Genomic DNA, 72,089 nt, shown 5'->3' on the forward strand with positions numbered 1-72,089 from the left:
AAAATTTAATTAAATAAAAATTTTAAAAATGAGTTAAATAATTTCTTACTTAAAGAGGGAAGCATCAGGATGCAGTCACAATCAAATCAAAGCAAAGCCAAACTCCAAAAGTATAACTAACTCCATTCATTCATGATCTTCTGGGCTCTTCTAAGGGGCTTGGGTCGCGTCTCTGGCTTTGCCCTCTGCCGCACACACAACTTGTCTTCTAGGCTCCGGCTGGCTCTATTCTGCTATTCTTAGTGGTCATCCCATGGTACTGGCATCTCCAAAATGCTGGGCTCCCTTTCTGCAACTGGCCTGCACTTTCACTAACAGCCTTTTATAGCCTCTCATCATGGGGTCAAACCTCCACTTCTCTGTGTGACCCCTTCAAATCCTGGGCCTTCAACTGCCATTGAGGCTGAACCTTCACCAATGGCCTCTCCTAGCCTCTCATAGTACCAAGCCACACACGCTTTTCATGAGCCCTTCATGCCTTCAAAACCAGTACCACCTGGGGGACTCTATGGTGTTTGGTCAGCCGGAGCAAAGGAAATCGCAGCAATTACCACTAAATTCTCAGCTTCAGCTAACCAGCATCAATTGTCCCCGTAGAACAAAGGCTTCACTTTAATAAATCTTCTGGTCTCTAATTAATCACAGCAGCTTCTTTTGCTCTGGCTGACCAAACACTATAGATTCTTCATACACATGTCCTGGGAGAGTCTTTGCTTCCCTCTGAAATTTCATAAGCCAGGACCCCATCGTCTCAACTGTGTTCAACATTCTTATCTTCCAAACTCCTACAGAATAGCCCACTGAGATCTCGATACATTGTCCTTCCACCATTCTCTCCCCAAACACAATCAGGTCTGTCACAGCAATACCCTACTATCCTGGTACCAACTTGTCTTAGTTAGGGTTTCTATTGTGACGAAACGCCATGACCAAAACGTTGAGGAGGAAAGGGTTTATTTGACTTACAGTTCCATAACACTGTTCGTCGCTGAAGGAAGTCAGGACAGGAACTCAAACAGGGCAAGAACTTGGAGACAGGACCTGCTGAGACCATTGAGAGTTGCTGGTTACTGGCTTGCTTCACACGGCTTGTTCAGTCAGCTTTCTTATAGAAGTCAGAACCACCTGCCCAGGGGTGGCCCCTCTCACAATGGGCTAGGCTTTCCCATTTCAATCACTAATTAAGAAAATACTCTACAGACTTGATTGCAGCTCTGTCTTATGGAGGCATTTGTTTTCAATTGAGGTTCCCCGCTCTCAGGTAACTCTAGCTGTGTCAAGTTAACAATAAACTAGTCAGCATAAAATGCAAATGTTGTTATAAAAAAAAAATAATACTCCATCATCAGTCCTTAGAAAGGGTGACCTAGAAGTATGTGACAAAAGTTATGGCATCTAATTTAGTAAGGGATTCTTAAAGAAACAGCACCTGCCCCCCACCCGCTGCCACACACACACACACACACACACACACACATGCTCCTAAATTCAAACCGTACACCTGTGCCAGTGTTACAGTCCTATTTGGCCAGGTGGTGCCTCTAAAAGGAGCCTTTGGTTTGGCTAGTTGGGTGTGGAGAGATAGCTTACAGGCTAGTGGCATGCCTGATGCAGGGCATTGTGCCCTAGGACACAGCATATTTGTGGATATCTCCTAGCCACAGGAAACACACAGTAGTTTAGATGTCTCTGAAGATGGTGGCTGGACACCTGATCAAAACATGTACTTCACAATATGCTGCAGACTTAGGACACAAAACTTGGATGATTTGAGTTAGATCTGACCTGCAAGCTTCTTTCCTTTGGTCTCCTTTTCATGATTCCAGAAAATACTATGCATGCTGCCAAGGGAGCGAAGCAATTAAATAGTCCTACTCAGCGGTAACACCTAGGAACCATGACGATCACTAGCATGGTAAATATGCATACAGGTACAATAAGTGATGCTCACATGTTGGTGGCAACCAACAGCTCTCTCGTTGGATGTAAAGCCCACTAAACAGGAGGAGAATTGTGCCTGATCCCTGAAAACCAGCCAATTTCTCAAGGCTACTTACATCGTGGAGCTTAGAAAAGAATCTACTACCATCACTTCGTTAGACCAGCATAATTCCTTAATACATTCTACATCATATCCTTATACCCACAGGTAAGTATAGCTACTACATATCATTAAGGAATCATCTCTTTACAACAATGAAGACCATTATAGAAATACTGGACCACAATGCAGAGATCAACAGATTGTGGGAAGTCCAATCCCAAAAATATATCTGCATCACAGCTCAGGGGACATCATGAGAGAGGTGGCAGAAAAATTGTAAGAACCAGAATACAAGGAAGTTGGCTGTGAAACATTCTTTCCTAGGAATGACTACATAAATAAGAACTGAACAATGACAATATCAACGGATAGGTTAACAAGGAAGGGGGAAATTCAGCATGGTCACACTCCTAGACAAAGAACTACATGCAGCTAATGACTGGTTGTAGAAGTAGAATTACATCCCCCCAATGATGGACGAGTCCAATGTAGAGTGGTCAGCCTTGAGATCATATACACACAAACAGCAAAAGTGGACTCAGCACATGCACATACATACATGCATACATACATATATAACAATAATAAAAAAGAGCCTAGGGCTGGAGAGATGGCTCAGTGGTTAAGGGCATTGCCTGCTCTTCCAAAGGTCCTGAGTTCAATTCCCAGCAACCACATGGTGGCTCACAACCATCTGTAATGGGGTCTGGTGCCCTCTTCTGGCTTGCAGACATACACACAGACAGAACATTGTATACATAATAAATAAATAAATATTTTTTTAAAAAAGAGCCTATCAACTTGAGGCTCTAGGGTGGAGCATGGGAAAGGTTCAAGGCAGAGTAGCTGGGAGGAGCTAAAGGGAATAAAAAGGGGGAAAGTGATGTGGTTCTTCTACAATAAAAGACATATTTCAAAAAAGAACAGCATGTTCTCACCAATAAGTCTATGGTATTTATAGTCTTCTGGGAAAGGCTGATGCCTCCATGAACTTTCCTTAGTACCTTTGGGAAATACGTAACAAAACTCTCTTTGTCTGGGGCAGCAGTGAAGGCCGTGGTAGCAGAAGTGCCTTTTCTTCTAGTTGACGTTTTCCAGCTAATCTTCTCAGGCTCTTGGGAAATAAGGACCTCTTCAGAAGATGCGTCAAAGACTGGATCGGCCATCAGTCACGGCAATGCTAGTGGCTATGAAGAACCCATCATAATGACTGCTGAAGCATGGGACCCATCACTATTTGTGGCATTCCCCCATGTCAGGAGCCTAGTTAACATCTGACTGGATGTCATCTTGCAACAAGCTACCTAGGAGGTGCTTAATGTGATTAATTGGTCCATCAGCTCAGCAACAGCCTGATTGACGTCATGATAGAATCTCTTGAGGCATAGAACCATCCTGTTACATTGAACGAAGGAAGTTCAGGGGGCTCAGTTGTTAGGAGCACTTGTGGCATAATGACAAGCATCAGAGCTGGGATTCCTAACTGGCCAGGAATCCTGCAATTGTCTGTAACTCTAGCTTCAAGGAATCCATTGCCCTCTCCTGGTCTCTGCATGTGCACACAGGAATGTACCCTCCTATTCACGAGTGTGTTTCTTCATACAGACACATACACACAAGCATAAATAAAATAAATCCTTAAAATCAAATAAAAGAAGTTTTGAAGATACCACAGAGAACAAAGAGTCTCTCTGGACAACATCAGCTCATGGATGGCATGCTCCGAGCTTTTTGAAAAAAAATAAATAACCCTTGCAGATATTTCATAAGGTGTGTGTATTATGTGTGTATGTATGATTTATCTGTATGTGTGTTAAGTGCAGGTGTGTACATGCACAGCACACCTGTGGAAGTCAGAGTCTCCTTTTAAAAAATTCGACTTATTTGTTATTTGGGGATTTGGCTTTTGTGGGCCATGAATACTATGGCGCACATGTGGAGGTCAAAGGACATTTGAGAGTTAGTTCACTTTTTCCATTGTGAATTCCAGGGATAAAAGTAAATTCATCAGGCTTATATGGGAAGTGCTTTTAACTGCTGAAACATCTCACTGGCTCCAGGGTCTCTTTTTTGTTGTTCACCTCTGTGTATGCTGTGCTAACTGGCCAGAAAGTTCCTGGGATCTCCTGTCTTCACCTTCCATTTCAATATAGGAGCGTAGCTATTTCAAATGTGGGCTACAACGGCCAGCTTTATTCAGGTTCTGGGGTTTCAAATGGATGTCTTCAGGCTTGCACAGCAAGCACTTCTCCCATTGAGCGCCCTCCCTAGCTTCCTACTGTGTAGTGTTTTGTTCAAGGATGCCACGCAGTACAGCATTATGGACTGGTATAAGGGTAGCCTGTCTGGTTCTTTGACAGTCCTTTTCCTCAAGACAATCAGGGCAGCAAGAAAAAGTCCAACAGCTGCCAGGTCTGAAGTCAAGTAATCATATCCCTCAACACTTCTGCTTAAGTTAAGGAAAATGAATACCAGTTGGAATGCTTACAGTAGCAATCTAAATAGCATGTCATTAACAGTCAGGGATTCTAACAGATTCACCAATGCTTAAACCAATACTATCCTTTATTTTTGCCTCATTTCTAGATCTGATCAAAATCTTCACAAGGCAGAAACACAGAGAAAAAAATAAGGGTGCTTTTGTAAATATTAAGAATTCTTAAACATCTACTAAGTTTAAAACTAATTCCTTACAATATTTAGATGCTAGAGGTATTCTTAATGTTAGTGTGGGTGAAAAAGAGCTATTGGAGAAAAACTAAAACCAACCTAATTCTCCATGCAACATTCTTAGAGAAAGTCAATCAAGTTAATGGGAAATATTTTCAAATTAAAAGGTTATCCTTCAAGCATGTATAATGAGTAACACATTTTAAATAATTGTAAAGAATATGTAGGTAAGCCAAGCATGTGACACATGTCTGTAATTCCTCCACTCAGAAGACTAAAACATGACAATTACGAGTTTGAGGCCAATCCAGGCAATGAAACCCTAGCTAGTGTTGGCCACACAGGGACCCTATCTCTAACGAGGGGTATATATGTCTGTGTCTGTGTGCATGTCTGTGTCTGCATGTGGGTGTGTGGGTGTGTGTATGTGTGCGTGTGCGTGTGCGTGTGTGTGTGTGTGTGTGTGTGTGTGTGTGTGAAAATATCATGATTAAACCCAATACTTATGTGCTAACTTTAAAAAAATGATAATGACATGACAGGAAAATAGAATTTGGAGCATAGAGGATTTAGGGATTAAGAATAATAAACTTTATTTTGTAAATTTTAGTGATCTGAAACTAACTGGACAGATGGAAGCATCCAGTGAGAGCAGCCAAAGTTCCAATCTCCACTGACTTACCTAAAGAAGAACCATCAGCCCTTAGGCCACAGCTAGCAGCTCACACTTATGGGAGAGTGACTTTGCCTGAACCAGTAATTGTCTCCCTGCGTGTTCTGTCCCCAGAATGAGAAAGGGATTGATGTTTGGGTTTGTTATTTTTTGCTCTGTTTAGTTGTGACAAATTAAGAATATAAATTCAAAGTTGTGACTCCTATCTTTAGCATCAGATTAGGAGAATGATGGGAAATTATTACAAGAATTAGGTTGAAACTACCATTCATTTTCTCAAACTCTTTGATGGCTGTACTCTATCTTCACTTTCAAGAATATATGTATAACAAAATTCACCCACTGGAGTCATTACCCAACCCCAATGTGATTGGCATGATTCATCATTCTACATAATAACTTTCCTCATTTATCATTCATTTCCACTAGACTAAAGGGAAATGAGTGTTGGATTAGTTAGGTGGGTGTGCAGAATGAGCTTGAATAAATGGCTGAATTAGTTACTTATCTCATCACTGTGAGAAAGCCTGACAAAAACAACGAGGAAGGATTTATTTTGGCACATGTTTCAGAGACTAGAGTCCACCCTGACAAGGAAAGTATTGGTAGAGTCCATTCTGCCAACAGTGTGCAGTGGTAGCTCTTTATTTCTTACCCTTTGGGAGGAGTGGATGGGGGGTGGGGGAGGTGTGGGGGAGAGTGAGAAGGAGGGGAGGAAGGGGGACCTATGGTTGGTGTGTAAAATGAATTACCAGGAATCACGGCAAGCAAGCTGACATTAGCCTATCTAAACAGCCATATTGAACTAATTCTGCTTTCCAGGTCCGACTGTCTCAAAGACTTCGCGATCAGTGGGTCATTAAAAAATGAGAACAGGAGCTGGAGAAATGGCTCAGCGGTTAAGAGCACTGACTGCTCTTCCAGAGGACCAGGGTTCAATTCCCAGCACCAACATGGCAGCTCACAACTGTCTGAAAATCCAGTTCCAGGGGATCTGACATCTTCACACCAATGCACATAAAGATAAATAAATCATAAAAAAATAAAAAAATTGAGAACATAAGCCTGAAGGAGATATTTCAGATTGGAACCATAAAAAGTATTTTTTTCCAACCACCCCTACCCCAAGTTCAGGTACCATATTGGAAGAAGGGGTGGAAAGATTGTTAAGAATGAGAAGTTAGGAAAGACCAAAATAAACTAAGTATCTTCTGGACATGACATGAGCTGTGTTTTGACTCACAGTAGCTGTGCTTTCCTGCACAAGATCAAAAAAGTCAATATTCTAGTATGAGGGGTAAGAAGTTCGTGGACCTTACCCCTAACTGAAGGGCTGTGGACAGTTGGTGGCTTTCTGAGGTGGGCAGGGCTGTTTTCCTTAAGGGTGTGGGTACTGGTAGGTCAACCACACTCCAGGGTATGACATTTACTCTCAGGAGACTATGGGCAGCACAAATTGGATTCAATAGGCTATTAATGAAAAAAAATGCCGGGTGGTGGTGCATGCCTTTAATCCCAGCACTCAGGAGGCAGAGATAGGCGGATCTCTGTGAGTTCAAGGCCTGGTCTTTAACAGCTAGTGGTAGAAGAGCTAGAACTGTTACACAGAGAAACTCTGTCCCAAAAAACAATAAACAAACAAATATAAATAAATAAATTATGAAGTGGCACAGATTTGGGGGGAAGAGGAGGTAGGGCAGATTTTGGAGGCGTCAAAGGGGTGAATATGATCAATGAGCTGGAGAAGGATGGGGGAAACAAGATCATGACAGGGAAACACACAGAGACAGCTGACCTGAGCTTGTGGGAACTCATGGACTCTGGATCAACAGCTGGGGAGCCGGCTTGGGACTGAACTAGGCCCTCTGCATGAGGGTAGCAATTGTGTGGCTTGATCTGTTTGTGGGTCCCCTGTTAGTGGGACCAGGATCTATCCCTGGTGCATAGCCCATTCCCTGTGGTGTGATACCTTACTCAGACTTGATATAGTGGTGAGAGGCCTGGTGCTGCTTCATCTTGATGTGCCAGACTTTGTTGACTTCCCATGGGAGGCCTTACCCTTTGGGAGGAGTGGATGGGGGGTGGGGGAGGTGTGGCGGCAGTGAGAAGGAGGGGAGGAAGGGGTAACTGTGGTTGGTGTGTAAAATGAATTTAAAAATTCAAAAAGAAGAACAAAAAGTCTTTTAAAATTATTGTATATATTCTTGGATGTTTTCATTAGACATGTCTAAATATTATATGTTGTAACTGAGTATAGCTTTTTAAAATAGTACATATTAATTCTACAAGCTAGTGCAGAGTGGTGCTATTGTTCACTGGGAGAGGGTCTCATGTAGCTCTAGCCAGTCTTGAGTTAAGTTCTGCTCCTTTTGTGTCCACCTCCCAAGTACTGAGATTATAGGGCATGAACCACCACAAATGGCAAAACCGTAGTTTCATTGTGACAGTTTTAATCTATATAATATTCTTGTATATACACATGAAGCACTTTGATCATATTCACTCCACTACCCCTTTGAGTATTTCTTATAGCATCATTTTTAAAAAAAAAAAAACAAACTAGGAAACATATTCCAACTTATGACCCCGTATTTTCACTGTTAGCCAAATCATGTAGGAAACTGAAGAGTAGCTCTCAGATATTTGTTTAATGGAAGATAAATGAAGAAACTGCATATGAAGGATAATATTGCTATTAATTTTCAGCTTGACTAGATTTAAATCATCTAGGATACAGAGAAGCATCCTTTTGATGGACCTGTGAAAATGTTTCAAGGTGAAATGAGGGGAAAGAAAATGATTGCGGGGCCGGGCGGTGGTGGCGCACGCCTTTAATCCCAGCACTCGGGAGGCAGAGGCAGGCAGATCTCTGTGAGTTCGAGACCAGCCTGGTCTACAAGAGCTAGTTTCAGGACAGGCTCCAAAACCACAGAGAAACCCTGTCTCGAAAAAAACCAAAAAAAAAAAAAAAAATGATTGCGGGTGCAGCATCTTATGTGCTGAAAGCTGGGACAGAATTGTTAGTCGAGAGACTAGGCCTCAGCCTCCAGCTTCCAGCCTGAGAGTTGTATTGGTCTGGACTCCAAATCCCAGCATGCCAGGTCCCGACCACTCCCACAGGGTATTTAAGATAGCTCCCAGAGGAGAATCACTTGGTCTCTTGTCTGAACTCCAACTCCCAGCATGCCAAATCCTGACCCCTCCCACAGGGTATTTAAGAAAGCTTCCAAAGGAGACTCACTTGGTCTCTTGTCTGGACTCCAAATCCCAGCATGCCAAGTCCCTACCACTCCCACAGGGTATTTAAGATAGCTCCCAAAGGAGAATCACTTGGTCTCTTTTCTTTTCCTTCCTCCTGGTGATGGTGTTCGCGGCCCTCAGGGCCACCGGAGAGTGCAGGAATCCCATTAAACCTGGATATTTTTTAATTTGGATTATTTTGATTTGGCTTGATTGGAATTTTGTGTCGGCAGAGAGCTCGCATTAGGAAAAATTCCTAACAATAAAAGGAATCAAGGAAAAATCAAAGAGGCCCAGCACCTCTGCCATACTCTTCTGGTCATGACTGACTGAAACTTGGGGAATTTTATGATAACACACAAAATCACTTCTAGTTCTTGTGACCACAATTGTTATTTAATGATATAAGCCCCTCGAAAGGATAAAGCAGATTAACATGTTAGGTCACAAATAGGTAACCTTTTAAAAAGAAGATATGTAAATTAGGATAACATGCTGGCCAGTTATCCTGAGTGGCGGACATCTCTACTTGGTGATATTTAGGTGGTTAGCTTTATACATTTAAAGCAGTAAAGGTATTAAAGGTAAGGATTGAGGCATGGTTGTTTACGTGTTTTCCTAGGTATAGTAGTCAGTTCAAGCTGCTCTAACAAAATCACTGCAGACTAGGTGGTCTAGATAACTGAAATGTAAAGCCTCACAGGTCTGGATGTCACAAGTCCAAACAGACCAAGGTCCAGCAGGATTGAATGCAGAACACGTGCATTTCAGTTGTATAGGCACCTTTAGACACAGCATCCTTCCAAGATCTCTCTCTCTCTGTCTGTATGTGCGTGTGTATGTGTCCTGCCTTCTTTCCCCACTCCCTCTTTTTATAAGGCTTCACTCTTAGAACCTTACTTAACTTTAACTACCCTTAAAAGATCCTACCACCATGTATAAGTATATTGGGAGCTGAGATATATGCATACGAACTAGGAGAACACATTTAAGTCAGTAGCACTTATGTCACTAATGATGAAAATGCTCGGTTCGCAAGAAAGTAAACCCTATTCAATGCAAGGACCAGAACAGAGAATAAGTAATACAAGTCATCAACAGATATTAAATATCTCAGTAGAAGACCCTGTTGTCTTTAATATGGTGTGTTTTAGCAAGTATTTTCTGCCACCTCCCCATCCAGCTCCAGGTTTGGGTGTTTCCATTAAGGTGAGAAAAAAAAAACACTTTCAAGAAAGCAGGGCTACCTTTTCACATCCTATACAGATCTTTTTAGGTTCTATGGTTCCATTTCTTCATTCCCAAATAAGGGCATTAGTTCTCATTACCACCTTAAACTTCACATATGTGTAATCTGCTCAAGAGGTTTCCCTTCATTTATTTTTAATTGAAAAAGTACCCTTGTGTAATTTCATGAATGTACCATAGGAAGTTCGTGGTTATATTTGTTACATTAGAAATGAAGATAAACTTGAGGAGCTGCAAATAGTTGTGAGTACACCTTCACAAAGATGATGAAGCATTTGAGGGCCCCACTCTAGGTTAAAATCAGCTTGTCTTGTAGCAAGTGAAAAACCACATTTGCACACCAGTGGGCAGTTTACAACCAAGTTTAATGATCATTGGCAAATGGTGACCTTTCATCCAAGGCAGTAGAGGTGAGACTCCATGAGTCACTGCCTAAAATCTCTACAATCCTAAAACCCTTACTATCAGGCATGGTTGGAGTAGGTCTTGAAAGGAGGTCTTCATTTTATGATGTTTTAATATCATCTTTCTCCTTCTGAATAGCTAGGGAAAAAAGAAACATCAAATTATTGTTAGGAGAGACTTTTTCTAATATGTTTAGTTTCTTCCTAGGGTTCCTTGTTGCCAGACTGTGTGGTGGAGCTCAGTAGTACAGTGCATGCCTAGCGTGAACTAAGAACTGGGGTTTGAAACCCAGCACCATTAAAAAGAATCTCTGCTGATTCTTTAAATGGTTATCATAATGCTTTAAATTCAGAATACCAAGGTACCACCCACAAAGCCTCACAAAGTGATGGGAGAGTACACATCAACCATTTTAATACCTATTAAAGTTTAATATTAAATTGATATTAAGATTTAATATCTACTTAAACTCTGGGTTTTACATTCCATTTGATTTATACAGTTGCCATTATTTGAGACAAAAAGGTAAATGAAGCATTTCCTTCCAATACATCTATCAAAATACAATAAAGAAACTTTAAAACAGTTTCATCTAGTTTTGGAACTCTCAAACAATGTTGGTGTAACAAAAAGCATAGCACAGCATTTGTGAAATTTTTTTTGAAGTTCTCCAGTAAGATGTAACAATGATCCCCTGAGTCTAGGAGTAACAATTATCCCCTGAGTCTGGGAGCATCAAGTATATTCAAGATCTGAATTTAGTCCATTTTATTTGTCTTTAAGCAGAACAGATCAGAAGAGCAGCATCTGCAGAATTCATTAGTGGGACAAGATCTCAGGCTCAAATCGGAAGATGCGTGATTAAAAGAACACATAGGGTTTTCCCTAGTGATTAGTCAAAGATTCCAAGATTGATTTTAATGTGAATTTTGTAATTTTCAACAAGAAATTACTTTTTTTTCTTTATACTACTGGTGCCTATTACTACTATTATTGCTACTGGTTCCTATTAATACAGGAACACTTACATATCCCAAATAACAAAATCAGCTGTTGGTTATTTTAAACTGTTAAGTATAATAGGACACTAATTATTATCATTTACTTTGTGGAAAATTTAATAGAGCATAGGTTTGTTAACTGACTATGCTAACTTTCACCATTGTTCCTCTCCACTAGAAACCTCCATGACTTACTTTCCTTCGATGGAAGTGTATTTTTTTCTTCAGTAATTGTTTTTTTCAGTTTTGATTTGTCAAATTTTTCAACTTCCGACATGTCCAGTTTGTCACCCATTTTGACTGAAAGAAGAACAACAACAAAACGTTACCTGCTAGAACTATGATCATTAGGAATAACAATTAAAACTTCATACAAATTCAAAATATCAATGAATACATTGTATGTTGGTTTTCAACAAGGAAACAGCCAGCCTTAGAAAGTCATGTTTTCGTAGGGTACTCTGATGGCAAAGATTTAGTCCATTTCTGGTGGCAGCAAATGACAGCAGATGAAGATGCTCCAGAAACTAAGATACTCTAGAAACCCAGGGGAAAATAAAAGCCTGACTTTTTTAAAATTTATTTATTTATTAAAGATTTCTGTCTCTTCCCCGCCACCGCCTCCCATTTCCCTCCCTCCCCCTCCCGCAATTGAGTCCCCCCCCCCCCCAGCCCGAAAAGCAATCAGGGTTCCCTGTCCTGTGGGAAGTCCAAGGAACTTCCACCTCCACCTCCATCCAGGTCTAGTAAGTTGAGCATCCAAACTGCCTAGGCTCCCACAAAGCCAGTGCGTGCAGTAGGATCAGAAACACATTGCCATTGTTCTTGAGTTCTCAGTAGTCCTCATTGTCTGCTATGTTCAGAGAGTCCAGTTTTATCCCAAAAGCCTGACTTTTAAAATCCCAGCACAGGTAAAATGAGACTATGAGCATCTTCACTTTCCAGTCAGCTTCTTTTAGGGGATTTGGGAATGATGGTGAGCATCACACACTAAAAGAGAGGCACACAACACTGTACTAATTTCTATTGAATGTCCAAAGTCAGTGTATTAGAACACTGCAATAAGACAGGGAAGGGATTAACCTAGTCATTGCCAATTACAAGTCTCATAATACCTTCTTGTAACATTAGAGAGTGTGTAAAAGAAAAAAGAAAAGTCGCTATTTATGATCAAGACTCAAAACCTTTAGTAGAATGAGGAATGCCAAATACAGCTGAGTCCTAGTTCCAAAGATAAGAAGGCAGAGCTCTTCAGCCAGGGCCTGGTTCTATCTTAGCAGGGCTAGGACACAATCTAGTGACCAGGGTAGACCAGAGAGCCCTCCACTCCACCCCACCCCACCCCACCCCAGCTCTGAAGCTTCCACCTCTCAAACCCTTTCAGTAAAGGGTATCCTCAGGCCCTCCTTTACCAGGTGAATAGCAGTCATCTCAAAGCTGGGGAAACTTGGGATTCATAGATTTGTAACTGCATGGCGGGGAAGAGGCATCTGTCTGAACTGTGTCATCTACAAATAACTTGTCACTGCCCAGTGCCCAGCTTAAGGGACAGAGGGGCGAAAGCCAAATCTAGAAGGCCGTTTCCCACCCACTCCAACTCTCTTCCCAGCCTTCAGTACCTCCTCGGAGCAGCTCAGACCCCCTGGTCCTCCCAAAGTGAGAACCCCCGAGGACTGCGCCCTGAATTTGCCAGAAACAAAGCCTCCGCGAACTCGGATACGCAGACAGAACCCGGTCCACCTGAAAGCGCGAAAGCGCTAGCGCTAGCGCACGCGCCAGCAGTTGCCAGCGCATTGGCCCCACGGGGCCACTGGTTTTTACCTGATGGCTCCAAGACTCCTGTCAGGACAGCAAGTAAGTCCGCAGCGAGGAGACCAGTTTGGTGCTCCTCACTGCAGCCCCGAGTTTAAAAACTCTGTAATAGGTCCCACCCCTCGACCCCGCCCACCTTTATGATTGGACAGCTGTTTCTGACCTAAACCCTACACAGGATAGCAAGTCCTGACTTGCCACGCCCACTCCCAAGGTCTAGTTTTCTGGGTGGCCATCACTGTTCAATTTAGTGCCTCAGCATACCTGCAATAACAAGGTTTGATGGAAGAAATCTGATGGCTGAGGGGCGAATTGTGGGCAAAGTTCAGTTCCCTTCCTCTTCTACAGCTTTAGCCTGAGATCCGTGATTCCTTCTTCACAAATACATTCATTCTGCAGTCGGTTTAGGAGCCTGACATTAAACAGCTACATCTTATCCAGTTAAATTTTAATACCTGGACTTTGAGGGTCAAGTTGAATGAGTTGTACCCTGCATTCTTGGCTTTTTATAGCCTTTGGAAGGGACTATACTTTGATGACCAGTGAGTGGTTTTGAAACTATGCTCAGTGACCTCTCTTCTGATCCTTGGCCTGCTGATAGTGCCCATGTGAGGGCCAGTGGTTCAGGGCCACTCACTACTGAACATTTCCTACTTAAGCATGTGACATTTTAGACTTTTTGTACCACTGAACATGAGAATAATTAGTACGGTATAATCACAAGAGAATCTGACACAACTTTTCACTTTGCTTGGCCCATAAGAGGCAGAAGATGAAAACCTATGTAGACTGAAGTCACTTCCTCCCAAGGCTCAGGAATTGTCTCAGGAAGGGGCGGAAAGATTTGAAGATACAGAGTCGGTGGATTCGTACAGTGGAACTGTTTTCTGAACACAGCGGGGCAACTGTACCATATGAGCTGACAGTAGCTGTGATTATGTGTACATAACCTGAACACGATTAAATCAGACAAAATACCAGCATGGAGAGGGAAGGAGGTCAAGAATTCCTGCCCTGGCCGAGAACTCCTGACAGCTGATGTTGGGAGAGGGAGAGCCAGCTTTCTTCAAACATGAGGCTCCTGAGGGGCTACCGATGTTCCAGGAGATGGCCCTACTCCCATGTATGTACTGACAGCACTAAATGGAACCCTTGGGGTTTTTTATTTGTTTTTAAAGAGGAAAATACATGAAGTAGGGAGGGAATTGTAATTTGGGATAGAAGATGAATTGGAAGGGAGAGAATGGGGTGGCATCCTTGTTCAAAGCATCATACACGAGTATGAATGTCTCAACCAACAGAAAAGACAACACCAGTAATTAATTCTACTAATAAGAGGTAAAGCACAACTTTTGGACAACACCCTCCCCCAGTATCTACTGGGAGAGAACAGTGAAAATGTGATAGTTACTGTTGTGGAGTATCCACGGGGAAACTACTCAGACAAGAGTTTAAGCCTATAGAAAGCCTTTGCTAGCCACCGGCAACTACAATGGGTGTCCAGGATCCCGGTGTAGCACTAAGCCTTTCTCAGGGTGAGCTTTTAAGCAGAAAATCCAGTCTTGGGTTGGCATACTTCAGTTAACAAGAACAGTTAGCCAAAAGCAGAGCTATAGAAGCCAAAAGGCAAGATTAGTACATTTAGAGATGTTCTCAGAACTGTGGACCTTGCTGGAGTAGGTCTTTGTTATAGTGTTGGCAGATGGTGCTGTAACCTGCTGAGTTTCACAGCCTGAATATACTTCCACCATGGAGTCAGCTGTGCTAAGGTCTGGGGGCATGCTACGTTCTGGGGCCCTGTTATGTCCCCCACTGGTCTTCGTGAATGAGTCAAGTCGTGGACTTACCCTGCTATATAAAGAGGTAGTTAGACCCAAGGACCATTAATTTTACTGAACTGATACATAACTGGCCTTATAGTTTAAGATGCAGGGCCCACAGTTCATCTAATCAGAGTGAGAATTAAAGGCCCAGCCGGTGCTGATAGCAGAGTAGTTAGCCAGGGGGACCAAGAGAGCAGAGACTGGTACCAATTATTTATGTCTTTGTCTCTTTCTTTTGGAGGTTTTCCCCGACCATGGCAAGAATTTCTCCAACTACTCCTGATCAAATAACAAAGAAACAACAAGTTTCTCCCAAAGTCATGCATAGTCTCCTTTGCAAGAGCATTTCTGTAAAGGGATCTAACTGTTGTTTTAATTCAGAAATGGAAATTTAGTATCTGTAGGTCCTAATCAACCTGTCTACTTTGTTTGGAATGTATCAGAAGAGGCACGTTTAGTCAAACAGTACATGCATACATACATCAAGTAGTATCAGGGACTCAGTACTATCATTGTTATCCAGATGAATTAACCCATAAGGCAGAATAGCAGGCATCGGGATAAGAGAAGTGCCCAGGTTAAGTCCTCTAATGCTAATTTGGGGTGCCCCAATCCCAGTGAGTTTTGTCTGTCAATGGCTGACAGTCTGGTTAGTTCCTATCTGTTTGTAGTACAGGGAACAGGTGTTTAAGCATACCCAGCAATCAAGGCCTTTTCTGGCTGGAAATGAGTAACTAAGTGGCAGACATTGTCAAGAGTAGAAAAGAGGGATGGGGTCACTCAGCTACTAGGACAGTGGGGATGGTCTTCCTGGGCAGTGGCTCTGGATGTGTTAACTGCTTTGCAGGGGTGAGTTGGCCTGGGCCTGGCATGGAGAGATCTTTGTTAGGACCCAAAGGCCTGGGGACCTCGAGGAGTAGTTTAAATGTATTCATAGGTCCCTTCCTGCGGCATAAAGTCAGGTCCCCTCAGGTTATCCCTGTTTCCCAAAGACCCAGAATCGTTTAAAGGATTGTTTTAGGAATCCTGTTTCACAATGACAATTTTTGCGATGGAAACTCCCTTGTTCCTGGCAACTAAGGGGTCCAGCTGCCCAGCATGAAGAGAATTATAACTCTGTATCCTTATCTCAAAAGACATACTCCCACCTATCTCCCCAATACAACTAGACACTAGAAGTGGGTATCAGTGAGCGATGGTCAAGATGGGATATGGGTTGCTGGTCTGTGGCCACATTAGCTATCTCCTACCTATATCTGTCTTCTTCAGTTCCCAGGTCCACGTCTGTGGGTGGTGAGTTTGGATCATGACCCTATATTCATATCCATAGGACCAAACATAAGACTCAGGAAGAGTTAGAGAGGCAGGGAGTGGAAAGGCCTGTGGCCTGATGAAACCTTAATTTTAATGGGTCCATAGTTCAGGAGGCAGTCCATTTGACAGTGACATCCGTGGCTTCCACATTTTGACCTGGGTGTGGTGGACCCTTGGTGTAATACCAGCTACCTTCATAGCTATAGCAGTGGAGAGAATCACTATGTATAGATTTAAGTGCTTCTTTGGATACCTGCTAGACACAGACTGTCTCACCAGAAACAAGGGGAAACAGGTGATGGATCTGAGTTTGCCTAGGTCTCTCGGGTAGTCAATGCATAGCCTTTATGGAGGACTGGAGGGCCTGTAGTGACTTGAGGAAGGAGTGGTTAGAGAGTTCTGCCAACTGCTGCTCTCTGAGCCTGGGAAGCAGTGGGGGAGGTCTTCCTAACATTTTCTTATGGGGGCAAATCTCTCCTATATGGGCTGCAGTGGCCCAAATCAAAGCAAATAAAATCCATCCTTTGATGGACTCTAATGAGAGATTTGTTAGAGTTTATTTTGACGCCCTGTTTATTCTTTTTACCTGACCATAAATCTGTAGTCAATATACAAATCAGTTTTTAGCTTTAGCTATTAACTGAGGTTTTGACTATAAAATTCAGACCATTGTCAGACCCCATGGCTAGGGGTAGGGCATATCAGGGGGCCAGTTCCTGGAAGAACTTTTTATGCTACTATTTGAACAGCTTCAGTCCAGGTGGGGAATGCTTCTAACCACTTGGAAAAAGATAAGACTAGGAAATATTTGTATTTTCCCCTGGAAGGACAGATCTTGGTGAACTTAGTTTTCCCATCTCTTGGGTGTTGATCTCTCATTCAGACCCCTTCGTAGCTATGGGCTCTCTGTTTTGGATTTACTTGAACACAAACCTGGCATCTGGCTAAGACATCCCACACTAGACTAATAAGTATAATATGATATACTTAAGTATACTTAATATAATATACTTATATTATAGTTATATATAATATAATATAATACACAATGTATAACATATAATATATAATATACAATATAATACATAATATAGAATATAGAACATATAATATACAATTTATGTAATATATAATATAGTATATATTATAATATATGCTATATAATATATAATATACATAGTATTATATAAATAATATATAAAAGCATACTATACAATATATAATATACCATATAGTATATGATACACAACATATAATATATAGTATATAGCATGATATATGATATAATACCTATCGTATATGATGTATGACATAATATATCATATATGTGCGATATCTAATATATAATATATATGATATGTAATACATGTGTTATGTGATGTATGTTGCATGCCCATATTATATATATCATATGCATATATCATATATTATATATTATATGCCATATATTATATATCATATGTCGTATGTGTTACATGTTATATATTGTATATATCATATATCGTATATCATGCATATCATATGTTATATTTTATACATATCATATATCTCATATCATATATTGTAGATCATATTATATTATATATTATATAAGTAGCATATAATATATGGTGTGTTATATATCATATATGATATAAGTATATTATATATATTATATATATTATTGTATATAAGTATAATATACTTATATAAGTATATTATATATATAAGTATAATATACCTTGGTCTGAGCAATGCAGAAAGTTCTGTGGACCCCAGATGAGTATCCTGGTGAAGGTCAGTTCCCAGAGTCCTGCCCACTGTTTCTGAAAGAATGATCTTTCCCTCTGGTGTCCTCCGCAAACCTATGGATTCAAGCTGTGTAATTTTACATTTTGCATCCTCTATTTCCTCTGGGATATACTATGGAATCTCCAGTAACACCAGGTCAGGGTATGTTCTTAGAGTACCAATAGGCCCCACTGGACTTAGGGCTCTGGAGGAGCTCTGAGACCCCCTGTGTCTCAAGCTCTGCTCTCTGGGCATCTCAGTGGGACCTCCAAAAATGTTGTGGTGTATCCACCAGAGAAGACTGCTCATACATGGGTTTAAGCTGATAGAAAGTCTTTATTGGCCGGCTAGAGACTGCACTGGGTATTTAGAATCCCAGTGTAGTGCTAAGATTTACTCAGGGGAGCTTTAAAGCACAAAAGCCATGTTCTGGATTGACACACTTCAATTAACAAGAACAGTAGCCAGAAGTGGAAGTACAGAAGCAAGAAACAATTACATTTAGAGACTTTACCCTAACTATGGACTCTGATGGATTAGGTCTTTGTTTTAGTTTTCTCTGGTGGTGCAGTCTATGTGCTGAGTTTTAGAGCCTGAATGGTATTTCCATCATGGAGTCAGTTGTGCTAAAGTCTGGAAGCCTACTAAGGTCTGGGGGCTGTTGCAGAACCAACTGAAAGTTTAATAACATTTTTTTGGCTACTCACCCAGAACCTGAAAGCACTAAAGTAAAATGGAAGTATAACCCTACCTGGCATGTACCCCATCTTCTCCCCATGCCTCAGTTACAATGGTAGAGATCTGTAAAAGTCAGCACTCACGACTTCCTCATCCATTCTTGTGACCCTGTGTGTGGAGCTTTGTATACCAGTGGAGAAACTTTTTGAAACTGAAGGACACAATTATTTAACAAATAGCATTTACTTGACACCAACAATATTCCAGGCATGCAACATAACAAGGCCATTAGCAATATCTCAATGTTTTGACACTTAAGTCATTGCTCCATTTTCTTTTTTTCTGACGAATGAAAACATAGGTTAAAAAATGAGGTTTCTTGACCCTCAGTCCGTCTCCATTCACCTTTTCATGTCCTCAGCATCCTATATTGAACGTGATGTATATCCATTTACCAGATTACTTCCCAAACACCAGCTTTGCACAGGTTTCCTGGCCGTTCTCTTCTTCTGTGAAGTGCCTTCTTCACATCCTTTAGCCATTTTTGTTTTAAGTTATTTTCTTTTTAGATTTGTTCTCCTGGTTTGTTTTTTAATATATTTGTGTGTTTTAATTATTGACCAGTAGCATGTTTTGTAAAATGCTTCTCTGATTCTGTTGCTGGTATTCTGTTGATGAATTCATATGTTGTTGGTTTGCAATAAGTATAAGTGAAGTAATCTTGTCTGAGGAAAATGAGTATTGGTGTGCACACAACTTGATTTTGAGGGTCAAATATTAGAAAGTGTCCTATTTGTCAAGTTTCCAAATGTTTGCTATGTTTATTGTGATGGTTAGTATTAGTTCTCTAAAATCACTTGGGATTTTAATTTAGCTTCCGGGTATGCATCTGCATGATTGTCTTGTTGGTGCCAGTTGAAGGGGGGGGGAGAACTCACCCACTATAGGTGGCACCATTCCCTGGACAAGGGATAAAGGATTCGAGATTGTATAAATGGAAAAAAAATGAGCAGTGGAATGCATTCATTTCTCTCTTCTGACTGCAGATATAATATGACCTACCAGCAGCATCATGCTCCATCTGCCTTGATTTCCCTGCCACAGTGTGCTATAGCCTTGAACTGTAAGCAAGCAAACAATAACAACAAAACGAAGAAAAATTCCTTTCTCTTTTCTCTGTTAAGTTGCTTTATTTATAGTATTTTACCACAACAGAAAAAATAATATTTATTAATACAGATAAATGGACCTACCTTAGGTATACATCTTTTTTTTTTGATTTAATAAAGCTTTATTTTTCCAAAAGTACAGCTGATTGAACCTGTTCATGCATCTTCACCAGCAGCTGGGGCATCTCCACCCTTTGTGTTTCTGGTGTAAATTACTTGGGCTCTGTGCTTTGAAACCAGCTTGATAAGCCCTTTACTAAGGAGCTCCTGAAGAGCTGCCCTGGCCAAGGAAATAAATACTTGAAGAATTAATTCTCCAGTAACTTACATTATGGGTGAAAGCAAAGGACTAGAGGCCAAAGAAGAACCATTCTCCATACCAGATTGAGTGTCACCCTCTTCCCCACAGCAAACTTCACTGGGCTGGCCAAACTCACTCAGATTGAAGCAGACTGGCCTCCATTGAAGCCTATGGTCAAAATGAGAGTCAAGGGCTACCTAATTTAACTTTGTGTTGACCACTGGTGCTGAATATTTCGTTGTTCCTAGGCCTACAGGTCCCACGGAAAAGGGGCAAGATCGTGGTAATTCCTGGTGCTAGAGAGATGACTCAGTGCTAAAGAACACTGCAGTGCTCTTCCCAGCACCCACATAGTGGCTCACAGTCATCTACAAGCTGGTCTAGGGGACCTGATGCCCTCTTCTGATCTCTGCAAGCATAAGGCACCAAAGAGGTGCACAGATATACATGTATGCAGAACACTGACACACATAAAATAAAATTATAATTAAATAAAAATAATAATGGGAGCTACCGGGGCCCAAACCAAGCATTTCTTCTGTGAATCTCACACTTGCACAGGGGCAGGGCACTGGCTGAAACATGATTTTTTTTTTTACCTAATCAAATGCCTGATACCCTTGTTAGGAAGAGACCTGCTGTCCAAATTAGGGGTCTGCATCTCCTCTGTTGATGGTACTGACTGCCTTGGCTTGAAGCGAGCCAGGAGAAACACCTCCATGATTCTGTCCATCATGAGAAATAATGAAGAATCCATTCAAAGCCTGCAGGAACGATTCGGTTATGAAAACGTGGAGCTCTCGCTTTCCCAAGATGTGGGCTGAAAGGAGCCCACCTGGACTAGCCATCAGCCATTCACCTAGTCTGGATGAACTACTGCCTGGGACCCACCTGGTAATATTATGACAGTATTTTTTACCTCAGGAGGTCAAGATTGGCATTTAGGCTTATCTTCAGAGTCTATTAGTGATTGGGCTGCTCCAAAATCACCAATCTTCATAGAATACTCCTCTGTTACCTGTGAAGAAAGCAGGCACAAAAACTACTGACCTACCCAGGGCTTGTGAGCCATCAACAAAGCCACAACAGCCATCCTACCAGTGGTCCATAACTACACATTACTGGGCCTTATATCTGCAGAGGTCCAATGGTTCATCCGTCTAGGTCTGAAGGATGTCTTCTTCTTTTGCTTTCAAATGGCACCCATAATAAGTCAGCCAATATTTGCTTTTGAATAGAAAGGCCCAGTCACTGGCCAGACGGAGCAATTGACTTGGAGCTGATTGGAGCCCCAGGTGTTCAAAAACTCCCCTGAAAGATTTTGAGAAATCCTTAAAAATGATCTGCATGCACTCTGAGAGCAGATGTAAAATGTTCACTCATTCAATGGGTGGATGATCTGCTCCTGGCAAGCACCACCTTGAAGAGCTGCAGTGGGGAAACGGAGGCCCTGTTATATCTGATACAAAGGGCTAGATACAGGATATCCCCAAGAAGGCCCAACTCTGTCTAAAAGAGGTTAGTTAACTCCTTGGGATTTCAGGTCTCAAAGGACACTGGGCTTTGTGGCCTAAATGAAAGAAAACCATCCAGCCCTTCCAGCCCCAAGGATCCAAAGACAAATTCAAAGACTTCCCAGGGGCAACCAGCTTTTTTAAGATTTGTATCCTACATGACTCATTGATAGTAAATGCTTTGAGACTCCCAGATGTAACCCGTCAAATCAATATGCTCATCCACGAAAAGAAATGATTGGCCCTGATGATTACTTGTGGCACATCTACCCAAATAGTTAGGCACAGTGACAATTGGATAGCTACCATGCCTGTGGTTTCTGGCTACCACTGTTGTCTTGGTGGAGGAAGCAAGCAAACTGATTATGGAGTTGTAGACAGAGTTTTCTTTGGACCACCAGCTCCCAAATAACTACACAGGGACTTATTATTAATTATGAAAGCTCAGCCTTAGCTTAGGTTTGTCCCACTAGCTCTTATAATTTAAATAAACTCATTTATTTCAATCTACATTCTGTCACGGACTCGTTACCTCATCTCTCCATACTATTCATACTACTCCATGTCCCTGATATCTCTCAAGTGCCTAGATTCATCTACTACTTCCTTCCTCTCTCTCTGCACAGAAGTCCCACCTTTACCTCCTACCTAGCTATTGGGTGTTCAGCTTTTTCTTAAACCAATCACAGTGTTGGAGGAAGGCCCGCTTGTTGGTTCCCAGCTGCCTGGCTAGCTCAGACCCAAAATAATCACACAGAAACTCTATTAATTAAATCACTGATTGTCCCATTATCTCTAGCTTCTTATTGGCTAACTAGTACATATTAATTTAACCCATTTCTATTAATCTGTATATCACCATGAGGTCGTGACCTACCAGCAAAGTTTCAGCATGTCTATTTCCAATGGCAGCTCTATGGCGTCTCTCTGACTCCGTCTCCCTTCTCCCAGCATTCAGTCCAGTTTTTTCCACCTACCTAAGTTCTGCACTATCAACGGACCAAGGCAGTTTCTTTATTCATTAACCAATAAAAGCAACACATAGACAGAAGGACCTCCCATACCATCACAGCAAATACATCTTCACACAGTATAAAAATAGCTCAAATTCCTCATGTAGTCACAACCCTTATGGACCACTGAAGAGAGCCATTGTCTCACCAACCCATGTATGAGCTATTGCCAGAGAATCCATTGAAGAATCCCCTGGGTATATCTGGAAATTGTCAGAGCATTAAGCCTGGCTACTTTTCCCTCTATTGAGTCAGGACCTCCTTGCCATGACTACATTGAAACAACAAACAGGGTTTACTTGAGCTGCCCAGACCTCACAGTTTAGCCTTTGGCCTTCCTGTACTACACCCTCTGGGGAAGTAGCTTCATGTTGGCTAGGAGGTATCTGGCAGAATATGCAGACACACACACACACACACACACGAAAAAGAAATATTTTAATCAGGGACCCTTCCAATGTGGTAGTCAGCACAACAAGCAGGGCTGCTGGCCTTAATCAGGATCCTGGAATTAAGCAAATGACAGAAGATGGATGTCTGTACAAAATTGGGGTGTGCCTTCACTGCCCTTCTTATACATAGGGCCCTCTATATAGAAAGAGGACTCCTCACCTAAGGAGGAAAGTCCATTAAGAATCAATCCTAGATCCTATGCCTTATGGAAGCAGTCTGAGATCCTGTAACCACAGGCTATCAGAGGGTGGACATGGAAGCAAAATGAGCAGCCACGGCAGTGACTCCTTGGACCTCCCTTGGGAAAATTTTAATCATCTTAGCCCTGTGTAAGTGCCCAAGCTATACTCAGAAGGAAGTGAGATTCTGATGACCTTGTCATGGGAGAGTTGGTCCTACCCTTCATAGGAGAGCTGGCCCTTGCACTTGGGAAAACTGGCTCCATCCCTCACCTGAGGAAGGTGGTACCAACGACTGGACTGACCAACTCAGCTACCACACAGGCACATATCTAGGACTTTGAGTTGGCACTCCCCAGCATCAACTCCATCTACGACCTGCTGGGGTGCATTAAGAGACTGGTTCTAAAGAACCATACCTGTAGGATCTCCAAGACTTGGAGCAACAGCAGGATATCTGAGAGATTAGGTGAGGGTCCAGTATTGATGGTGTAGCAGAAGCCAGAGGCCTTGAACCTGACCAACAGCACACTACATAATGAACATTTGCCAAAGGGAATATACCGCACAATATACAGCAGCTGCAATGGCGCTGAGATGAATGGCGAGGCAATGGAGTGGTGGGGAAGTTGGGGGGCAAAGTAATGGTTTTTTTGCTGTTTTATTTGTTTTGGGTTTTGTTTACTTTTTCATTGATATCCTCGTTTGTATTTTTATTTCTTATTTTTTGTTGTCTCTTTTTAAGTTTTTCCTTTAGGAGAGGATGTAACAAGGATGGAGTACAGATACAGAGGGACTGAGAAATGGATGGGATCGGGGAACATGATGTGAAATTCCCAAACTATCAATTAAGAAAGGTGTTAAAGAAATAGGCCTGTTGATAGTGTTTGTTAGAATCCTACTTGGTTTGTGGGTTAATTTGAGAAAGGTTGACAACTTATTGTCATGGCACACTCCTCGTCATGTATTCAGTTCATAATGAAGTATTGTGGAGAATGACAGCCTGCTATGGGCACCGGGCATCCCTCCATCTTATTACTGTATATGCCAAAAATGTAGGGCACTGATGAGTCTTTACCTTGACTATTTCCTATGGTCATATTTTCAGTAAGCAACCCCGAAGGACGAAAAACATCATCCAGACAAAGGGTGTTTTTATTTTCTATAAAGGCAGCAGAATTTTCAGAATTACCACTACTTTCTTGTAATGAAAGCCGCTGGTTAATTTTATTTTTCACTCTCTCCTTTGTTTTGTCTTTTGGTGCAAAGCAGAGAATGTGGCGACATTGAGAAGAGGAACAAGTGAAGGAGACCAGTGTGTGTCACGTTGACATAAAACTAGCTAGGGCAGTGCGTTTTAGGTTTAAATGGAGGGAACATTGGGATTTCACTCTCCTGGACAAAGCATAAACCTGCCTATAATTATCTTAGCCCTTTTCTCACAAGGTGGTTTTAAAATGTCCTCGTTGCTTCGGAGGAGAGGAGCTTGTTGCCTTGGTTACGGTTCTATTGCTGTGAAGAGACACCGTTACCAAGGCAACGTATAAAAGAACATGTCTAATTAGGAGCTTGCTCGCAGTTTTGTCCGTGACCATCACGGTGGGCAGCGTGCCAAGAGTCAGAGAGGTATGGTGCGGGAGAAGTAGATGAGAGCTTATATCTGACTCACAAGCAGGGGGCCCAGAGAGGGATAATTTCTCTCATCAAGGTGGTTTGTCATGGGTGCCTACGCTCTTCTGGAAATTCAAAGTCAAGGCAAAGGACAGCGTTTCTTTCTGTGCCTTCAGCAGCATAAAGGAGGCAGATAAACCAAATGAAGGCAGAAATATTGGGCTTTCATCCTGCTTTTAGTTCCCTCATGGGCCTCAGTGAGACGTCAATGCTTGCTTGGCATGAGCAGCTTCTAAGAGCCCATCACACTTTCATCCATGCACTATTAGGTAAAGGCTTGCGGTGTTGTCTGCCGTGGCTCACACCTGGAATCCCAGGATACAGGAGGCTGATATACGTGGATGATGAGCTCCAGACCAGCTTGGGCTATACAGGGAGACCTTAGATGTCTGATTTGCATTCAGTTACAAAACTGGGTGGGGTCCCAGACTGGCAGGTGTGTCAGTAATCTCATGCTTTAAAGAAGTAAGCTCCTCTTTGGTGTGGCTCTGTACATCCTAGCTCACTCGCGTAGGCTGATGAGAGCTGTCGTCACTGGATCTAAAGGGCAGGGAAAAGGTCAAAGTTTCTATGCTGATTGACTTATTATGATGTCACATGTATTGCTTTGGTTACTTTTGATTCTGTGACGCATATTCTTTTCTTAAAGTGAAAGAGAAATGCTTTATTTGTAAGAAAAGTAACTCTTTATTTGTAAGAAACATAATTCTTTCATGAGAATGTCATTTGTTGTTAATAAACAGTTTAAAAAAAAACACAAGCAGCTATGGCTGAGGAGATCTCTCACTGCTCTCCCTGGGGAAAGTTCTTGCTGTGCAAGCCTGAAGTGTAACGGCGTAAATGAATGCAGAGAGAAATTGTAATAAATCTATACAGCTTTAATTGGGAAATAGACTTACAGAACCAGAGGTTCCCTTGGAGAACAGGAAAGCAGAAGGGGCGGCCAGGAGCGCGCCCACAATCTTTATAAGTAAAAAATATCCTCGGGGGACCCTGCCCTACAAGTAAGGTGACTGGCTGAGTCTCTCCTACACTGAAGAGCTGAGTTCAGGTCCCGAGCACCATGTGGAAGGGGGGGAAGGGGAAGTTGCGGTAGAAATGTAAAATAAATAAAAATGCTATTTAAATAAAATAAAAAACGAAAAAAAATACTTACAAGGTCATATGGGGCAATTCACATCGGTAATACCGGGGCTGCTAGCAGATACAGTACAATCCTGAAGGTTTGTTAGGAAAGCCACTCTCTTCAAATCGGACAGTTCCAGGTGTGAGAAATTCTGTCTCAAAAAGTAGGGTGGGGATCAATAAGGAAGACATTCAGCCTTAACCACCCGTCATGCACACATCACAGAGGGGGCAGAGGAGAGGAAAAACATAAACAACTGATAAAAGCATTGTTTATTGTGAGGTGATGCTCCTTGCTGGACAAGCACGAGGACCTGAGTTTAATTCCCAAAGGCTACATATAGAAAAGCCAGTTGCAGTGGCACACACCTTTCATCTTGGCACCAAGGCAGGCGATCCCTCAGGCTCCCTGGCCAGCCAGCCAGCCAGCCTAGGCTACTTGGTAAGTGCTGGAGCAACACGAGCCTTTGTCTTAGAAACAAAAGCAAGGTGGATGGCATTTGCTGTCCTCTGGCCTCCACACATGTACGTATGCATAACACATGCACACATTCAGCTATATTTTACTAGGTGTGTCATGCACACACATATAATAGGAAACTATGAGAAACATTAAAATTAGATCCTCAAACATATTTACATTAAAATAATAGTTTTCTGGTTCTTTGTCATGATGTTGAACATTGAATGGGGGTCTTCTCGAGTGCTACATGATGGATGTCTTCCACTGAACTGTATCAGAGCCCTTAAATATAGCTACTTAAGGTAAAATTAAAGTCTCAGCATCTTTTGGAGAAAAGGAAACCTCTGTGCTTGTTTTTGTAGATGGTGAGACTAGTTAAACTCGGGGGGGAACAAGAATAATGTGGGAAGACTTTCCCTATTAGACCCCAAACCTTTTCAAAGCTGCAATAATAAGGCAATGGCCTGGTGGCCCAAACTTAGACATGCAAAGCAATGGAAGAGAACAGCAAGCCTGGAAGCTGCCCTAAGGATATACAACTGCTTTATGTTTAATAGGATTTCATCGTAAATGAGTCTGGAGAGAAAGGCTTTTCAACATATGATATTAGGATACCTGCATATTTATCAAGAAAATATGAAGATGGGCTTCTAGCCTCATAGTGTTTCCTTGCTAGGCCTTGAACATGTTAGGAAAGCACTCTATCTCCAGCCAGTGTCCTTACATTTTACACACAAATAATTCCAAGTGTCATGGAGCAATAACTATCAAAGGGAAAACTAAGAATATATATCCAAAGAAGAATTTCTTTGGGGGAACCACACACACACATCACTGCAAAGAGAACAGACTAACTATGTGGCGTATTATAGTGATCAAAAGAAAACACAAAGGCAACGGAAAAGTAAGTGACCCAGTGAAGAAGGTTCTATACAACATACTTACAAGACAAAGGACTGAAGTTAGAACAAATAACTCTCATTAATAAATTTGAAAAACTGACAAAATCCAACAGGACGAATTGCCAAATTCCTTGAATAAATGATCAACAAAAGAATAAATCCTAATGTCCAACAGGCATTTGAAAACATGCTCAACAGTATTAATAATCGGAATTGTCAAAGTAGGTGACGTCATTTTTACCTTCTCTGGGCTGGAAAAATAATGTCAGGTAATACCAAGTACTGGCCTGCAGGTGGCGCAACAGAAACTGTTGAACGTGGATTGTAAGGTTAGAAACTCAGTTACTGTTAGACAATGTTAGGCAGCATTCAGTTACATTGAATGTGAGCTCATTCCACAAATCAGTAATTCCATTCTTAGAAAGATATCCCAGAGACACCTGTGTTTATGTACACATGTTGTAATTCTTTATGACCAAATCATATTTTGTATATTTTTGCCTATTTTTAGCCCATTTGTATGTTGCTGTTAAACTCTAGATTCGATAAGTCTTTAAACCCACCCATGTTTCTTAACTCCTTATTCTGTTGATCAAAGTCCTAAAAGTAATTTTCCAAATATCATAGAAAACAACTAGATTGTTATCACAAAAAGAAATATTTAGTGTTGGCATTTAAATTCACAACACACTAATTGCAGTCTTAAATTTCACTGAAAAGATTTTTGGAAAAAATTGATAGGTCCATGTCATTTTACTGCCTAGGTTTTATGTGAACCAAATTTTAAAGTATATCAATTATGTTACGCTCTGGTTGGAAATCTTTGTTTAAACTTCCATAACTTCAAGTTTCAGTATACATTTAAAACTTAAGTATGTATCAAACGATTGGAGTAAATGTAAACAATTACATATTGTGTGAGTTTTCATCTTATAATATTTTGCAATCAGGACTGGGGCTGTAGCTCAGTTAAAGTGCTTGCTAAGCACATTTAAGGCTTTGGGTTTTGTCTCCAGCACCACATAAATGGTGCATGCTGTTGCATACCTGCAATCCAGAATTTGGGAGATGGAGGCAGGAAGATCAGAAGTTTAAGGTTATCCTTGTCAATAGAAGGAGTTCAATCCTGGCCTGGGCTAGAGATCCTAGGTCAAAAATTATTTGTCAATAACTGCATTTTTATGTATTTATTTATTTTGTGGTACTGGAGATTCCTTGAGGATGTTAGGTAAGGGCTTTACCATAGAGCTATATCTCTGTAGACACGCATAGAGATAATAGATGGTCTTTTAAAAATTTGATACATGAATATAATATCCAGAAACATCGAAAATGAATTATAGGCTGGGCATTGTGGTGCAGTCCCTTAATCCCAGCACTTGGGGAGCATAGGCGGACTGATCTCCTGAGTTCAAGGCCAACCTGATCTATAGAGCTAGTTTCAGGACAGCCGGGGCTACACAGAGAAACCCTGTCTCCAAAAAACAAAAAAAAAAGTAAATACATGCAGTTCTCAGCCTAGAAAAAATATTTCTCTGTGTATAGACGGAATGCATGCTCATAAAATATAGCAAATGAGATAGTGTTAATATGTTGATCTGAGTAAAGGGTATATAGGTGCTCTTTAATAATTAGTCACGAAAATTATCTAAAGCCCAAATTTATTTCTAATAAATTGTTAGAGAGAAAAAGGGGGATACAGACTGACACAGTGACCAGTGAATTCACAGTGTGCTTGGAGGTAAATGCATCTTTTGGATGAAAATATGGGAGAATAGTGTCACTATTGCTCTTCAGGCAGTCACAGGTCTTTGTGAACAAATTTTCATAACTAGCGGCTATTCAAATTTTCCTTTCTTTGTCTGAGTATGGACTGTCCTTCAAGTGGACAACATTGATGTTATCAGTATCCATGGAGAATCGGTTTCAGGACAGTCTGGGAATAGCAAAATCAGCCATGGCTGAAGTCCTGTATTTTCAAAAACTTTATAATTCTATTTGCATGAAACTTTTAACCCAATACATTTTATTGTTTTATTTTTTATTTAAGCTCATTTTTTTACTTTGTGGGGAGGGAGGAAGACTTAGCACAATCTTAGGAATCCCAGGCTCTTCTGAACAATGTAGCCTAGGGTGCCCTTATTCTCCTACACCCCTCCTCACATCCCTAGTAAGGATTACAGATATGTGTCACCATGCTCTGTTCCATATATCTTAAATCATTTATAGTTAATTTATAATGCTTAATACAAGGTTAAGTGTTCTGTAAATGATAGCTATACTGTGTTGTTTGAATGAATAATAACAAGCCAAAAAGTTGCACATGTCCAATATATACATAACCCCTCCAAAAAATAGTTTTGGCCATAATTGTTGAACGCAAGGGTGCAGAATCTGCAGGTAAGAAATTCTAGCAACAGTGTCCCAATCCACTCACATCTACTGTGTGGAAGTTCTTCTACAGCACTTCAGAAAGGCCATTTTCTGTTGACCTTCTTGGCAAAGCATTCTTATGGCCTTGTCTTTAACGCCTGTAGCCTGATAAATTTCATCCCCAGACAAAAGTATCATTATAAAGGACATCTTTGATTCAGTGAGGGGGTGCAGGTGGAGGAATTTATCATGATATCATGTATAAAACAAGAACTGCAACACATGTCGCCTTGGAAATACTAAACATTCTAGAGATGAAAGGAGGACAGCTGTGCAATGTGATTCTGTTTGTGAAATTTTGGTGCTAAAGTTGTTATAATAAATGTTATAATAAATATAAAATGTTATAGCATGCTGTAAAAAACACAAACACACCAAATATTCTAGTTGAACGTAATTTTATTGTTATTGTTATCATTGGCATCATCATTAGCACAAAACTAAATCCACTATCAAAAGAACACAAACACATTGCAAAGGCATGTGTCTTGTTGACAATGAGTCAGTAACATTATCTTCATGTAATAGGGATAGCACCCTGAGGCTATAGACCGTATCACAGCTTGATAATCAATTCAATAATTCACCAACTTTATTGAGCACCTAGGCACAATGGAGGATTTAAAAATTCATACAAGAATCCCTGCTTTCAAGACGTTTACACTCTAGTAGGAGGTATGGAAGAACAGCAAGAACATGGGGCCACATGGGGTCTGTGACATAATGGAATCAGTGCATATTGATGAACTGTTGGAGGGGGTATCACAAAACTAATGCCACATTCAGGTGGAGGAATATAGAGAAGGGCTCCATGCAGACAGTAGTGGCATTGGAGCTGGACTTTTGGAAACTGGGGGCCTTTGAGTGTGGTGGAGAGCAGTGCAAGTGGGGAGACAGTGTGGGCCAGAGAATGGTCTTGAGTAAGATCGTGGAATGTTTGCAGAGAGAAAAGCACTACATTTGACTGGCCTATGCAGTCCATGCACATGGTGTAATAATACGCAGAGAGTTATATGGGGACCAAACTGGCAATGGCTCCAAATGACAGGCTAAGATCATTACGCTGTAGTTACTCTATAGTTGTCTGCTTCAACAAAATTAGCAATTAATTGTGAAGAAATATGGTCATGTTAGTTCCAGGTTCCTTACGGAAACATAAATGGTTTGTCAGCAATGTAATCACATTACTATATGTATAAAAAATAGTCCTAATGGATAACAACAAACCACCTATAGCTAAAGTTCTCCTCTATTTGGCATGTAATTAAATTAATTAAATCTCTTGCTTCAAAGCCTTTATTCTTTTTATCCAGGCACCAAATCTCTTCTCAGTCCCATTTCCAACATCATCATCAGTTCTTCTGGTACCCGATGGGTTGAAGTGAGCCTAATCTAGGATTTGAAAACAGAGCAGGTGCCCTGAAAGTGGGACACGTAGCTTGAAGTGAGAGCAGCTGTGGTAGAGGCAGTGAGCAATGTCAGGAAAATAACAGGCAACTCTAAAGTTTTCCTTAAAGTCTAGTACAGTTCGTTGAAAATGGAGTTCTACTTGGTTTGGTCAGGAGGACACGTAGAAGGATCTCAGACTCACAGTACCCGAGTAGGGTCTTCTTTTAAAGTTTCTTCTTACTAAAACGATTCCTTAAAGGAATTTTATTTAATCTGGGCTACAGCTTATTTAACGGCTCCAGGTTCTGAGGCTACTGAAGCTGTGTATAGGCTAGGGAGACGTTCTTTCTTTGACTACGGAATCCTGATAGGTTTTGCCTGTGACTAACAGGTGAAAAGTTAGGAGCGTCTCCCATGCAGCGACAGTTTACAAATACTAAATGATGGTTGTTTTAGGTAACCAAGCCAAAGAAATATACTATACACAACCAACGTGTGAAGACTTTGAACAAAGATGCCATGGCCACACGGCATTTCGTCAGTCTTTCATCTCTTTCTTGGTGTGAGCCTTTCTCTGCAAGAAGTCATGGATAGCAGTAGTGAGGCCCCATGTCACACTGGACCTGAGAATGATTAGAGACCCCCCTCTATAAATCAGGAGTATTTTTCGACCTCTAGTGTCCCACACATCTTGAGCAGAGGCCCACAGGCTTGGCATTCTCTGCCAGCCAATATGAGACTGCATATTGGCAACCAGCACAATCAGAGGATACAGAACCAGGCAGGTAATCGTCCCATTCACACTACCGGACACCAAAGCAGGAACCCAATGGGGCAGGCCTTGCCTTGCTAAGCCATCCTGGATAGGATCCTTGAAGGAGAAATAGAGAGCACTGCCCAGGCTGTTTCTGACAAGAACTGGCCAGAAACCGCGATAATAGCCCAGTGACAGCCGCCCCCAAAGCCCATAAGAATTGAATTCCTTGAGGATGCTGAAGGTGCTAGGGAAACAAGCTTGCTTGCGAGCATCCTGAAGCACGTTTTGTACTCTTTCAAAAGGGCTGAGTGCCACAGCTTCTACCACACCGGACATGAGCCCTGCTGTCCAGCGCTGTCCAAGGGAGTGTGGCCCAACAGGGGAGAGAAAGCCCAGCAGACTATCATAAGTGCCAAACAACAGAGTCCCTTGCAGGGTCTTGGAGAGAAGAGGCGGGTAGATACCCCGGTAGAAGTACTGAGGGCCTTCATGCCAAAGCTGTCTCACGGCTTCTGACACGGCCATAGCATGGATCTGCTGCCGGAACACAACCTTATAGATAGGAAAGGTCAGAAAAGTAGACAGGAAGTTGGAAATGGCCCCCAGGGTGTAGGCCTGTGAGTGCCAGCTTTTCTTTCCTGGAACTTCTGCTCGTGTCCTGTGCTGAAGCTCCTTCCCAGCAGAGTTGTTCTGCTCCTCCATGCTGAGGACAACTGGATGCAGATGGAAGAAACTAGCAAAAGGAGACAAGAAGTTAGACTAACCATTTCCATGGCTCAGGAAGCGTTTTCCTGGTTTTGCCTGACATAGAACCAAGACAAAGTTACATGTCAGGAAACATGTTTGACAGTTTCTAAGAACAGACATGCCCTTAGGTAGTTAATAATTTTTCAAATTTAAATCAAATTTTAATGTATTTCTCTTGATAGTCACCTCTATGGTACTTTGATGACACCATAAAATTCAAACATTCAAAAATATTATGAGTAAAAATCATAGAAATGGGGAAAAGGGCTTAAAAACCTATTGTATTCAATTCTTAGCACAAAACTTCGTGTTTTAAAAATGTACATTTGTAAACTGGCTCTTTGGAGCCTATTCCCTATGGACGGATACCTTGCTCAGCCTTGATACGAGTAGAGGGACTTAGAGTACAGTCTCGACTTGATATGCCAGGCTTGTTGACTCCCCATGGGAGGCCTTCCCTCCTCTGAAGAGTGATGGGGTGAGCAGGAGAAGGGCAGGAAAGGGGAACTGGGGCTAGTATGTAAAATTTTTAAAAATTAAATTAAAAAATGTGCATTTGTGTGTGTGCGCACGTGCACATGCACCCAGAGGCCAGAGGAGGACACTGGATCTTCTGGAGTTTGAGTCACCTGATGTGGGGCAAGGACCTGAACCGTGGTCCTCTGCTGAGCTGCTGATTCACCCCAAACTTTGCATTTTATTACCTACTAGATAAGTAAGTTGTTTCTCTCTTTCCAAAACTCCTTTTTGCTATGCTACAGGTTGAAATCAGGTAAGCGCACGGATGCCAGGCAAGTGTACAACCATATTCACAGGCTCCACCCCACAATTCTGTGCGTCTGTGTGTGGCATGTTAGTGTTCATTTTTATGTGTGTATGCATGCACTAACATACCACACAGAGGCACACAAAATTGTAAATTTGGGGGTGAGAACCTCCTGCCACCTACCTCTGTAGATTCCTGCCCGAACAACAGCTGTCTCATGACAACACCCTACTCCTTGCTAATCGAAGGAAGCAATGTGCAGCTGCTCCTGGAAGTTCCATGCGATGAGGTTCAGTACCTGGCAATTTTCAGGCTTTTTCTTTTATATGTATAGCTACATAATACAGCAGAGTTTCTCATTTTGTGCTCCACTGATATTTGGGAGAAAAGAATTTTTTATATTACTGTCTGTTTTAGCTACTGAAAGACGTTTGTCAGTGTGCCTGGCTTCTGGTGCCAGCCATGATGCACATATGCTGATGATCAAAATAGCACCCAAAGAGGATGTAGCTCAGTTGGCAGGTGCTTTACTACTCTTCATGAAGGCCTGTGTTTGATCCCCATCATGACACAGACATGTAATGGTGCATATGTGTAACCCATCACTTAGGACGTAAAGTCAGGAGGATGAGGAGTTCAAGACCATCCTCAACTACTTATCAAGTTCAAGGTCAGCCAAGGAAACATAAGACCTGACTTAAGAAATTTTAAAGCATGAAGAAGTAGTATTAGAAGCAATTTGGGTACCAAGACACAGAAGGAACTTCACAATCAAGAACGAAACAAGAACTAGATGCAGTAGCACATTCCTGTAGTCTGAGCTACATGGGAGGAGGAGGGAGGAGGATCACTTGGATCTGAATTTCAAAAGCTGCCTCAGCAACAAGTGAAACCCTGTCATGGAGAAAGAAAGAGTGTGGAAGGAAAGAAGGAAAGGAGGGAAGGACGGGGTGGGAGGGAGGGAGGATAGGTTCCTACGCTTCTGAAAAGTGGCAGTGGCGGCAGGCATGTCAGGGAGAGGAAGCATACAGCTGGCCAGGCACAAACAAGGATGGAGCGAGCACATCCTGACCAGGGTGGAAGGCAGGCAGAAACAGGAAGTCTGGCAACAACTGTAGACAGCAAGTTTCACACAAAACCTGGGACACTGTGTTCTGTGGTTGAGACTCTGGTTACAGTAACAGACTCTATGGCCCACTCGATAGGGACAATGGGAGCTCAGGCTGAGGCCCTGGGTGAGGAGTAGAGGTCAGGAGCTGCATGCAGCCTGTGCAGGCTTCTCTGGGATGCTGCACTCACAACTTGCCTTACAGCGCTTCTGAAGCATGTTCACTGCCTCTGAGACTGCTGAGTGGGAGCCATCCTCACCACCTCAACTCTGGGAAGCACTGTGTGGCATATAAACCCTTTTTATCTGAGTAAAAGCTAAATCTGCTATGCAGTACACTGCGTGGCCTAGACTCACCCTACGTGACTCTGCTTGGGCCTGGCCTCTGGTCCTGTTCTGTTCCATCCCTCCCCGTATCCTCCCATATAATTTTGCAGCATCCCCTTTTCTGAAGTCACACTCATTTCTTGGCAATGTGGGTGGTCAGTTTCTATGCTCTGCCCATTACCACCTCCCCTGCTCCTAGCACTCAATGTTATCCTAAAGCCTCAGCCTCCTTAACCTTAAGACCAGAAGGAGAGTAGAAGTGCTTGTGTTCCTGGGATCCTGAGGCTAAGTACTCATCAGGGGCAAAGGTTCAAGGGAACCATTTCTTACATCCTTCTGGAATAATTCTGGGCTTCTCACATTCACTTCCATATCTCAGGAGCTAAAGGGGGTCCTCCCCTATCTCTTCCTGACTTGGTCTCTCAGACCTCCAAAGCTACTGGAGTCTTGAACATTCCACAGCTCTTCCTTCCAAATCCTACCCTGGCCTTAACAAGGATAAGTGATGAGATAAAGGGTTTTCATATTTTCTAAGGCTCAGTTCAATAACATTCCAGTTCCTGCCCACCTTTTTATAAAAATCTGTTCATCAACTGCATAAGGTAGTCCGGCTTAGTAGAAGGGAAATGGTTTGGCACAATCATATTGTAAGCCTTGGTTCTGTTATTAACATTTTATATGACTTCAGAAATTTAATGACCTCTTGGAGTCTCTCTTACTTTTGTTATACAATTATCAGGCAGGGAACATTGTTCTGTAGTCATCCCCAAAGCTGTTTTATATCACAAGGGCATGGGTATTGGTGATATTTTTTAACCTCTGGCTGATAATGAGGTCGCACTTTTGTACCACTTACTCCTTTTACCATTTCCGCAAACTCTTTTGCGGGATTAAAAGTGAACAGTAATTTAGAAGCACCTTACCTTAAGTATCTCATACATCATTTTATAAATCTATTTATCTGTATTTTGTACAGGGAAGAAAATTCAAGTTTTTCTTGTGGATTTTTCTTTGAAGAAAACTTTGGGGAACAAATAGCTGTAGAACTCGATTCTGTCCCCACCACTTTCTTAGCTGTGTGATCAGAAGAGAGGGAGGAATTGCACTGCCTCCCATTTTTCTGCTACAAAGTGGTGATAATAAGGCCTAACACAGAAGGCTGTCGTAAAGATTAGGAATATAAAATAAGATAAAGTTGCTGAAAATCTATGACTTTGTGGCTTCAATGTTTAAAATATCAGAAAAGATTATTCTGAGCCTCGTTATCTGTCTTCACAGAGCACATGTTTCTGAAGAGCAGCTAGAGTCAGATGAAATGGCATGCTGGAACATATTCACTGCTCCTATGGGAGCCAGGAAAGATGCTCTATCAATTCAAAGGTTTGATATAATCCTCCAGGAGAACCTGGCACCCTAACACTAATTTCAAAGTATGGGATGGAGAATGGGTTTGGAGCCTGCCTTGAGCAGTTATCATCTAAGCCCTATGATCTGGCTCCTATGTCTACAAACCTAATCAAATGAGCATATGGGAACACAGTCTTTCCAGGCTAGTCTAGTGAAAATGGGTCTCACCAGTCCTACATACGTCTGTTCATTTGGGGGAATTCTCAGCCAGTTCTTTGTTCAGCTAAAAACACATATTGATCATCTTTCAAAATCACTGTTAAATCACCATGGAGCTAAAGATAAATAGGATTTGGTGGCTGTCTTCAAAGGCATGGGAGTTCCGTGGGGTAGACAGTCATCGGTGGACTAAACCACACTGGAAAAAAAAATAAAAATAATCATAGTCAAAGAAGTAAGACAAGAACTATTTATTTTGCCCAGGACAGGGAAAACTCAGTGTTGACAAGATTATGGAGAAAAGACAGCCATTATACACTGTTTATGCGAATATGAGTTAGCATAGAAACTATGGATATCAGTATGAAGGCTCATCAAAAGAGTCAAAATAGATAAATCCCAATGGTTCAGCTGTCCCACTCCTGATATACACCTGGAAAACGTAAGATAGGCCTACAAAAGAGACACCCAAATTGTCCATTTGTTGCCACGCTATGCACAATGATTATTACAGACTCGGTCAAAGTGCTTGCTAACAAATGAGTAGATCGTGAAAATGAGGCATGTAGATTAGAACAGTGGAGCATTATTTGGCCACAAATTATTAAACCTCTCATTTACAGCAGATTGGGAGGAACTGGATGCTACTGTTAAGTGAAATTCGTCAGGAACAGGAAGTCAAAGCTCTTTTTATACGTGGAAACTTAAAAACTGTAGACCTGTAAGTAGAAGAGCAACTGTTAGGGAGTGGGCAGGTATGGGGCTCTAAGAAGGATGGCTCCATATGATAGATGCCTGCTGTATTGATCATGTTGAATGCGACATTACAGTGAACAGCACTCAAATGCTAGAGATCTGCACAAGCCAGGAGTCACTCTCTCCACAGCGTGTTTCAAGACTTTCCAGAGCACTGAAATGTGCAATTACTATGTGCTAATAAAGATTTTCTCCGGGAAAATGTGGCACCGTCCTTAAGTAAGTCACCTCCTGTTAGGTGGAGGAGTAGAAACAGGCATTTTAGGCTGAGGAAGAGACTTAAAGGAGAGGAATTAATGTTGAGGGGCAGGTTCTCCTAGAACATGGTGTCTAGTTTAGGCTTTGCATTCATAGAAGAAAGACTTTCCCTGGCTCCCATAAGAACGCTGGATATATTCCTGCATGCCACCTCATCTGGTTCTGACTGATCTTCTGGAATATATACTCTATAGAGACAGAACAGTCCATGGTGGTGGTAGTAGTTGTTATTCTTTTGGTCCCTGCCCTGGCCACGCCCACTCCTTTTAACCTCTGACCTTGCCGGCCATTGCTCCCTCTTTCTGTTTCCTCCCCCGGTGTACATACGGGGCTCTGCCTCTCTCCTCCTCTTTCTCCCTTCTTCTCTCTCTCTCTCTCTCTCTCTCTCTCTCTCTCTCTCTCTCTCTCTCTCTCTCTCCCTCCCTCCCTCCCTCCCTCCCCCTTTTTAATAAACATTTATGGCTATTTTCTGTGTTTATATGTCTGACCCGCCGCGTGCCTGCCCTCCCGCTGGTGAGAAGCTGTAGCTGCTTGCTTGGGTGCAGGACCCTAGAGCCAGCGCCCGGCACTGCTGGGACCCGCCGGAGTTTGCTGTGGGGCGGGGGACCCCAGGGATATTTTTTAAGAATAAGAGTAGTGGAAAAAAACAAAGCAAATAAACAAAGAAAAAACAGACATAGCAGAAACTAACCAAACGGAGTCGTAATGATGGCCATGATTGTTTTCTCCACTGATGGATGTCATAGAGAACAAAACACTGGAATCAGACAACACCCCAATCCTGCTCCGCCATTCCTTAGCTTTATGACTAATTCTCTTCAACACTCTGAACCTTACTATCATTATTGCTTTATATTTCTTTATTATTTTGGGGGGATGTGGTAGCAACTAAGGTCAAATTATGACAAAATTGCTACCTTGTTCCAATGGTTGCATTGGGATCTTGTACTGGAGTGGCTGCCTTTATCCTCTTTTTTTTTTTTTTAAGTATTAGGGATCAAAATCAAAATCAGGTTTTTTGTTTGTTTGTTTTTTCTTTCTTTTTGTTGTTTTTTGTTCTGTTTTGTTTATGGTTTTTGGTCTTTCGAGACAGGGTTTCTCAGTAGCTATGGAGCCAGTCCTAGAACTCATTCTGTAGACCAGGCTGGCCTCAAATTCACAGAGATCCGCCTGTCTCTGCCTCCTGGGTGCTGAGATTAAAGGCGTGCGCCACCAGTGCCCTGGCAAAATCAGTTTTTTTAGATACTAACAAAATACTTTTTCATCGAACTGCATAACCAGCCCTGCAAGAAGTATTTATGTTTTCCTCTTCAAAATGAAAAAGAAATGTATTCATGGGCTCTAGAGTTTGGTAGCCCTGGGCTAGCATCCCAGTGGTTCTAACCCAAGAAGTACGTGGCCTTACAGAAGCTACTTCACCTCCTTGAAACTCGCAGTTTTCTTCTCTGAAAAAAAAAAAAAAAAAAAAAAAAAAGTCTGCGATGCAGGGCTGCCGAGAAGTTTAAAAGAAATAATGGATGGAAAGTTCCTGGCACAAAGGAGGCCTGCTGCCAAAAGGAGCCACTATCATTCCATCTGAAAGCGTTACCTCCTAAACCTGCAAGCTTTTAAGGTTCATTTGTCAAAATTGGAAAATGTGACCTCATTAGAGCCATCCTTTGGTGTGCACTCTCACACATGTGGCCAGAGATAAGAGGTCTTCTGAATCCCAATGGACCTTGCTGGTAACTTCGCTCTAAAATGTTCTTGCTTCAACCTTTAAACACAATCAACTCTTTTTATTTTTTTTAAATTGGAACTGTCAGGTCTATCCTCAGTTCCTTGATCCTATCCAGCAGGTCGAACATAATATCTGCTTTGGTGATGAAGCCAGTGGAAGCACAGACCAGGTGTCTGCTGTGGGGTTGTGGTCTAACATGATGGTACTAGGGAACAGAAGCAAGAGTATGTGAAAACCCACCAGGTACCCCCAGACCCACCCCTAACTCTACAAGGTCAGCCACCTGCCTCTTACGTGCCTCTAGCCACTCTTACCTTCCACCACCTCTACCTCCCTGTTCCATCCCCAAGAGGACAAGAGTGGAGGTTGTGCTACACAGAGGGTGCTTCCTCCAAATTTGGATTGCTTATACAAGTCCAGTAACTGCAGTTGTAAATAAGAAGGCAGACCAGAATAGGTTGAATACCTTAGCAGGTCGAAGAAGCCAACAGCAGTTGCAGGATTTCAAATCGTTCCTGTGCTTTCAAGCATCAGGCCTAGGGGCCTCCTAGCCACCCACCATCTATCTACACAGGGAAGTGATACCTGCTGTCTAAGAACCGAAGGCAGGGGAAATGGAGCAGGTTTTCTAGCCTCTGGCTTCATGGCCCATTCGATCTGGAAAGCCTTGCATGCCGTTTCCATGGAGTTGCTCCTTCTCTGGGGCTAGTGATGCCAAAGCCAGCAAAGAAGAAGTCCCCTGAAGAGCTTGCAGAGGGCAGCCTAGCAACCTATCCTTGAGCCAGGAAATGAAAGAGCTATATCAGCTGCCGAGAGCTGTGGTGTGGGCTAGGTCAAATGGTGTTTTGTTTCTAACACTTCTTCCTTCAGGCAGGTGTTGAAAGAGGAGGATGTTTTGAAGATTATAGGGTAGCGATTCTTAACTGTTTTGAGGTCATGGGCCCATCTGAAAATTCACAGAGCAACGGTATCAGAAAGAAGTGTTCTAATCTTTTGCATGCAATTTCAAGAAGGACTTGAGGTAGATTTCTGCTCTGGGATTTTGTGACAAATAGGCTGTGGACGAACATCTAAGTGGCAGGCCCATTTGCTGACAGCCTTCAGCATGGTGTGGTGTTTCAAACAGTGGTTCACAGATCTCCACAACCCAGAATCAGTTGTAGCAACAGGTAAAATACAAATGACAGTTTCCATCCCCAGTCCCAGTAAAGCCAGATCCCCAGAGCTGGAGCCTGGGAAGGTGCATTTCGAACAAGCCCTCAAATATCAATGTGATAGGCAGCTGGGCACCAGTTTACTTTAGTTTGTAGCATGAATTCTGGATTGAAAGCTCTGGCTTCACCCTGTAATTTTAGACACGCCATCTCTGTGTCTGGTTTCCTTTGGGGCCATAGGGAAATGCTGATATTTTTATAAACAGGTGGTTTATTTTCGTGTAAAAATGTGAGCAGTAAAGAGCCTCGGCTTCCCCCTTGTTATAGTGCAGACCACGAGGGTCGCCTTCCTCCTCTTCTTTGTCGTCTCTCTCTTCACTCCCCTCCTCAGCACAGCCGTCACCTTAGCAAAGCTGCTGAGATAGTTTGTGGATGTGTATGTAAGTGAATATGCTTTCTCCGGGCAGCCAGGCAGAGCAAAGTGTTGGCATCAACACAGAGGAAAACGCTGGCATCAACAGAACAACAGACCGGGGTGCAAAATCCGATGCTATTAGCTTATTTGCTGTATGATACAGGACAAGATGCCCAAGTTCATGGTGGCTCAATTTTCTCATCGGTACGTTGCAAACAGCAGTTTGTTAATTTTATAGAGCCCTAAACTGTTCCTCTCATCCTCATTTTGTTTTTTGTTTCTCCACTAACTCTTAATCTGACACTAGAGAGGGGTATTTAAAAAGGACTATTTGAGGTTAGACGCCAGGGCTGGAGTGTGAGCTGTGAATTCTGTGCTTCCTACCCATACTGCCTAGGTGCTTACATCCCCCTCTCTGTTAAATGGGCACGCTGCTACGTTTTATCACAAGACTGGAGAGAAGAATAAGTGGGATGTCCGTGCAAGCGCACTGGCACACAGAAAGCGCTCAGCAAATGCTCCCCCCTTCCCCCTATACAAAGGTGAAGAACTCTCATTGTTCACTTGCTTTCGGTCCCACCTCGTGTTTAAGGCATCCGGTTGCAAAGCGGCAGCCAAGGAGCCAAAGTAGAAGGCGATAAGAAGAAGGGAAGAGAGGGGAAGCTGCAAACTCACGAGTGAAATGTAAATGGGCCAGGTCCGTGAGTCCGAGCTGCACTTGACGCCGCGCCCGCTCCCGCACCAGTCTGCCGCAGCCCCCTCCAAGCAGGTTCCCCCCCTCTGGCAGGCATTATCATCCTGGCCCAGGCTTTGCAGGGAGGCCGCCCCCGCGCACCGCTGATTGGCCACGCCACTCCTCTCGTCACGCTCTTTTGTCTCAGTGGGCAGAGGCTGAAGGCAGTCGCCACTGCTCTGCAGGCTGAACTGGAGGGCGGGGGCAGCTGAAGCTGCCTTGGAAACCACTGCAGAGACTGCGCTACCCCTGGCTGGGCAGCCCAGCTCTGTTGGATAGCCCAGACAGCTGAGGCGCCATCCTTTCCCTGCAGGCCCTGAGAGACAAGACAGATATTCGCGGCTCCCGACCATCCATCCGCTGTCCACTACGAAGGCCAGGTAAAGAAAGGGAGGTGCAACCGCATAACGCGGAGATGGAAGGATGAAACCTTACCATTTGGGGCTTCAGAACTGGGAATTTTGAGGCAAAGATGTGAATACCCCAGTGATTGGGCTACATGGTGGGAGGGGGTGAGCTTACCTGGATGTTTCTTAAGAGTATGACTTCACTGGCTTGGAGAGGGAACATTCCCCACCCCCACCCCCCAGGAACGTAGCAAAGGGCAGAGGGAAAAATCACAGTCGCGCTGTCCTGATGTCCCTTTTCTCTCATTTTTTTCGTGGATAGTAACGGAGGTGGGAGGGTGGCCGACTTCTCTTCTTTTTCTTTATGACAGTCCATCGAAGCCGATTCCAAACTTGAAATCTGAATGGCTGCTTGTGGAGCTGGTAGGCCGGTGGTTTCCCGGGTGAAGAGTATTGGGGGAGGGGTGGGCCCTTTGGCTTTTATTCTGAAGATAGGGTTTTTCCTCCTGGCCACAGTGGGGCTGGTGAAGGAACGATGAGACTGCTTCTGACGGCTCAGACCCTTCTCTCCCCTTCCCTTTGCTGTGGCGCAGTTTAAATTAGCGGTTCGGAGCACCCGGATGTGAGAAGCCTGTGGACAGAGATCAACCCTACCCAGGACCTGAACTCTCACGGCAAGCCCCTGTTGCAGAGGCTGGATTTAATAAAGGCGAAGGCCAGTTTCCGAGCTCTGGTAAGAATAAGGCGGGGGTGGGGGTGGGGGAGGAAAAAATAAATAAAGGAGGGAGACGTTGTGACCTAATATCTTTCAGGCCTTTACTCATTAACATGTCTATGAGGTTTATTCTATTGCCCTCTATTTTGAGAGCCTAGTATGGGACCCAAAGGCTTTTGCAACTAGAATTCCAAGCAACAGGCAGCCTCTCCTGGAGAACAGGCAGGAAATGAGGCGGGGTACAGTGGGGAGGGAGTAAATGTGAGCCCGACAAAGCCCTCACTTGGCACAGAGAAATCGTTTTGCTCCTCAAGATTGTAAGGTGCCAGTCTCCTGCTGAGTAGGGCGCTGGGCAAATAGACAAGCCTGCAGAAAATGTGATTAGAAGCTTCTTTCCAAGTCTACTGCGTTTTTGACCTTCCTTTTTTCTTTGACAGTTCCTACCCAAACGCGAGGAAGATACTGCCCAGGAACGAAGGTTCTTTGGAGGTTTCTGCCGATTGGGCCCCAGAAAGCCGAAGCATCTTGTATTCAGATACCCAGCTGTTCTCCGCCATGACTAGCATCCTTGTTCGGCTGAGTAACAGCCGAAGGCAGAATGCAGCTTTTCTGCCTTTGGCCAATCCCATGGTTAAGGTCCTGGGGAGGAGTCTTGGTCCTTTGATGGCAAATATAGCAGCAGAGAGAAACACGAAGTTGTTTTCTGGGAGGGCGGAGCTGTTCCAGAGGGAAGAAACCTTTGAGAACTGGCTAAGCCACGAGGTCCTGCCAGACTGGCATATGTCTGAGGAGGAAAAGCTGAAACCCCTGATGGGAACCCTTAGGGGCCCTGCCTGGGAGGCCATGCGTTTGCTCCAGGCTGCCAATCCCAATCTAAATGTGGCAGAATTCCTGCGGGCCATGAAGTTGGTGTTTGGGGAGTCTGAGAGCAGTGTAACAGTACATGATAGATTTTTAAACACCTCGCAGACATATGGAGAGAAACCATCTATGTATATGATCCGTTTAGAGATGGAGCTGCAAGATGCTATCCAGGCAGGGGTCCTTGCTGAGAGAGATGCAAACACAATTCGCCTGCACCAGCTCCTCCAAATGCATGCGCACGAGCAGGAAGCCCTTCCTGACTTTCTGGAGTTAATGGGGATGGTAAAGGAGGAAGAAGACTGGGATGACATTTTTTTTCAACATAAGAGGGTCAGAAGAGCAGAGACAATAATGGAGAGGGCTGCCAGCCCTGTAGTATTTCAGGGCTCCCTTCCTATAGTGGTTGGCAGTGATGACAGCAATGTAATAGAGATAGATGGTTCCCCAGATGACTCAGATGAAGATGTGATCCTGGTGGAACCTGAGGACCCTCCACTGCCATCCCCAAGTGTCCCATCCTTCAGAGGCAGAACCACTTCTCAGGATGAAGTGCTAGTTATTGAATCCTCCAACAGTGATGATGAGGGGCCTTCCACTAGCAGTGGTTCTGGGAGAGGGGGTCATGGGCCCGAGAATCTTTATAGACCCAGAAAGCGAAGATGCCCAATCCGCTGTCTCCAGTGTGGTGCAGAGGGCCATGCAAGAGAAACCTGTGGCCACAATACCAGGAAGGGCCCTCTTTTTGAGAATCTGATAGTCACTCTGCAGGAGATGACTCAAATCTCTGCAGCACCATACTAAGGTGTGAGATTCAGCCCCAGATCAATGTTTAATTCTGGAGGAAACAAAGTTGGGATGGGCCTCAGAAGGAATTAATTCAAAACCATTTTTTTGGGGGGGGGGGGAAGAAAAAGCAGATTTGTACACCACATAATGGAGAGGGATGACCCCCACACACACACATCATTCATTGCTTAAGCATCATCTGACAGCTTAGTGGTTGTTTCTCTGTGTGTCTTTCTCTGGTGACTTTAATCTGTTCGTGAAGTGGGATCTTTCTGTACCTTCCAAATGAAATCTGAAAAAACCCGAAATTCTCACCCTGATATAATCTTTGTCAGCCCTTTGGTGAACGTCCTTCTGTATATTTCCCTGTACCTGTGTGCCTAGATATATATGTATAGACAAAAGTGATCAAATATAAGTGCTGTTCTATCTGTATTTTTTCATCAAGCAGCATATATTGTGGACTTCTAAATAAATGAACATATAAGCATCTAACTTAATGTCATGCATGTTACATCTTTGGGGAATATAAAAAATGAAACTAATTGTAACAGCTATAGTAGAGGTATTTTACTTAAAGGGAAGCTGAGATAAGCTACAAGTCTCTTCAAAGCCTCTTGTAACTGGCCTGCCTCCTAGCTCATAGGGCCATCTGCACCAACTAGTTAATGTCTCCATGGCCTCAAATGTATCATGTGAAATCTGACCATAGGCCAAAGAGGCCATTCCTGTCCATCTCTTTCTGCCTCACCTCTTGGCCTGTGATCAGAGGCTGAAGATATCTGATATCTTTGAGCATCTTCCCTATGGGTACATTAGTCTTTATACTAAGAAGGCTAATGGAGGGTGATTTCATATAAGGCTGATAGAGTGGAATGAATGGTGATCCAAAGATCTGAAGCATTTGTAAAAGATTTATTTTTACTTAACATGTAGAACTTTTTGCCTGCATGTATTATGAGCCTACAGAGGCCAGAGGAGGGTGTCAGAGCCCCTGGAACTGGAGTTTCTAAGGGGTAGGTACCGGTAAATAAATGTAGGTCTTCAAGGACATAAAGTGCTCTTAACTGCTGAGATATCTGTGCAACCCCAATCTGGATCATTTTACCCCAATATAATAGGGTTTGCAGAGGTCTAAGAGAGAGCTGCAGCAGTGGCAGCAGGCATGTCAGGGAGAGGAAGCATACAGCTGGCCAGGCACAAACAAGGATGGAGCGAGCACATCCTGACCAGGGTGGAAGGCAGGCAGAAACAGGAAGTCTGGCAACAACTGTAGACAGCAAGTTTCACACAAAACCTGGGACACTGTGTTCTGTGGTTGAGACTCTGGTTACAGTAACAGACTCTATGGCCCACTCGATAGGGACAATGGGAGCTCAGGCTGAGGCCCTGGGTGAGGAGTAGAGGTCAGGAGCTGCATGCAGCCTGTGCAGGCTTCTCTGGGATGCTGCACTCACAACTTGCCTTACAGCGCTTCTGAAGCATGTTCACTGCCTCTGAGACTGCTGAGTGGGAGCCATCCTCACCACCTCAACTCTGGGAAGCACTGTGTGGCATATAAACCCTTTTTATCTGAGTAAAAGCTAAATCTGCTATGCAGTACACTGCGTGGCCTAGACTCACCCTACGTGACTCTGCTTGGGCCTGGCCTCTGGTCCTGTTCTGTTCCATCCCTCCCCGTATCCTCCCATATAATTTTGCAGCATCCCCTTTTCTGAAGTCACACTCATTTCTTGGCAATGTGGGTGGTCAGTTTCTATGCTCTGCCCATTACCACCTCCCCTGCTCCTAGCACTCAATGTTATCCTAAAGCCTCAGCCTCCTTAACCTTAAGACCAGAAGGAGAGTAGAAGTGCTTGTGTTCCTGGGATCCTGAGGCTAAGTACTCATCAGGGGCAAAGGTTCAAGGGAACCATTTCTTACATCCTTCTGGAATAATTCTGGGCTTCTCACATTCACTTCCATATCTCAGGAGCTAAAGGGGGTCCTCCCCTATCTCTTCCTGACTTGGTCTCTCAGACCTCCAAAGCTACAAGATCTTCAACCCTCTTCCAAGTTTATAACTTTTTCCTCTTCTCTGTCACTCTCAAATCTATCCAGGATTTCAGGTTATAAGATCATTTCTGCCTTGGCTGCTTGTTGCTGGATGGTGCTTTTTCATCCCCCACTGCTCAGACCCAGAATAATCATACAGAAACTATATTATTTGCAATATTGTTTGCCCAATAGCTTAAGCGTATTTTTTAGGTAGCTCTTATGTCCTAAACTAACCCATCACCATGAGGTCGTGGCCTACCAGCAAAGTTTTGGTGGGTTACACTAGAGGCATTTGTCTCCTGTGGTGGCTACATGGCTTCTCCCTGACTCCACCTGCTTTCCTCTTCTCTCTGCTTGGAATCCCCACCTTGCCCTATTTGGCTAAGCCACTGACCAAAACAGATTTATTCATTAACCAATAAAAACAACAAATATACAGAAGTTCTTCCCATACCATTTCCCCTTTTATGTTCAAATAAAATGGAAGGCTTTAACTTTAACACAGCAGGATTACATACAACAAAACAGGTATCAAACAAGAATTATAGTTACAATATTTATATCTACTTGATCTTTTAGCATAACGAAGAAAAACTATAACTATCTATTCATCAACTCCATCAAAGACTCCAGAAGGATATATTACCTAAGTAAACAGGAAGTACATTGTAAGCAACTTCCAGCACTCTAGAAATGACAGAGCCATCTCACTTCCTGGATAGTTCCCAAAGTTCTTCTGTATCATTGGAGCATTCATCTTCTGCCTACAGGCCCATAGTATCCAGTAGACTTTTTCACAAAGCAGGAAATTTCAAAGACAGTTTAGCCTATATTGGCAGTTTTTCAGTCACTTTCTTCTATGTCCTGAAGAATGTCTGGCAGACTCTTTCATGAAGCAGGAACCCTGAAGGACCATCTCACCTTTAGGCAAATTCAGCAGTCATTTTTCTGTGAGTCCTGCATGTCCAGTTCATATAGCATAACATCAAGCAGTCCAGGTAAGAGTAGTTTCTTGCCCAAATGGCTAACAAACTCCATAAGGAGCCTCTTTATTGTCCATCATCCTCTTGAAGTAATTGGTGTTACCAGGAGCAGATGTGTCTCATGTCATGAAAAATCCTAAGTTCTTAAAACATTTTAAGTGCCATATTCCATGGGTCTTGGAAAGGTCTGAAGATTATCTTCTAACTGAAATATATCTCTATATATCTAGAAACTCTAACTATGACTACAAACTTGACTATTATAGATGACTATTAATCTGTATTTCTTAATTATACATTTCATTTTTAAATTAGATACACAAACACAATAGCTTAATCAAGAGCAGAAATATACATATAACAAAATTGACTTTAAATTTGTATCAATAAACTAAGATCCACACCAATGCAAATCTCTATAGCATATCCCCCTTTAATTGTAAACAAACATTTATAAACAATATTTGGGAATTTGGGCATAGTTCTCTCCAAACTGCTTCCTGCTTTTTGTTGGGTGAAGTTTTTTCTTTTGGGGAGTTTTCACAGAGACCTTTTGGGTGGTCTTGGTCCATCAAACCATATTAGACTGGAAGGAATCCAACAGGTTCTCATCCTCTGTGGAAACAAAAGAAGAACCTCTTTTCCAAAGCAATAAATCCTTAGACCCAAGTTTTAAATTCAAGATACCTTTAAAATACATATGTTGGTTTCGCTTAGCAGCACATACAATGAAATGTCTCTATACTTAGATCCTTCACAGTCAAAATTTAAAGAAAACACAATAGTATACATAATCCATACTCTGTGTATTTTCCATCTTTAAGTGGTTTATTTTTCTTTATTCCTTTAATCTATGGCTGTCTGTATGCTGTCTCTTTAAAGACTTTTTTTATAAAAAAAAACTATTATTTTCCATTTATAATTGTCCATATTCTTTTTCTTCTCTCTCCCAAGCCTACATTCAGTTATCCAACCCTGTGACCCATTTAGAGGTCTTTTTTATCTGAATCTGTCTTTACTGCATATCTGTAATTATTTTTTGACCAGAAGCCCCCCCCCTTTTAGTGCTAAGTGGGCATGGCTAGGAACAACTTGGCTCTGCCTGTTGGCTCTTCCTAGTCCAACATGACAGAAGCATGTTCACTGCCTCTGAGACTGCTGAGTGGGAGCCATCCTCACCACCTCAACTCTGGGAAGCACTGTGCAGCATATAAACCCTTTTTATCTGAGTAAAAGCAAAATCTGCTATGCAGTACACTGTGTGGCCTAGAAATATCCCTGTGTATGGCAGCGGGAATCTACCATGCTCTACTGCCTGTGCACGCCTAACAGACTCAATCCCACCGCCTGCCCAGTCAGAAAGTACTGAGCCCTGGCCATGGTCTCAGCGACTTTCCTCCCAACCCCACATAAGCACATAAGCATCTGGACCCGAAGTGAGTGGTGAGCATCAGCCCCCCCCCCCAAAAGAGCCAGAACTGTTCCTGTAACTAGCATGAATCAGGAGGCCTTCCCTTAAAGAAGCAGCACAGTTCTTGACACTAAAGCTGAGTCAGGAAACCTCTTAAAGGAGCAGTATCTCTGCTTACCGCCAGCAAACAGAGCAAGAAGCTGCCCTAAACTTTGTGTGTGTGTGTGTGTGTGTGTGTGTGTGTGTGTGTGTCTAGAATTCCTTCCCAAGCTGCCGCAGGTTTTAAGTGGATTTAGTTGGCCACATTGGGTGCCAATCTGTTGCCAGACGCTCCTTGTTCATTCCTGGCCACTCAGACCTGAAATAATTACACAGAAACTATATTATTTGCAATACTGTTTGGCCAATAGCTTAAGCATATTTTCTTATATTCTAAGATAATCCATTTCCATTAATCCACGAGGTTGTGGCCTACTTGTAAAGTTTCAGCAGGCTCCAGCAGAGGTGTCTGTCTTCTAAGGCAGCTACATGGCTTCTCCCTGACTCCATCTTCTTTCCTCCTCTATCTGCATGGAATTCCTACCTTGTTCTATTTTATTAAGCCACTGGCTAAAACAGATTTATCCATTAACCAATAAAAGCAACACATAGACAGAAGGACTTACCATACCAGCTGCTCACCTTTTTCTCAGTCTTATGCTATGTTTTTGGGTGAGTTTCTCAGGTTTAAACTATATGCAGACATAATTTTACTCAGAAAGTAGATAATTTTAGAAAGAAATACACGCTATTTTTTCTATTGCCACTATTGTCATTCTTTTCTTTGCAGTTACCTGGGAGATTCAGTGTAGATCACTGATTTGAAAATCTACTCTGTAACTCATCTTGTCTTACTTCCCCATCCTTTTAACTACACAAATCTGAAAGAGTGTGAATTTTCATTTTGGCAAATATGATGCAAAGCTGATCATTTTCATTTTACTTTGTGGGACACTGAATTATCCTTTATTTAAGAAATATGTACTAACTGAGTGTAGTGGGGTGTGCTTTTATCCCAGCACTCTAGAGGCAGAGACAGGCAAGTTCAAGGGCAGCCTGGTCTATATAGAGAATTCCAGGACAGCTACATAGGACTACATAGCTACATGGGCTACATATCTCAAAATAATTAAAAGAAAAATACGTACCTTCTTTAACAGGAAGATACCAAGAGGAGAAAACCTGGAGTTTCTGCCTTCATTTTATGCCTGTCCCCTTTTCCTTTAGGTTACCTGTTAACCTCTTCACATAGGCATGTTAATCACTCAAGGAGTGCCTCTATGCACTCACCCCTCTTCAAGGCTAAATGCACAGAGACAAGTCAGCACCCTAAACATAAAGTCACCATGGATTCTAAGAACAGCAGAACTTCACAGGAAAGATGATTCCTTAGATGAGAGAATTCTCCATGAGAGCAAAGATATATGCTAGTAAAGAAATAACCAACTCCAGTGAACCAGATTGAATTTCTCAAGCAGTTACAGCAATAAGGACTTCTTCAAAACACCCTGCGGAAGCAGAATTGAGGCAATATGGTAAACTAGGCCACATTTAGAGAAGACCTGCTTTATTATGTACACCTCCTGCCCCTTGCCCCATTCCTCCTCTATTTAAACCTAAAACTCAGGTGAGTGCCAAAGAGATAGATAGACTTAAGGATATCTATTCCTCTTCTCAATATGGTCACATTGAATAAATCTCTCTCTGCATTTTACTATTACATGTCTAATTAGTATTTTAGGGATAGATGGCCTACCCTGTTGAGAAAATCCAGCAATGCCTGTCCTGTTCAGATTCCTCTCAGCTTCTCTGAGCAGCACGGATCCCTCTGGAATGAGGAGAGTCTTATGACTTACTATAGGTAAAAGGTAAGCAGAGAGTTTTTTCTGTAGGTAGAGACTGTTCATTTCCCAATTGCCTGGACATGAATAATAACACAGAAACTGTATTAATTACAACACTGTTTGGTAAATAGCTTAGGCATATGCCTGGCTAACTCTTAAATTAACCCATTTCTATTAATCCGTGTATCAGCACAAGGCTGTGGCTTACTGGTAAGGGTTCAGAAGGCATCTTTCTCCTTAGGCTGCTACATGGCATCTGATTCCGCCTACTCTATATATTTCTTCCAACCTGACTATATTCTGTACTGCCATAGGCCAAAACAACTTTACTCATCAACCAATAAAAGCAACATACATACAGGACTTTCCACATCATTCTTGACAGAAAGCCAGGAAAAGATTGGTGCTTCAATGAACCAATTTGGAAATGAGAAATTTTAGTTTTCTAGGCATGATATGGGGAAAGAATTATGAACTATGGATGAAATATGTATATGTGTGTGCGTGTGGTGTTTGTGTGTTGAAAAAATACAGTTCTCAAACAGAAATAGGTAGTTTATTTGGAGCCAAATTTGAGTAACTATGGCCTAGAGAAAAGGATTTAGGAGCCCTTGAATCCATGTTCTTAATGTGGAAGTGATTTCACGGAGTCTTTATGGTTACAGAACAAATAGTTTTTTGTTGTTGCTGCTGCTTTTTATTTTTATTTTTTTTTTACAAATGTATGTAGGCAGATTTTTCTGTCTCTCCTGCCAGCTCTCAAATCATGACACAGAGATTTCTAATTAAGTATAAAAGCTCAGTCTATATCTATAGCTTAGGTTTGTTTTCTAACTAGCTCTTATAACTTAAATTAACCCATTTCTATTCATCTATGCATTGTCACATGACTTATGATTTTTATGTCCTTTCTCTCATGTCTGTTTCCTCTTGTCCGCTGATGATTCTGCCATTTTTCTTCCCAGAGTTCTCTCTCTCACGTTTCCACCTATATCTCCTGCCTCATAATGACTATTTAGCTTTTTATTAAATCAATTAGAAGGCACCTTGGTAAAGACACATGTTCACAGTGTGCAAAAAGACTATTCCACATTTCCTCATTTTTGTCTAAATAAAAAGGAAAAATTTTACTTTAACATGATAAAACTATACACAATAAGAACAATTATCAGGTAAGAATTATATTTGCAATGTTCAATTCATTTGTATTTGGCAATTTTGAAGAAAATACTCCAGTATTTAGTCCAAAGTTCTGTATCTAATTTACCTTCTATCATAACTAAGGAAAACCATGACTATCTAAACTTCAATTCCATCAAAGACTCCAGAAGGAGTCTTTATATTACCTGAGTAAACAGGAAGTACATCGAAAACAACTTCCAAACTATAAGAAATGATAGAAATAGTTGGCTGCCTGGGCAATCATCCAAGGTTCCTCTACAACATGGGGTATCTATCATTAGCCTATAAGCCTAGAATATCTGACAGACTTTTCTGTGAATAACATCCATAACCTACTGAATGACCAAAAATCACCCATCCCATCTCCTGAGAATGTTGGTGTCATGTTTTCTAGACTGTTTCCTGTTGTCTGGAGGCACTGATATCTTTAGAGTACTCTGGGGAAAGTGTGATAATGGTCAAGTCCTGGGAGAGTTAGCTGTATTACTTGTCCAATCTCTATGTAATGGGAAAGTGTAAGGCTTATTTGGAGTCCTGGCTGGAGTAATCTGTGAGGCTGGGCCATCTCAGTCAGCAGCTCTGAAACTGTTCTGGTTGCAGAACTATGAGGAAATTGCAACAGAGATGCTCTGAGATGTTGGATCACCTGGGCTATCCATTTTCATCAATGTTTGATACCCTTGTTCTGAAAACACACAAACTTTTAAAAGTAACATACATATCTGTATTAATACAAGTATGGAATATGTGGTATGCACAAGTCAGTTAAAGATGATTTTTTGTTTTATGTTTGAGCAGGTAAAATATACATCATCTGTCCTAGTAGAGAGGAGAGGGGGGCAGTCCTTGGCATGACCTACTTAGATAGCACTGCTTCACATTTAGGCCTCTTTCTCATTTCCTAACTTGTCTTTAATATTCTTTTACCTCTGAGCTACTAGAGACATTAATATGTAAGAATGAATTCAGTTTTATGAAATCCTCCAAATTTCAAGTTTTCAAATGATTATACAAATTGCTTTTTATGTTCAAGCACACAAAAGTTTAGAGAATAGTGTAAGGAAACTTCATCTACTCATCAACCAGCTTCAAGACTTGTCATGTTTTATTTTATTTATTTATCAATTAACTAATTAATTAATTATTTTGTTTTTTTTTTAAAACAGGGTTTCTCTGTGTAGCCTTGGATGTCCTGGAACTCACTCTGTGGACCAGATCTGTCTCTGTTCATGTTTTAACACTGTGGTATACAGCTATAATCCCAGCACTTGGGAGGCAGAGGCAGGTGCATCTCTGAGAGTTTGAGGCCAATCTGGTCTGTATTATGAGTTCTAGGCCAGCCAGAGCTACATAGTGAGACATAGTCTCAAGGAACCCCCAAACAACAACAAAAAGAAATTGTTCGGTATTAAATAATCTCCTTCACCTATAATCTCTCCAACTGTGTTGGATTAATTTTGCTTGGAAATAATTTATTTTTATTTTATGTGCATGATTGTTTTGCCTGCATGGATGTCTGTGTTGAGGATGCTATATCCCATAGAATTGGAGTTATAGACAATTGTGAGCTGCCCTGTGAGTGCTAGGAATTGAACCCAGGTCGTCTGGAAGAGCAACCAGTTCTCTTAACTATTATTGCATATGGGTTCACAGATGAGGACTCAAGAGCGCAACAAGGAAGTATGGGTGAAAAGTTAAGAGTGAAGTAAACATGTCAGAGACAGGGCTCAAACCTGCATTGTTTCTTTAAATCTTCACAATGACCTAATAAGTTAGCTATCATCACAAATGAGCAAAGGGAGGGCTGCAGCATTCAAAGACCAAGCAGCATTTCTACTCTATTCTGAGATGAAGTTACTTAGGTTTTCTTTTTATTTGGTCTGGGACTCCAGCACATAGTTCATATTTTTTTGTTTATTACATTTGAATTCAGCTTCAATCAGGTTCTCTGAACATGGGAAGAATGAGGTCATGATTTTTTAAATTAGAGTTAACAGAATTAACTCCTTGTTCTAGAAAAGACTAAGAACAAACTAGAGAACATATTAGACTTTATTTAAGGAAAATTTTTCCTTCTAAGGTAAATCTCTTTAGAATTGCATTTACACACAAGCACAGAGCTGTCTCATAGGTAATTCTAAATTCTATTAAATTGGCAATGAAAATTAGTCATTTCAATTCCACTCCTGTCAACCCAACAAGCAAACATATTACCTCAGTCCCGTTCCTAAAGTCTCATGCTAATGTGAGAATGCATTTGGTCTATCTCCCACAGCCTTTCACAGCTCCAGCTCTGCTCAAAAACTCAAATTCTCTTCTGAGACTCAAGCCTACCCTTTAACTTTGAGCACCTATAGAATCAAAGTACAAGTTGAATACTTCTAATATATGATAACAAAGAAATAAACATCCCTATCCTAAAGGGGAAATAATGGGAGAATAGCAAGAAAAGGTTGGATTAGAGCTAAACAAAAATGCAGCAGAAAAACTACCTAATCCTACAGCTCCATGTCTAGCGTGTAGAACTCATGATAGAGTCGTCTGATCTCTAAATTTGGGCAGCACCAGCACCAGTTCTGTCACCTACAGCACAGGGGACTGTTGTCTCGGGCCTGTTCCACTTTCTGCTTGCAAGATTTCCTCAGTGGATAAGCACAGTTCTAGAATTTCCAACATCCTGGTCTCTGCTATCATTTAGACTTCACCTTCCCAGCTCCATGAAATGGCTTCCCTGGGTCTCTTTCCACAGAATTCAACCATACCACACAGTGCCAGGATTCAGGTGCTTTCCAGAACCTTGGAGCAGCAAGTCTTCATGGCTCAGTTGCACTTGCTTCTTCTATGCCTGCAAAAGCAGAACTCCAGTGAATGATTATGCAGACACAGTTTGAGTGGCTTACGTGTGCCTTTGATGGTGACCCTGGGGAAACATTTCCCTCTGCATCCATTCTGGAGCAAGGAAGCACTGTGATGCATGCTAGGTTTAGGTACTCGTTTCCTCATCAAACTGCACATTTGTCCTATCTTTCTGCTTGACTTGTTGCTTTTTCTCACTACAAGGGTACTCCAGCCTCAGTGCTATCCTGCCTTGAAACTCTCTCTGCTGAACAAATTAGTTCATTGTTTATTACTTTTGAATTCAGCTTCAATCAGGTTCTCTGAACATGGGAAGGATGAGGTCATGATTTTTTAAATTAGAGTTAAACAGAATTAACTCCTTGTTCTAGAAAAGATTTAGAACAAAAATCTAAGCTATAGACCGGGAGAACATATCTGAAAATCAAATCTACAACATCATATTGGTATTTAAATTATTACACTTAATAAAGAGTCAATACAATTCCCATAAAAATTCCAACAATGTTCTCCACAGTAGAAAAAATATCCTAAAATTCTTAAGAAAGCACCAAAGACCTTGAATTAGCCAAAGCATTCTTAAGCAGAACGCACATTGCTAGAAGTATCCCAATATCTAATTTCAAATTCTGCTACAAAAGCAACAAAAGCAGTACAACAGACGTGGACTAGAAGAGGAAACCCATAAATAAAGCCATGCAGCTACAACCACTTGATTGTCAACAAAAGAGCAAAACACACACAAATAGTGCTGGGGAAACTATAAATTAAATGAAGTACATTTGTGACTCTCACACTGAACAAAAATTAATTCAGCTGGATTAAATTACGAAGGTGCTGGAGAAAAACATAGGGGCCACATTTCAAGAGATACCCATAAATTCCAGCAGGGTAAGCATCTTGGCTATATTGCATCAAGACTGGGCTCAGTGTGATAGAGCAAATGGCTATGCAGTTCAGGGCAAGGAGTAGCTGAGGAAGATCAAAGCCCAGAAAGCCAAATAAACCATCTCTGGAGTTCATGGAATAAAGGTGTTTGTTGTTCTGTGTTCCTTTAAGATATAGGCATAGGCAGAAACTTTCTGAAAGAGATTCAAGTATCACAGGAAATAATCCCAAGAATTCGCAAGTGAGACATCATGAAATTATAAAGCTTTTACACAAGGGAAAAACTCAACAGAGATAGCCTACGGGATGGGAGAAAAATCGTTGCCAGCTATACATAGAAAAGAAGGCTGATTACCTAGAACTCCAACTCTAGAAATACAGGGCAAATGACTTGAACAGACAGCAAAAGAAGAAAATAACATTTCTGTGGGACTATGGGTACAGGTCATGAAACTAGAAACAGGACCATGACTTTACCCCTTCCTGAGGACTTAAATGTAGTTAATGTTGACAGAGGAGGGAGAGGTTTTTTTTTCCAGTCATGTAGCCACGCTCCTGGAAACAAAACTCTCACCAGTGTTCCTATCAACAACCCTAATTCCACTCATCGAGTCCCAGATGAAATATGAAAGTGGAGAGAAGGCTGGAGTAGAGTGGACAAAAGAGCATACAGGGTAAATATGATCAAAACACATTAGGTACATTATGAAAATGCTCATAATGAGACCCATTATTATGTATAAATAGCATATAATAATAACACTTTAAAGAGTCCATTAATGAGAAAAAAGGTTGGAAGGAAGGAAAATGAGGACGATATTAGAATACATGGCATGAGAGCTAAAACCGGAAGACCGGATGGAAGGTACAAGGTGGGGATGAGGAAGAAGACTGGGCAGGGAAAGTCAACAAAAACAAGCTGTTCTAAAATGTCCTAATGGAACTGTTACTTTATACACGAATTAAAAAACTAAATTAAGGGGCTAGAAAGATGGCTCAGCGGGTAAAGGCAGCTGCTGCCAAACCTAATGATCTGAATTCCGTCTCCTAAGTCATCCTCTGACCTCCACATACATGTAATACACACATGAAATACATACACGCACACACACACACACACACACACAAACCTAATGATCTGAATTCCGTCTCCTAAGTTATCCTCTGACCTCCGCATACATGTAATACACACATGCGCACACACACACACACACACACAAACAAACCTAATGATCTGAATTCAGTCTCCTAAGTTATCCTCTGACCTCCGCATACATGTAATACACACATGCAATACATACATGCGCACACACACACACACAAACACACAAACCTAATGATCTGAATTCCGTCTCCTAAGTTATCCTCTGACCTCCACATACATGTAATACACACATGCAATACATACATGCGCACACACACACACAAACCTAATGATCTGAATTCCGTCTCCTAAGTCATCCTCTGACCTCCACATACATGTAATACACACATGCAATACATACATGCGCACACACACACACACAAACCTAATGATCTGAATTCCGTCTCCTAAGTTATCCTCTGACCTCCACATACATGTAATAAACACATGAACACACACACACACAACCTAATGATCTGAATTCCGTCTCCTAAGTCATCCTCTGACCTCCACATACATGTAATACATACATGCGCACACACACACACACACAAACCTAATGATCTGAATTCCGGCTCCTAAGTCATCCTCTGACCTCCACATACATGTAATACACACATGCAATACATACATGCGCACACACACACACACACAAACCTAATGATCTGAATTCAGTCTCCTAAGTCATCCTCTGACCTCCACATACATGTAATACACACATGCAATACATACACGCACACACACACACACAAACCTAATGATCTGAATTCAGTCTCCTAAGTTATCCTCTGACCTCCGCATACATGTAATACACACATGCAATACATACATGCGCACACAAACAAACACACACACACACACACTAACCTAATGATCTGAATTCCGTCTCCTAAGTTATCCTCTGACCTCCGCATACATGTAATACACACATGCAATACATACATGCGCACACACACACACACACACACGCACAACCTAATGATCTGAATTCCGTCTCCTAAGTCATCCTCTGACCTCCGCATACATGTAATACACACATGCAATACATACACGCACACACACACACACACACAAACCTAATGATCTGAATTCGGTCTCCTAAGTTATCCTCTGACCTCCACATACATGTAATACACACATGCAATACATACATGCGCACACACACACACACACACAACCTAATGATCTGAATTCCGCCTCCTAAGTCATCCTCTGACCTCCACATACATGTAATACACACATGCAAAACATACATGCGCGCACACACACACACACACACAAACCTAATGATCTGAATTCCGTCTCCTAAGTTATCCTCTGACCTCCGCATACATGTAATACACACATGCAATACATACATGCGCACACACACAAACACACACACACACAAACCTAATGATCTGAATTCCGTATCCTAAGTTATCCTCTGACCTCCACATACATGTAATACACACATGCAATACATACATGCGCACACACACACACACAAACCTAATGATCTGAATTCCGTCTCCTAAGTCATCCTCTGACCTCCACATACATGTAATACACACATGCACACACACACACACACAAACCTAATGATCTGAATTCCGTCTCCTAAGTCATCCTCTGACCTCCACATACATGTAATACACACATGCAATACATACATGCGCACACAAACACACACACAAACCTAATGATCTGAATTCCGTCTCCTAAGTCATCCTCTGACCTCCACATACATGTAATACACACATGCAATACATACATGCACACACACACACACACAACCTAATGATCTGAATTCCGTCTCCTAAGTCATCCTCTGACCTCCACATACATGTAATACACACATGAAATACATACACGCACACACACACACACACACACACAAACCTAATGATCTGAATTCCGTCTCCTAAGTTATCCTCTGACCTCCGCATACATGTAATACACACATGCGCACACACACACACACACACACAAACAAACCTAATGATCTGAATTCAGTCTCCTAAGTTATCCTCTGACCTCCGCATGCATGTAATACACACATGCAATACATACATGCGCACACACACACACACAAACACACAAACCTAATGATCTGAATTCCGTCTCCTAAGTTATCCTCTGACCTCCACATACATGTAATACACACATGCAATACATACATGCGCACACACACACACAAACCTAATGATCTGAATTCCGTCTCCTAAGTCATCCTCTGACCTCCACATACATGTAATACACACATGCAATACATACATGCGCACACACACACACACAAACCTAATGATCTGAATTCCGTCTCCTACGTTATCCTCTGACCTCCACATACATGTAATAAACACATGAACACACACACACACAAGATAATGATCTGAATTCCGTCTCCTAAGTCATCCTCTGACCTCCACATACATGTAATACATACATGCGCACACACACACACACACAAACCTAATGATCTGAATTCCGGCTCCTAAGTCATCCTCTGACCTCCACATACATGTAATACACACATGCAATACATACATGCGCACACACACACACACAAACCTAATGATCTGAATTCAGTCTCCTAAGTCATCCTCTGACCTCCACATACATGTAATACACACATGCAATACATACACGCACACACACACACACAAACCTAATGATCTGAATTCAGTCTCCTAAGTTATCCTCTGACCTCCGCATACATGTAATACACACATGCAATACATACATGCGCACACAAACAAACACACACACACACACACTAACCTAATGATCTGAATTCCGTCTCCTAAGTTATCCTCTGACCTCCGCATACATGTAATACACACATGCAATACATACATGCGCACACACACACACACACACACACACGCACAACCTAATGATCTGAATTCCGTCTCCTAAGTCATCCTCTGACCTCCGCATACATGTAATACACACATGCAATACATACACGCACACACACACACACACACACACACACAAACCTAATGATCTGAATTCGGTCTCCTAAGTTATCCTCTGACCTCCACATACATGTAATACACACATGCAATACATACATGCGCACACACACACACACACACAACCTAATGATCTGAATTCCGCCTCCTAAGTCATCCTCTGACCTCCACATACATGTAATACACACATGCAAAACATACATGCGCGCACACACACACACACACACAAACCTAATGATCTGAATTCCGTCTCCTAAGTTATCCTCTGACCTCCGCATACATGTAATACACACATGCAATACATACATGCGCACACACACAAACACACACACACACAAACCTAATGATCTGAATTCCGTATCCTAAGTTATCCTCTGACCTCCACATACATGTAATACACACATGCAATACATACATGCGCACACACACACACACAAACCTAATGATCTGAATTCCGTCTCCTAAGTCATCCTCTGACCTCCACATACATGTAATACACACATGCACACACACACACACACAAACCTAATGATCTGAATTCCGTCTCCTAAGTCATCCTCTGACCTCCACATACATGTAATACACACATGCAATACATACATGCGCACACAAACACACACACAAACCTAATGATCTGAATTCCGTCTCCTAAGTCATCCTCTGACCTCCACATACATGTAATACACACATGCAATACATACATGCACACACACACACACAACCTAATGATCTGAATTCCGTCTCCTAAGTCATCCTCTGACCTCCACATACATGTAATACACACATGCAATACACACATGCACACACACACACACACAAACCTAATGATCTGAATTCAGTCTCCTAAGTCATCCTCTGACCTCCACATACATGTAATACACACATGCAATACATACATGCGCACACACACACACAACCTAATGATCTGAATTCCGTCTCCTAAGTCATCCTCTGACCTCCACATACATGTAATACACACATGCAATACACACATGCACACACACACACACAAACCTAATGATCTGAATTCAGTCTCCTAAGTCATCCTCTGACCTCCACATACATGCAATACACACATGCAATACATACATGCGCGCGCACACACGCACACACACAAACCTAATGATCTGAATTACGTCTCTTAAGTTATCCTCTGACCTCCGCATACATGTAATACACACATGCAATACATACATGCGCACACACACAAACACACAAACCTAATGATCTGAATTCCGTCTCCTAAGTTATCCTCTGACCTCCACATACATGTAATACACACATGCAATACATACATGCGCACACACACACAAACCTAATGATCTGAATTCCGTCTCCTAAGTCATCCTCTGACCTCCTCATACATGTGATACACACATGCAATACATACATGCGCGCACACACACACACACACAAACCTAATGATCTGAATTCCGTCTCCTAAGTCATCCTCTGACCTCCACATACATGTAATACACACATGCACACACACACACACAACCTAATGATCTGAATTACGTCTCCTAAGTTATCCTCTGACCTCCACATACATGTAATACACACATGCAATACATACATGCGCACACACACAAACACACACACACACACAAACCTAATGATCTGAATTCCGTCTCCTAAGTCATCCTCTGACCTCCATATACATGTAATACACACATGCAATACATACATGGGCACACACACACACACAAACCTAATGATCTGAATTCTGTCTCCTAAGTCATCCTCTGACCTCCACATACATGTAATACACACATGCAATACATACATGCGCATACAAACACACACACAAACCTAATGATCTGAATTCCGTCTCCTAAGTCATACTCTGACCTCCACATACATGTAATACACACATGCAATACATACATGCACACACAAACACAACCTAATGATCTGAATTCCGTCTCCTAAGTCATCCACTGACCTCCACATACATGTAATACACACATGCAATACACACATGCACACACACACACACAAACCTAATGATCTGAATTCCGTCTCCTAAGTCATCCTCTGACCTCCACATACGTGTAATAAACACATGCAATACACACATGCACACACACACACAACCTAATGATCTGAATTCCGTCTCCTAAGTCATCCTCTGACCTCCACATACATGTAATACACACATGCAATACACACATGCACACACACACACAACCTAATGATCTGAATTCCGTCTCCTAAGTCATCCTCTGACCTCCACATACATGTAATACACACATGCAATACACACATGCACACACACACACACACAAACCTAATGATCTGAATTCAGTCTCCTAAGTCATCCTCTGACCTCCACATACATGCAATACACACATGCAATACATACATGCGCGCGCACACACACACACACACAAACCTAGTGATCTGAATTCAGTCTCCTAAGTTATCCTCTGACCTCCACATACATGTAATACACACATGCAATACATACATGCGCGCACACACACACAAACCTAATGATCTGAATTCAGTCTCCTAAGTTATCCTCTGACCTCCACATACATGTAATACACACATGCAATACATACATGCGCACACACACACACAACCTAATGATCTGAATTCCGTCTCCTAAGTCATCCTCTGACCTCCGCATACATGTAATACACACATGCAATACATACACGCACACACACACACACACGCACAAACCTAATGATCTGAATTCCGTCTCCTAAGTTATCCTCTGACCTCCACATACATGTAATATACACATGCAATACATACATGCGCACACACACAAACACACACACACATACAAACCTAATGATCTGAATTCCGTCTCCTAAGTCATCCTCTGACCTCCATATACATGTAATACACACATGCAATACATACATGCGCACACACACACACACAAACCTAATGATCTGAATTCAGTCTCCTAAGTCATCCTCTGACCTCCACATACATGTAATACACACATGCAATACATACATGCACACACACACACACAAACCTAATGATCTGAATTCAGTCTCCTAAGTTATCCTCTGACCTCCACATACATGTAATACACACATGCAATACATACATGCGCACACACACACACAAAACTAATGATCTGAATTCCGTCTCCTAAGTTATCCTCTGACCTCCACATACATGTAATACACACATGCAATACACACATGCACAAACACACACACACACAAACCTAATGATCTGAATTCCGTCTCCTAAGTTATCCTCTGACCTCCACATATATGCAATACACACATGCACACACACACACACACAAACCTAATGATCTGAATTCCGTCTCCTAAGTCATCCTCTGACCTCCACATACATGTAATACACACATGCAATACATACATGCGCACACACACACACAAACCTAATGATCTGAATTCCGTCTCCTAAGTCATCCTCTGACCTCCACATACATGTAATACACACATGCAATACATACATGCACACACACACGCACACAACCTAATGATCTGAATTCTGTCTCCTAAGTCATCCTCTGACCTCCACATACATGTAATACACACATGCAATACACACATGCACACACACACACACAAACCTAATGATCTGAATTCAGTCTCCTAAGTCATCCTCTGACCTCCACATACATGCAATACACACATGCAATACATACATGCACACACACACGCACACAACCTAATGATCTGAATTCTGTCTCCTAAGTCATCCTCTGACCTCCACATACATGTAATACACACATGCAATACACACATGCACACACACACACACACAAACCTAATGATCTGAATTCCGTCTCCTAAGTCATCCTCTGACCTCCACATACATGTAATACACACATGCACACACACACACAACCTAATGATCTGAATTCCGTCTCCTAATTCATCCTCTGACCTCCACATACATGTAATACATACATGCGCACACACACACACACACAAACCTAATGATCTGAATTGCGTCTCCTAAGTCATCCTCTGACCTCCACATACATGTAATTCACACATGCAATACATACATGCGCACACACACACACACACAAACCTAATGATCTGAATTCCGTCTCCTAAGTTATCCTCTGACCTCCACATACATGTAATACACACATGCAATACATACATGCGCACACACACACACAAACCTAATGATCTGAATTCCGTCTCCTAAGTCATCCTCTGACCTCCACATACATGTAATACACACATGCAATACATACATGCGCACACACACACACACACACACAAACCTAATGATCTGAATTCCGTCTCCTAAGTCAACCTCTGACCTCCACATACATGTAATACACACATGCACACACACACACACACAACCTAATGATCTGAATTCTGTCTCCTAAGTCATCCTCTGACCTCCACATACATGTAATACACACATGCAATACATACACGCACACACACACACACACACACACAAACCTAATGATCTGAATTCCGTCTCCTAAGTTATCCTCTGACCTCCGCATACATGTAATACACACATGCAATACATACATGCGCACACACACAAACACACACACACACACACACAAACCTAATGATCTGAATTCCGTCTCCTAAGTCATCCTCTGACCTCCATATACATGTAATACACACATGCAATACATACATGCGCACACACACACACACAAACCTAATGATCTGAATTCCGCCTCCTAAGTCATCCTCTGACCTCCACATACATGTAATACACACATGCAATACATACATGCACACACACACACACACAAACCTAATGATCTGAATTCAGTCTCCTAAGTTATCCTCTGACCTCCACATACATGTAATATACACATGCAATACATACATGCGCACACACACAAACACACACACACATACAAACCTAATGATCTGAATTCCGTCTCCTAAGTCATCCTCTGACCTGCATATACATGTAATACACACATGCAATACATACATGCGCACACACACACACAAACCTAATGATCTGAATTCAGTCTCCTAAGTCATCCTCTGACCTCCACATACATGTAATACACACATGCAATACATACATGCACACACACACACATAAACCTAATGATCTGAATTCAGTCTCCTAAGTTATCCTCTGACCTCCACATACATGTAATACACACATGCAATACATACATGCGCACACACACACACAAACCTAATGATCTGAATTCCGTCTCCTAAGTTATCCTCTGACCTCCACATACATGTAATACACACATGCAATACACACATGCACAAACACACACACACACACAAACCTAATGATCTGAATTCCGTCTCCTAAGTTATCCTCTGACCTCCACATACATGTAATACAAACATGCACACACACACACACACACAAACCTAATGATCTGAATTCCGTCTCCTAAGTTATCCTCTGACCTCCACATATATGCAATACACACATGCACACACACACACACACACACAAACCTAATGATCTGAATTCCGTCTCCTAAGTCATCCTCTGACCTCCACATACATGTAATACACACATGCAATACATACATGCGCACAAACACACACAAACCTAATGATCTGAATTCCGTCTCCTAAGTCATCCTCTGACCTCCACATACATGTAATACACACATGCAATACATACATGCACACACACGCACACAACCTAATGATCTGAATTCTGTCTCCTAAGTCATCCTCTGACCTCCACATACATGTAATACACACATGCAATACACACATGCACACACACACACACAAACATAATGATCTGAATTCAGTCTCCTAAGTCATCCTCTGACCTCCACATACATGCAATACACACATGCAATACATACATGCACACACACACGCACACAACCTAATGATCTGAATTCTGTCTCCTAAGTCATCCTCTGACCTCCACATACATGTAATACACACATGCAATACACACATGCACACACACACACACAAACCTAATGATCTGAATTCCGTCTCCTAAGTCATCCTCTGACCTCCACATACATGTAATACACACATGCACACACACACACAACCTAATGATCTGAATTCCGTCTCCTAATTCATCCTCTGACCTCCACATACATGTAATACATACATGCGCACACACACACACACACAAACCTAATGATCTGAATTCCGTCTCCTAAGTCATCCTCTGACCTCCACATACATGTAATTCACACATGCAATACATACATGCGCGCACACACACACATAAACCTAATGATCTGAATTCCGTCTCCTAAGTTATCCTCTGACCTCCACATACATGTAATACACACATGCAATACATACATGCGCACACACACACACAAACCTAATGATCTGAATTCCGTCTCCTAAGTCATCCTCTGACCTCCACATACATGTAATACACACATGCAATACATACATGCGCACACACACACACACACACAAACCTAATGATCTGAATTCCGTCTCCTAAGTCAACCTCTGACCTCCACATACATGTAATACACACATGCACACACACACACACACAACCTAATGATCTGAATTCTGTCTCCTAAGTCATCCTCTGACCTCCACATACATGTAATACACACATGCAATACATACACGCACACACACACACACACACACAAACCTAATGATCTGAATTCCGTCTCCTAAGTTATCCTCTGACCTCCGCATACATGTAATACACACATGCAATACATACATGCGCACACACACAAACACACACACACACACACAAACCTAATGATCTGAATTCCGTCTCCTAAGTCATCCTCTGACCTCCATATACATGTAATACACACATGCAATACATACATGCGCACACACACACACACAAACCTAATGATCTGAATTCCGCCTCCTAAGTCATCCTCTGACCTCCACATACATGTAATACACACATGCAATACATACATGCACACACACACACACACACAAACCTAATGATCTGAATTCAGTCTCCTAAGTTATCCTCTGACCTCCACATACATGTAATACACACATGCAATACATACATGCGCACACACACACACAAACCTAATGATCTGAATTCCGTCTCCTAAGTTATCCTCTGACCTCCACATACATGCAATACACACATGCACACACACACACACACACAAATCTAATGATCTGAATTCCGTCTCCTAAGTCATCCTTTGACCTCCACATACATGTAATACACACATGCAATACATACATGCGCGCACACACACACAAACCTAATGATCTGAATTCTGTCTCCTAAGTCATCCTCTGACCTCCACATACATGTAATACACACATGCACAACACACATCCACACATACACACACAAACCTAATGATCTGAATTCAGTCTGCTAAGTCATCCTCTGACCTCCACATACATGCAATACACACATGCAATACATACATGCGCACACACACAACCTAATGATCTGAATTCAGTCTCCTAAGTCATCCTCTGACCTCCACATACATGTAATACACACATGCACACACACACACAACCTAATGATCTGAATTCCGTCTCCTAATTCATCCTCTGACCTCCACATACATGTAATACATACATGCGCACACACACACACACACACAAACCTAATGATCTGAATTCCGTCTCCTAAGTCATCCTCTGACCTCCACATACATGTAATACACACATGCAATACATACATGCGCACACACACACACAAACCTAATGATCTGAATTCTGTCTCCTAAGTCATCCTCTGACCTCCACATACATGTAATACACACATGCAATACATACATGCGCACACACACACAAACACAAACCTAATGATCTGAATTCCGTCTCCTAAGTCATCCTCTGACCTCCACATACATGTAATACACACATGCACACACACGCACACAACCTAATGATCTGAATTCTGTCTCCTAAGTCATCCTCTGACCTCCACATACATGTAATACACACATGCAATACATACATGCACACACACACACACAAACCTAATGATCTGAATTCAGTCTCCTAAGTCATCCTCTGACCTCCACATACATGTAATACACACATGCAATACATACATGCGCACACACACACACACAACATAATGATCTGAATTCCGTCTCCTAAGTCATCCTCTGACCTCCACATACATGTAATACACACATGCAATACACACATGCACACACACACACACAAACCTAATGATCTGAATTCAGTCTCCTAAGTCATCCTCTGACCTCCACATACATGCAATACACACATGCAATACATACATGCGCGCGCGCACACACACACACACACACACACAAACCTAATGATCTGAATTCAGTCTCCTAAGTTATCCTCTGACCTCCACATACATGTAATACACACATGCAATACATACATGCGCACACACACACACACAAACCTAATGATCTGAATTCAGTCTCCTAGAGTCATCCTCTGACCTCCACATACATGTAATACACACATGCAATACACACATGCACACACACACACACACAAACCTAATGATCTGAATTCAGTCTCCTAAGTCATCCTCTGACCTCCACATACATGTAATACAAACATGCAATACATACATGCGCACACACACACACACAATCCTAATGATCTGAATTCAGTCTCCTAAGTCATCCTCTGACCTCCACATACATGTAATACACACATGCACACACACACACACACAAACCTAATGATCTGAATTCCGTCGCCTAAGTCATCCTCTGACCTCCACATACATGTAATACAAACATGCAATACATACATGCGCACACACACACACACAATCCTAATGATCTGAATTCAGTCTCCTAAGTCATCCTCTGACCTCCACATACATGTAATACACACATGCAATACATCCATGCACACACACACAACCTAATGATCTGAATTCCGTCTCCTAAGTCATCCTCTGACCTCCACATACATGTAATACACACATGCAATACACACATGCACACACACACACACAAACCTAATGATCTGAATTCAGTCTCCTAAGTCATCCTCTGACCTCCACATACATGCAATACACACAAGCAATACATACATGCGCGCACACACACACACACACACACAAGCCTAATGATCTGAATTCAGTCTCCTAAGTTATCCTCTGACCTGCACATACATGTAATACACACATGCAATACATACATGCGCACACACACATACACACACACACAAACCTGATGATCTGAATTCCGTCTCCTAAGTTATCCTCTGACCTCCACATACATGTAATACACACATGCAATACATACATGCGCACACACACACACAAACCTAATGATCTGAATTCCGTCTCCTAAGTCATCCTCTGACCTCCACATACATGTAATACACACATGCAATACATACATGCGCACACACACACACAAACCTAATGATCTGAATTCAGTCTCCTAAGTCATCCTCTGACCTCCACATACATGTAATACACACATGCAATACATACATGCGCACACACACACACACAAACCTAATGATCTGAATTCCGTCTCCTAAGTCATCCTCTGACCTCCACATACATGTAATACACACATGCAATACACACATGCACACACACACACACAAACCTAATGATCTGAATTCAGTCTCCTAAGTCATCCTCTGACCTCCACATACATGCAATACACACATGCAATACATACATGCGCGCGCACACACACACACACACACAAACCTAATGATCTGAATTCAGTCTCCTAAGTTATCCTCTGACCTCCACATACATGTAATACACACATGCAATACATACATGCGCACACACACACACACAAACCTAATGATCTGAATTCAGTCTCCTAAGTCATCCTCTGACCTCCACATACATGCAATACACACAAGCAATACATACATGCGCGCACACACACACACACACACACAAACCTAATGATCTGAATTCAGTCTCCTAAGTTATCCTCTGACCTGCACATACATGTAATACACACATGCAATACATACATGCGCACACACACATAAAAACACACACACAAACCTGATGATCTGAATTCCGTCTCCTAAGTTATCCTCTGACCTCCACATACATGTAATACACACATGCAATACATACATGCGCACACACACACACAAACCTAATGATCTGAATTCCGTCTCCTAAGTCATCCTCTGACCTCCACATACATGTAATACACACATGCAATACATACATGCACGCGCACACACACACAAACCTAATGATCTGAATTCAGTCTCCTAAGTTATCCTCTGACCTCCACATACATGTAATACACACATGCAATACATACATGCGCACAAACACACACACAACCTAATGATCTGAATTCCGTCTCCTAAGTCATCCTCTGACCTCCACATACATGTAATACACACATGCAATACATACACGCACACAGACACACACACACACAAACCTAATGATCTGAATTCCGTCTCCTAAGTTATCCTCTGACCCCCGCATACATGTAATACACACATGCAATACATACATGTGCACACACACAAACACACACACACACAAACCTAATGATCTGAATTCCGTTTCCTAAGTTATCCTCTGACCTCCACATACATGTAATACACACATGCAATACATACATGCGCACACACACACACACAAACCTAATGATCTGACTTCCGTCTCCTAAGTCATCCTCTGACCTCCACATACATGTAATACACACATGCAGACACACACACACACACACACACACACACAAACCTAATGATCTGAATTCCGTCTCCTAAGTTATCCTCTGACCTCCGCATAAATGTAATACACACATGCAATACATACATGCGCACACACACACAAACCTAATGATCTGAATTCCGTCTCCTAAGTCATCCTCTGACCTCCACATACAGGTAATACACACATGCAATACACACATGCACACACACACACACAAACCTAATGATCTGAATTCAGTCTCCTAAGTCATCCTCTGACCTCCACATACATGCAATACACACAAGCAATACATACATGCGCGCGCACACACGCACACACACAAACCTAATGATCTGAATTCCGTCTCCTAAGTTATCCTCTGACCTCCGCATACATGTAATACACACATGCAATACATACATGCGCACACACACAAACACACAAACCTAATGATCTGAATTCCGTCTCCTAAGTTATCCTCTGACCTCCACATACATGTAATACACACATGCAATACATACATGCGCACACACACACAAACCTAATGATCTGAATTCCGTCTCCTAAGTCATCCTCTGACCTCCTCATACATGTAATACACACATGCAATACATACATGCGCGCACACACACACACACACAAACCTAATGATCTGAATTCCGTCTCCTAAGTCATCCTCTGACCTCCACATACATGTAATACACACATGCACACACACACACAACCTAATGATCTGAATTCCGTCTCCTAAGTTATCCTCTGACCTCCACATACATGTAATACACACATGCAATACATACATGCGCACACACACAAACACACACACACACACACTAACCTAATGATCTGAATTCTGTCTCCTAAGTCATCCTCTGACCGCCGCATACATGTAATACACACATGCAATACATACATGCGCACACACACACACACAAACCTAATGATCTGAATTCAGTCTCCTAAGTTATCCTCTGACCTCCGCATACATGTAATACACACATGCAATACATACATGCGCACACACACACACACACAAACCTAATGATCTGAATTCCGTCTCCTAAGTTATCCTCTGACCTCCGCATACATGTAATACACACATGCAATACATACATGCGCACACACACACACACACAAACCTAATGATCTGAATTCCGTCTCCTAAGTTATCCTCTGACCTCCGCATACATGTAATACACACATGCAATACATACTTGCGCACACACACACACACACACAAACCTAATGATCTGAATTCATTCTCCTAAGTTATCCTCTCACCTCCACATACATGTAATACACACATGCAATACATACATGCGCACACACACACACACAACCTAATGATCTGAATTCCGTCTCCTAAGTCATCCTCTGACCTCCACATACATGTAATACACACATGCAATACATACACGCACACACACACACACACACAAACCTAATGATCTGAATTCCGTCTCCTAAGTTATCCTCTGACCTCCACATACATGTAATACACACATGCAATACATACATGCGCACACACACAAACACACACACACACTAACCTAATGATCTGAATTCTGTCTCCTAAGTCATCCTCTGACCTCCACATACATGTAATACACACATGCAATACATACACGCACACACACACACACACACACAAACCTAATGATCTGAATTCCGTCTCCTAAGTTATCCTCTGACCTCCACATACATGTAATACACACATGCAATACATACACGCACACACACACACACACACACAAACCTAATGATCTGAATTCCGTCTCCTAAGTTATCCTCTGACCTCCACATACATGTAATACACACATGCAATACATACATGCGCACACACACACAAACCTAATGATCTGAATTCCGTCTC

The 72,089-nt window shown here is 42.1% G+C and overlaps 3 protein-coding genes across 3 annotated transcripts; 1 reads left to right on the forward strand and 2 right to left on the reverse strand.

Annotated features, from left to right (window-relative positions):
* Positions 1-10,270: 10,270 nt before the first annotated feature.
* On the reverse strand, positions 10,271-13,180 carry LOC121436914 (thymosin beta-15A-like). Its single transcript, XM_041636814.1, has 3 exons — positions 13,103-13,180; positions 11,477-11,581; positions 10,271-10,418 (listed from the first exon to the last, which is right to left on the reverse strand). Exons 2-3 carry the CDS (start codon positions 11,574-11,576, stop codon positions 10,381-10,383), a joined length of 138 nt encoding a protein of 45 aa, XP_041492748.1. The 5' UTR covers positions 11,577-11,581; positions 13,103-13,180; the 3' UTR covers positions 10,271-10,380.
* Positions 13,181-30,296: 17,116 nt separating this feature from the next.
* LOC121436904 (solute carrier family 25 member 53-like) lies at positions 30,297-41,735 on the reverse strand. The gene is made up of 2 exons (XM_041636806.1): positions 41,540-41,735; positions 30,297-32,780 (listed from the first exon to the last, which is right to left on the reverse strand). The coding sequence occupies exons 1-2, from the start codon at positions 41,659-41,661 to the stop codon at positions 31,829-31,831; spliced, it is 1,074 nt and encodes a 357-aa protein (XP_041492740.1). The 5' UTR covers positions 41,662-41,735; the 3' UTR covers positions 30,297-31,828.
* A 43-nt stretch (positions 41,736-41,778) lies between these two features.
* On the forward strand, positions 41,779-44,804 carry LOC121436903 (zinc finger CCHC domain-containing protein 18-like). The gene is made up of 4 exons (XM_041636805.1): positions 41,779-41,977; positions 42,316-42,367; positions 42,538-42,677; positions 43,097-44,804. Exon 4 carries the CDS (start codon positions 43,215-43,217, stop codon positions 44,322-44,324), a length of 1,110 nt encoding a protein of 369 aa, XP_041492739.1. The 5' UTR covers positions 41,779-41,977; positions 42,316-42,367; positions 42,538-42,677; positions 43,097-43,214; the 3' UTR covers positions 44,325-44,804.
* Positions 44,805-72,089: the final 27,285 nt, after the last annotated feature.

Source organism: Microtus oregoni, unplaced genomic scaffold (assembly GCF_018167655.1).
Source record: "Microtus oregoni isolate MIOR12 unplaced genomic scaffold, Mior012 000050F_006, whole genome shotgun sequence".
In the NCBI taxonomy this organism is placed as follows: Eukaryota; Metazoa; Chordata; class Mammalia; order Rodentia; family Cricetidae; genus Microtus; species Microtus oregoni.

What these genes read in the sequence shown, in the direction of transcription:
- LOC121436914 (XM_041636814.1), bottom strand. Translation starts at nt 11,576, where the DNA reads ATGGGTGACAAACTGGACATGTCGGAAGTTGAAAAATTTGACAAATCA. An exon ending in TACACTTCCATCGAAGGAAA is followed by an intron (nt 10,419 to 11,476) that starts GTAAGTCATGGA and finishes TTTTTTCCCTAG; the next exon opens with CTATTCAGAAGGAGAAAGAT.
- LOC121436904 (XM_041636806.1), bottom strand. Translation starts at nt 41,661, where the DNA reads ATGATAATGCCTGCCAGAGGGGGGGAACCTGCTTGGAGGGGGCTGCGG. An exon ending in GGCCCATTTACATTTCACTC is followed by an intron (nt 32,781 to 41,539) that starts GTGAGTTTGCAG and finishes TCCTTTTGCTAG; the next exon opens with TTTCTTCCATCTGCATCCAG.
- LOC121436903 (XM_041636805.1), top strand. Translation starts at nt 43,215, where the DNA reads ATGACTAGCATCCTTGTTCGGCTGAGTAACAGCCGAAGGCAGAATGCA.